Raw genomic sequence first — 72,089 nt, forward strand, 5'->3', positions numbered from 1 at the left:
TTTATTTGAACTCTTTTTATAACCCGTTCATATTTACCTCTTAACTCCTTTGAACACTAATTATTTATTTGAACTCCTTTTATAACCCATTCCTTACCTCTTAACTCCTTTTATAACCCATTCCTTACCTCTTAACTCCTTTTATAACCCATTCTTTACCCCATTTTTTTTTATTTGAACTCCTTTTATAACCCATTCTTTACCTCTTAACTTCTTTTATAACCCATTCTTATTTTTTGAACTCTAATTGTTTATTTGAACTCCTTTTATAACCCATTCTTTACCTCTTTACTCCATTTATAACCCATTATTTACCTCTTTACTCCTTGTATAACCCATTCTTTACCTCTTTACTCCTTTTACAACCCATTCTTTACCTCTTAACTCCTTTTATAACCCATTCTTTACCTCTTAACTCCTTTTATAACCCATTCTTTACCTTTTATAACCCATTATTTACCTGTTAACTCCTTTTATAACCCATTCTTTACCTCTTAACTCCTTTTATAACCCATTCTTTACCTTTTATAACCCATTATTTACCTCTTAACTCCTTTTATAACCCATTCTTTACCTCTTTTGATACTCACACCCATTTTTTGAACTCCTTTTATAACCCATTCCTTACCTCTTTTGATACTCACAACCATTTTTTGAGTTCGAGCCTCTCTCACCCCATTTTTTTGAACTCTAATTATTTATTTGAACTCCTTTTATAACCCATTCTTTACCTCTTTTGATACTCACACCCATTTATTTGAACTCTAATTATTTATTTGAACTCCTTTTATAACCCATTTATTTGAACTCTAATTATTTATTTGAACTCCTTTAATAACCCATTCTCGCCCCATTTTTTACCTCTTTTGAAAAGCACACCCATTTATTTGAACTCTAATTATTTATTTGAACTCCTTTTATAACCCATTTATTTGAACTCTAATTATTTATAACTCTTTTGATACTCACACCCAGTATTCTCATCCCATTTTTTACCTCTTTTGATACTCACACCCATTTATTTGAACTCTAATTATTTATAACTCTTTTGATACTCACACCCAGTATTCTCACCCCATTTTTTACCTCTTTTGATACTCACACCCATTTATTTGAACTCTAATTATTTATAACCCTTTTGATACTACACCCAGTATTTTCACCCCATTTTTTACCTCTTTTGATACTCACACCCATTTATTTGAACTCTAATTATTTACTTGAACTCCTTTTGTAACTCTTTTGGTACTCACACCCATTTATTTGAACTCTAATTATTTATTTGGGGCAAGTTTTTTATGCTTCCCCTACTGGATAAAACTTATATATTTCCCCTTATCTAACCGTCCATTCTGAATGGAGGGCTAAGATTGATTGCCCCAATTACAATGTCACGTCTCTACGCTATTATTTTTAATTTTTTTTTTTTATAAACTAGTTTGAAACCAATTTTTGGATGTCCAATCCTCTATTAAACTTGTACTAGTGAAAACTATAAAAAAATATTTCCAATAAAATAAAAATGATCAAAATATTCTTAAAAGTTTCAAAAGGTATTTTGGTCATTATATTTTATCAAAAAATAATTTTTAACATATTTTATAGGTGTGCCCCAATGAGAAGATGGCACGTACAGAATTTCATATTCATACAATTTGTATAATACTTTGAGACGTCATATCTAAGATCAAACGGTGAGTGACTTTCTTGATCAAAATTGAACAGCTGAATGGTAGGGGAAGCATAATTCTTCTATGTTGTGGGGGAAGTATAGAAATCTTTCCCATTTATTTGAACTCCTTTTGTGTCCCACTCTTTTGGTACTCGCACCCATTGTAACCAACTCATTTGAACTATAATTATTTATTTGAACTCCTTTTGTAACGAACTCTTTTGGTACTCACACCCATTTATTTGAACTCTAATTATTTATTTGAACTCCTTTTGTAACCAGCTCTTTTGGTACTCACACCCATTATAACCAACTCTTTCGGTACTCACACCCAAAGCGAAGTAAATTTTTCTTCGTGAAGTTTCTATAGGCCTAGGTTTTTAGGATGGATGATCCCAGCTGCCGATTCATAATTTTAAACCTTGATGAAAACAAAATGGAGCCTCACCTCAAATCCTTAGCCGGAAGCACTTTCAGCATAAAGAATCTTTAGGATAGTTCTAAAATTAATTTCCAACACTGATAATAATTTTGAAATTTAAAAAATGGTACAGATCTTGCGAATTTGTGAACACTTGTTTTTAGGACGAAAATGATGGTATAGATGATTTGTTGCAATATGCAATTATGCACTATTTTTAGAATTTGAAATCCTAGTTTGTTCACGCAATCATAATGTTTAATCAATTTAAAGGTTTTTCAACACTTAAATTACAATTTTTGATAAGTTATGAGCTGAAGCTTGATGAGTTATGAAGTGAAGCTTTACTTATTTTCATAGGTTGCAGCCCTATCAAATCATTTGTTTTTTTAATGTCTCATGCAAAGCTAAATATATGCCTATCCAAAAGTATGTTTTTTTCCATGTATGAGGGATTGATGCTCAAATTTTGGATATCATATTGCTACAGATTCTAATTCTTTGTTCTTTTCAATGAGTTCAAATTATATATATATATATATATATATATATATATATATATATATATATATATATATATATATATATATATATATATATATGTGTGTGTGTGTGTGTGTGTGTGTGAAAATGTTGGGATTAACCCACTAGTTCATATGAGCCGAACAGTCTAGATTGAATCTGGGCCGATCTGACGATCACGACTTCATTTCGTATTTGAATTTTAATTATTATTTACAATTCCAAATAATTTGAAATTTAAGGCGTCCATCCTTCTCATCAAAGCGTACCTAATAAAAAAATTTAAAAAATAATTTGTAAAAATAAATAGATCAAAATATTCCCAAAACATTTCAGCATTATTTTGGTCAATTTATTTAGTGCAAATTATTTTTTTGATATTTTTATTATATTCTCTTATTTTTGAAGAACACACACCTAAAATTTCAAATTATTTGGATTTGTAGAAAATAAATTAAAATTTAAATACGAAATGAAGTTGTGACCGTCAGATCGGCCCAGATTTAATCTGGGCCATTGGGCTCATAAGAACACATATGTTCGTATGAACTAGTGGGCTAATCTTATCATTTTCCACACACACACACACACACACACACACACACATACACACACACACACACACATATATATATATATATATATATATATATATATATATATATATATATATATATATATATATATATATATATATATATATATATATATATATATATATATATATATATATATATATATATATATATATATATATATATATATATATATATTTGTTTTTTAGTCTAGTTTAGGAAACTTTTTGTTCCATAATTAATTTAAGGGAAATATTAAAATATAAGAAAGAACAATTTAATATTTTATCTGCTTTTTAATTTGATTTTAAAATGGAAAACAAAAATAAGGCCTAGGCTTTATGGAAAAAAATAAAGCCTCACCTCAAAATTTACCAAAAAGTGCAGTTTTCGCAGAAAAAAACATTTACATTAATCATCTTGACTTTGATCATTATGGTTGAGAAAAGGAAATAAGGATTTCAAGCCTTAAAAATAATATATATTGTAACACATTACCTAGACTGTCTATTTTCAAGTGTTCACAGATCCACGTGATTTGTAATATTTCTTGAGCTACAAATTTCATAATCCGCTATGGAAATTGATCTTAGAGCCATCATAGAAATCTATCATGCCCAAAGCTTTTTCTGAAAGAGGTTTCGAGGTGAGGCTTTATTTTTCCTCATAAGGCTTAGGCCTAATAGAAACTACATCATTTTTTTATTGGGTGAGGTTTGTATAGAGCCTAGGTTCAAACAATCAAATTAGAGCCTACCTTTAAATAGTGTCCAGAAATGTGGTTTCAATACTGGAAATCTTTGTAATAACCTTTAAATATATTTTCATCTTTATTTATAAAGTTTGAAGCTTAAAAAATAGTGTAGATTGCTAGATCTATTAAAACTTGAAAATTTTGAAAATTGACGGTCCAAAAATGCATTACAAATTACACTATTTTCAAATCTTGAAATCCTTTTTTTTTTTTCTCATGTACATGCATCTTGATGTCGAGACGATCAATTTGAATATATTTGGGCATCAAAACAACCTCTTCTAGTGAAATTTTTGAGGTAGGCTCTAATTTGATAGTTTAGAGCCTCGGCTCTATATAACCTTTTTCCCACGAGCATTACCTTTTGAAAATAAATTGAATAAAATTAGCATAATATGTTGTACATACTAAAATTTATGTATAGGCTATGTAGATTTCATCATATTATCCTTGTTTTCCTTAATTTTAGACCCAAGTCCTACATTTTGGTGGTTTTTTATTCAAGTATTGATGCCGGTTCGGTTTTTTATTCAAGTATTGATCATCTTGACCTCAAGCGGTATGGTTGTAATTTTTTTAAAAAAAATCTTAAAAATAGTGCATCTTGTAACAAGTCTTTGGAACGTCTATTTTTAAGATTTTAAAGTGTTTATAGATCTGCTCAATCTGCAGCATTAACTTTTCTAAAAAGTATTTTGATGACGATTGGTTTCAATTCATGCTATCTCATTGGATCCAGGATGTGATATGGTTCTAAAGAATGAATGAGATATGGACAGTTCCATTAAGATTTCATTCTTGGATTTGATATGGTTATAAAGGACGAACTTGATATGGACAGTTCCAATAAGATTATTTTTTTTGGTAATTTAGTGGGGACGACAGGCCCCTACCCAGATTTTCAAGCAGATTAGGAGTTAGCCTTTTTTAATGGGTATTAGTCGTGTGGTGTTAGTGGTGGGAATGAAAACCACAATTTGGTGACTAGGATGTCGGGTGCTATCACCACGACCCGAGCCCCTTTCCCTCCAATAAGATTTCATTTATCATCATCATTAGATTTTTCCCAATTATTTGAAGGTGGCACCAATAAGATTTCATTCTTAAACAGCAATCATTTTGTGATTTACTCCACCAATTTTGTGCTCAGAACAAAAGTGGATACATGTTCCACCGCAATTTTGAGTCGGAAGAAATTTCAAGAAAGGATCGATCTTTCCTTTTCCTTGATCTTGATTCGCATACAAATTTTAGAATTGTGATACCTGTTGAACTGGAGATATTTGTATTCTCACGGGTATCACAAAATTACTCAAGTACCAGAACAATAGGTTCGACAAAACCCTTGTATAGCTTCTTCTATTTCTCGATAAAAGAAATATGACCAACAATGGTTCTAATGTATATACAAACGATTTCTTTTTTTACACTTTTTACTATTCGATAGTGCTCGTGAATCTCATGGTAGATACCCAAAGATTCATATTGAACTTCAATGGGAACTTCTCTATTTATTGAGGCAATCACGCATTGATCTAATTGCTACTGGAGCCCCAAAGGACTGTATAAGTCGATCCGTGGTAAATTAAGAGATATCTATTGTATCAATAACCAAGGCCAATCTGATGTACCGTAAGGGATTAGCTATTACTTTTGATTCCTATAGATTGGATTAAAAAAAAGGATTATTCTTCATTGAGGTATTCAACACATTGAAAAATATTCTTCAATGAGCTATTCAACTCCTAGGATGAATAGAAAAGAAATATTTATTGGTTCTACTCAATGATGGCGGATTCGTCTCAAGGTCTTATTTGGTTTGGTGAGAAAAATAAAGTAATGCGGTACTTTGGTTGATTCAGGGAAGACTTTAAACATTTTTTTTAAAAAATTAGATATTTATATATAAAATATATACAAATAATGAAAAATTTTAAATTAAAATTTTAAAAAGTTTTTTTTTTTTTTAAAAAACATTCATATAGTTATTTCTTTGCTGGTCGAAGCAGTCCCAAAGCAGACCTGAAGCTTAGCCGAAGCAAACTCGAAGTGGTCCGAATTTGACTGAAGCAGCCCGAAGCGATCAAAATCTGACCGAAGCGGCAACACCAGGCTTTGCTTCTCTTCAGTTTATGCCTAAAATTCGAAAGCTTCGGTCGAAGCGAAGCGAATTTGATAATATTGGTTCTACTTCATTTTTTTTTTTAAGAGAATGAATATAAACAAAGGAAATAAATGTTACTTCATTAATGAATAAACTACAAACATTACTTCATTAACGAATAAATTACGCTCTTCGGGTCAAAACATAACAATTACCGTTCAAAATAAGATATCATTCTTAAACAAAAATCATTTTGTCATGTATTTCAACCAGTGTTTGAAAAGTCGGTGAGCGGTTGGACTCGGGAATCGGCACTCCCATGCCGATTCTAGCAAAACACGCGGAACTGCCCATGTCTAGAGAGAACCGAGCGATTCTGAACAGTGAACCACCCGTATGACATCATAAACTGGCATAAACATGAAATAAACATTACTTCATTAGTGAATAAACTACAAACATTACTTCATTAACGAATAAATTACACCCTTCGGGTCAAAACATAACAATTACCCTTCAAAATAAGATTTCATTCTTAAACAAAAATCATTTTGTGATGTATTTCAACTAAAGTTTGAAAAGTTGGCGAGCGCAGTTCCACTCGAGGATTGGCGAGCGCGGTTCGACTAGAGAATCGGCACTCCCGTACCTGTATGACATCATAAACTGGTGAGAACCTCCTCTCAAACGTTGGGCTGCCCCTGCACTCTCATGTGTGTACCTAGTTGGTTATTACATAGCCATTTATAAAGGAAAATGTATTACTCATCCTTGGATGTAGGATAATTCCCACAAACATCGTGCGTGCATTAAATTAAGACAAAAATTGAATATATACTATTAATATGGAACATAATATCACATGTTGTGATGTGGCATTGCTGGTTATCATTTGCACCTTTTCCTTGGATTTCTCAAGGTCGAAACCTTGACTCGGCATTATTTTACTTTATTTTATTTGTTGTAAAAAAATTTATTCTATTTGAAATCTTTTTTACCAAATTTATTCTAGAAACCCAAAAAAATAAATTTGTAAAAAAATTTATTCTATTTGAAATCTCTATCACCAAATTTATTCTAGAAACCCAAAAAATTAAATTTGTGAAAAATTAAAGTGTTATTTCGAAAATTGGTACACATTCTAATAATTTTTATATTGATAATAAAATCTTTTATTTTATTTATTATTTTTTATATTATAAATCATGCAATGTACTATTTTTCTTATAGTTGTCAATAATACATTTTAAATTAAATGATATCATAAAATATTTTGGATTTATTATTATTTGTATAATAAAATAATTATAAAATGTGAACCAACAATTTTAATTTAAGTATATAATATTATAGTTAGTTAGGTTGTAATAATTTTGGTTTTTTTAGCGGATTAGGGTTTTCCGCCAATTCGAGATTTTAGTGGCCATTTTTTCATCAATTTAATCTACTCTTTATTATAGTCCATGTATGATTATATACTTTATCCATAATAATTCTATGATTTTTCTTTGGTGTGATGTAAATTTAATGGTTAACATAAGTTTATATAGGGAAATAACATTTCAATATTCACAAATTGATGAAATAAATTAAAGTTAATAATGTAGTACCATCATTTCTTATTGGATTCTTAAAAGACAACATTTATAATGAATTTTAATATATTTTTTTAGATTTTTTTTAAAGCTTAATTCAATTGATTCTCGATCCGGATCACCAATTCACCGATCCGAATGAGTTTTTAAAACGCCCGATCCGAAGCACCGATCCATTTTTTAAACCATTGATTTCAACCGTAGCTAAAACAAAAATGAATACACATTCCATCACAATTTCTTCGAATACACGTTCCACCTAAATTTCGAAGAAAGGCGGATCAGTTTACCCTACCAATACCCAAGCCCGATCTGATGTACCATAAATGATTAGCCTTTTCTTTTGACCCCTACGGATTGGATTTTAACAAACAAAACTAACTCCAGTGATGAATAGAAAAGAAATCTTTATTGGTTGTACCTCATATATTTTTTATAAAAAAAATGAACATATAAAAAAAAAAAGAAAGTGTAAATCGAGTAGGTTTATAAAAATCTTGAAAATTAAAGGTCTAAAAATGTGTTACAAGATGCACTATTTTCAAAACTTAAAATCTATTTTTTATCATGTCGATGCATCTTGATGTCACGATGATCAATTTGAGGATACTTGGGCATCAAAACAGTGAACTTTATGAGGTGGGCTCTAATTTGATTGTTTAGAGCCTCGGTTCTATATAAACTTTTTCTTTCCTTAACGAATAAATGACAAATATTACACCCGACTTCAGGTCAAAACATAACAATTACCATTCAACATGTTCATTACATCACCTTCATTCCCTACACCAACATTCTCCTTCAATTCTACAAAAGCGAAATCAATTATATTACTGAATCACTCATATAATCCGTTAGAGCACTTTTAACTGTTACTAGTCCTACAACAATTCAACTGAACCAGACCTTCGGCTGATACACAGCAATCATATTCTCCTTTAACGCAAGAAGCACCATGAGAATGTTAAGCCTATCTAGTTCAATGAGTCTCACCATCTAAAGCAGGAAAGCATTTGCATAAAATCTCCACTCCCTGTTCGAGCTCGCGCTCCGATATAACAAGCGGAGGCGCAAGCCTGACGATATTCCCTTTACCTGCTGTTAAAACAAGAAGGCCTTCATCCCTACACTTATCGACCAAAGGCTGAGCCTTAACATCAAGTTCCACCCCAATAAGAAGACCAGCAAACCTAATCTCCTTCAAATGAGGGTTGGACCCTAGCTTCTTCCTTAGAAGCCCCTCTGTGTAGAGGCCCTTTTTGGCCACGCTGTCTAAAAAGCCAGGGCTTTGGATCTTGTCAAGCACAGTGAGAGCAGAGTGACACACTAGAGGGCCACCGGCAAAGGTGCTCCCGTGATCAGCTGGGTTCATGACTGATGCGACTTGTTCAGTCACTAGGGTTGCACCAATAGGTAAGCCACCAGCTAGAGGCTTGGCCAGCGTCATCATGTCAGGCTTTACACCATAAGCCTCATGGGCCCATAGGCGGCCTGTGCGCCCGAGCCCGCATTGGACCTGTGAATTTACATAATCACTGTAAGAAACCTATGCCAATGAGTGTTATTTCTGTCCAAACAATGGTGGATGGTGACAGATAAGAGAATGGGAACCCATTGGAACAGGATATGGCCACTTGCTCTTTATCACTTACTGTCCATTTGATTGGACAATGACGACTCTTGTTACCGTAGATTTTCTATGGTCACAAGGATCATGCGATACTTCAATTTTGAGACCACCTAACGCGGAGTATGCTATAATCCCCATGACCAAGGAAAATCCATGTTCAGGAGAGTCATCACATTCTTAGCAATTGGATGGTGGGAGATAGGAATAAAGCACCCCATACATGTAGTAATGGGCCCAGCCACTCCATTCATTAGACAAGATGATCCTCATAACCATCAATTTTCCATGGTTATGAGCCCATTATCCAAATCATACACACTAATATCTCTAAGAACAATGAACTTGCTGAAATCTTAGTAAAAGAGTAACACTCAAACAATATAAAATAAAAGAATTTCTCACCTCATCAAAGACAAGAAGTGCCCCAGCATCATTGCAAGCACTTCGTAGTGCCTCTAAAAACTCCGTCGCAGCGCTGTAAATTCCACCTTCACCCTGCACAGGTTCCACAAAGACTGCAGCTATTTTTCCAGAACGGATTGCCTTTACAGACGCTTCTATATCTCCATATTCTAAGAATGTTACTCCCGGCATTACAGGTTCATAAGGTGACCTATAGTGCTCCTTGCTTGTCAGAGCAAGAGATCCCATTGTCCTTCCATGGAAGGAGTTTGTATATGAAATGAATTCTGTAGGTGGGTTTTTGTCATTTGGCCGAATATCTCGCTGAAACTTTCTCGCGAATTTAATAGCAGCTTCATTTGCCTCAGTACCAGAGTTCGAGAAAAAGATGCGATCAGCAAAGCAAGAATCCACGAGGCGTTTTCCAAGCATTACCTGCACTCCAAAAATCATTTCTGGTTAATCATAGATAGTCACAGATAGAAGCCGATTGGGATGGACGATTCATCCCTCTATAAGTTGACGGAGTACTTTATCTATACCTAAGCCATCCATTGCGAAACTCTAGATTTTGGTCATTCATTTGGTGATGTGTGGGCATGCTTGCTTTTGATTAACAAAACAAAGAGAGAAATCAATGGTCATTATGTCTCTGCATCAAACAGAAACCATACAAAACAACAAACACATTCGCACAAAGAGTGCCATGGAGTCAGCAGTACATGGTACTACACATTAGAGGGAAAATGGTGATCAGGGCATTCCTATGTCATTTGATTCTCAATGTTAAGGAAAAAGAAATAGGACAGACAAATTGCAAGTATGCAGATAAATACCAATAGCAAACACATGTGAATGTCATCCTTATGAGAAAGGGATATCCAGGCAAAAATACCAGATTCATATCCTTATAATCAGTTTTATAGAGGACTAATTTTCAATACCTCAATGAATATTTGAATGTTGGAGGAGTCAGTTCAAACCTTAGAGACGAGCTAAGGCAATGCTAGCAGCAGCAAATAAATAACAAAAATATATGTAAAACAAATATGCACATCAAGACAAGGAGTGATAACAATAGTTGGATCAAGCACTCATCTGCTCAATGAGATATTCCAATTATTCACAAAAGCGGGGATGAAAACACAGGATGAGAGCTCGTTCATTAAATGATGTAAGAGACTGCATAGTCATGCTGGCTTAATGCATAGACTAAATTTTCCATCAAAATCATGACACTAGTTACTGTATGACCCTTGGCCACGAAAGAAGGCTCTTTTTCTTTTCTTTTTTTTCTTTTTTTTTTTTTGGAAAAGGTTAACTGTAACCAGGAAAGAAGCTTTATGACAATCAACTTTCTCATTGGATAAGTATTTGATCCTATACAACCACAGGCTACCAAAAAACATTCATACCAGTATGAGGAGGAACAAAGCATAGTTACATGGCGCAAGAGTGGAAGAACGACCAGAAACAGAGTGCCGAAAACTTCAGTGTTTAAAAGGATTAGGGGAGAAGCAGGTAGGAAAAAAAATGTTCATGGTTCTTGCAACAAAAGAACATAGTTAAAAAGACAAAAAAGAATCAATAGAGTGAATAGCTGGCTCAGTAGATGCATGAAGTGCTAGGGGACAAAAGACTGATGACACACGGATTACGCCAGAGAATGACAAGACATAACTGGACAATGAGAACATTGAATGGGCTCCTTCCTTCGAGTAATTTAACATGGGAAACTACAATACTCAAAGGATTTGCTGAAGCAGGGGTGATGGCTCAACCTGAAAGACACCCTGACAAACATGTTTATAAACTGGTGTTGGCTTCCCTTCAGGAGTCAGGAATATACAAGATTAGGTAAGACTAGAAGGCAAGTATCAAGCTTCCATTATTGAGGTGGCCTCCAAGAGATGTAAGGAAATGGGACGATTGAAGTTCAAATGCCATGAAACACAAGATGATTTTTGATAATGAGTCCAATACCTAAGAGATGCACTAAACTGTCTATGGAGCAAATTTATTGTCTTAAACCATAATAAGGACTTAAATCATAATAAGGACAGGGTAGCGCACACACACAAAAGTAGGAAACGGAAAAAAAAGATAAGAGTCCACAAGTATAATGAGGAGATTATTGTGGCATTCAGAAAAAAAGGGAAATCACAGTGTAGTGTGGGTGTGGAAAGTGAATTACTCAAATAGACTACTGCAAAAAATGTAACCGATAAGCATGGGGATGCCTTAAAGCAAAATATAAGTCCAATCAAGCTCGATGATATATCAACATTTGCATTCAGAACCCTGATTTTTATTTAGTTCTAAAAATGACATCTTTTGTGTAGTTCATTGTATAAATTTTGTTCTGCCTTTTACCCTTTTTTTGTATCGCTGTTGCTCAATTCCAACCATTTACATCCATATACAATTTTCATAGAAAGTCAACTTTGTAAGAAAAAAAAGAAAGTTTCTCAAACCACACCTAAAATATCACTATAGCACTATAATATTTAACTGCGTTTCCACCATGGCTTGAAACTTCATAATACAAAATAGTTAAAAAAAAAGCAACACTAGATCTACTCCGTACTTATAAACAATAAAAGCTAATGCAATAATCATCTTTTTGTGCACTGCTAGTGTGGGCCCCATTTATTATTTGATTCTTAAGCAGCGTAAATTATCAACAAATTACACGCAAATGCATAAATACAACTAATGCCACAAATGTAAGAAATGCAACAACAAAGAAATGAGGTTAATACCAGAAATAAAACTTCTCATTATGAGCAAGAAAACAAGTAATCAATAAACATATGAATACACAGATAAAAGCACGCAAATCATGAAGGTTATCACTGAATGCAAACACATTCCAAATAATTCAATTATAAGAATACAATTGAGAAAGCTCAACTTTGTCAAAACTTTCAAGTAAGAAAAAAATGGAAATTTAAAAAATTGTTAACAAATAAATTAATAAACATATGAATACACATATAAAATCATGCTAATCATGAAGCTTATCACTGAATACAAACACATTCCAAATAATTCAATTATAATAATACAATTCAGAAATCTCAACTTCGTCAAAACTTTCAAGTAAGAAAAAACTGAAAATTTTAAAAATTGTTACCTGTGGAATAGAATAGTAGACATTGCTAACATGGGTAAGGGTATTAGCTTGTTCAGTAATTGCTTTCACCCAATCTGGATCTGAGTGCCCAATAGAATTAACAGCTATCCCACCCGCCATGTCCAAATACTCTTTCCCTTCTGTATCATACAATCTACATCCCTTCCCAGAAACAAAAACAACTGGAGGCCTCTCATAAGTCCTCACTAAATACTTATTCTCAATTTCTATGATTTCTCTGCCCTTTCCAAACCCTAATTCCAAATCTGAGGAATCAAAAGAAGCCTTTTCCTGGAGCTCAGATAGAGCAGAGGTCTTAGAGGGGGTTGCAGGGACAAAAGTTCTTCTAGGGTTTGTTGTCTCTGGAGCCAAAAAATTAGGGTTTGAGGCTCCATCTATAGAGAAAGGATTATTGGTGACGGCATTTAGCGGGAACAATGACTTTTTAGAGTTTGAGCTTGCACTTCTGTGGAGAAAATCGTTAAAGATTGCATTTAGTGGTTGGAATGAGTTCCTCTGGGTTGTTCTTGCCAGTTGTGGAGAGAGAAAATTAGGGTTCGAAGATTGTAGAGTTGCAGAGAGAGATTTGTTGCAGAGTGCTGCATGAAGAGAAGTCATTCTCCAGAGCTCCAATTGGCAGCGCTAGCCAATGACAGTGCGGTATGATATTTATAGTAGAAAACGGGACGAAAGTTCCCCGCATTGTTTCCGAATATAACATTAGTAATCTTCACAATTTTGCCGGTGAAAAGAATTGTATTAAGGGTGCAGTTGGCACATGGATGCGTCCGTAAGGTGCACTTTCAAATTTTATTATATTATGATATATAATTTTGGTGTAAAATGTTTTTAGGATTATTTTAAAATCTATTTTTATATTTAATTATAAAAATTTAAATTAAAAAAATAATTAAAATCAAGTAGATCTATAAATATATGAAAATCTTGAAAATAGACGGGTATAGATAATAAGTTATAAAATACACTATTATTTAGACTTAAAATCTTTTTATTTTCATGCTCATATATCTCGATGTCGAAATGATCAATCAAAGGGTTTTTTAACATTAAAACTACTTTTTTGGATGGATTTTTGAAGTGCATCCGTAGTTATACATTATAAGGTTGCATCCTTATATAAATTTTTTTCAAATAAAAAATACCTTAATACTCTTCCATCAAAATTTGAAATTCCTATAATTACCTTTATGTTACCCACTTCTTCCTCCTTAAAACTCTTCAATCAAAATTCAAAAATTCAATAAATCATCTCACTTACCTCTTCAAACTCTCCATCAAAATTCAAAAGTCCTATAACTATCTTTATTTCATGCATCTCTTGCAAAATGTGTCTTAAAACCTTCCCATCAAAATTCAAATTTCCCAATAACTTTCTTAAAACACACCTTTTCATCAAAATTTAAATATCCTATAACTATCGCAACCAAAAAACCTGTAAGTATTGTTTTTTCGCCTTCATTTTCTCTTTCCTCTTTCACTCTACTATCACTTATTCTCTCTTCTATCATTCTCTTTCTCTATCACAATCTCTAGCTAAAAATCATGGTCATTCTTCCTTACACACTCTTACTCTTGACTCATTCTCTTTTTACTGTCCTTCTCTTTCTTATAATACAATCTCTGACTGAAAATCATACTCACTCTTTCTCACGCACTCTTTGAATGAAAGCCTAAATGAATGGATTGATGTGTTATTTGATCGTTTTTATGAATACAGATGTCTTTCTAAATCATCTCTTTCCTCGTGTTTCTCTATTTTTTTCCCATCTTTTTGTCTCTTACTTGTCCTAAAATCTCTCCTATATATTTTGCTTTGTATTTTTCTCATCTATCCTAAAATCTCTTATACAACCTATTTCTCTCTCCCCTTAACCCCCTCTCTCCATCATAGTTAGCAAGTCCCCAATTTAAGCGCGACTTTTTCAAAAAAAACTGCGCTTTTTTGAAAACGATTTAATCTACGTCTTTTTCAATAGATCCGTAAAAATAATAGATCTTTTTCAAGAAGAAGTTTAAAACACGACTTTTTAAAAATTTGAAAAAAATCGTTTCAAAAAATCATTCCTATTAATATACTATGATTTTTTTTTGGAAAGCTCAATATCTTTTTCTTGTTTTATGAAATTTCTATTTCTATTTTTATTTCTATTCTCCGAAAACTTTCTCTGGTGTTTTGCTATGGATATGGTGCGTGTTTTTTCGGATGGTTATGGGTAGACCATAGTTAGCAAGTATGGGGTTGACAATTTCTTTCTCGTAAGATAAAAATTGAATTCACCTACCCAATACTTATCTTAATGAATAGAATAGATAATCATCTTATGATTTAGAGATATATCACCTTGAATATTTATATTTATAGGGAGGTCATTTTTATACTTAGTGATATATATAGAGTGAAAGCATTACTCCTCACTACTATTAATTTTTTCTATATTGAGTGATTTATATATTTAGAGTTTTAAAATTTCTAATATTTTAAATATATACAAATTTTTTACTCCGATTTTTTGAGCCTAGTACAATATAAATGAAGTATTTTTGCTGAGCCATATTTTTTATCCAATTTTTTTATTCGACTTTTTAAAATAAAAACGATTAGTTTCCGATTTCATGGTGAGCCGATTTATTGATAATCCCTTACTTGCTAACTATGCTCTCCATACCCCCATCCTCTCTCCCTCCACATACCCCTTTCCCTCTCATGCCCTCTCTCTACCCCTTCCCTCACATGCCTTCTCTCTCCATAATATATCTATATATATATATATATATATATATATATATATATATATATATATATATATATATATATATATATATATATATATATATCTTAATTTTTGGGGCCTTTGTGGTTTTTAAATTTTGAGGTCTTTGTGGTTTTTTTTAGGTCTTTTTGGGAATTGCCTTATGCGTATTGGTCAATTTTATAGTTATATTTCATACTTTATTTGTCATGAAAAAAAAGATTGATATAAATCCATGGTAGGTCATCATGAAAATAAATATTTGACTTAGGCTTTATTGGTTAATTTTTAAATTTATAGGGAATTGATTTATGCTTTATTGTTTAATTTTTAAAATTTATATTTGAAAACCTAGAGTCCTCATAAAAATATATCTTTTCATAAAAATATATCTTTCTCCAAAAATTTCTCAATAACTTTTTTTTCCTATTTTAATCCCTTCCCTCTGATCCCCCCTCTCTACCTTCCCTCACACACACTCTCTCCATAATATCTCTCTCTATTTTAAAGTTTATATTTCATATTTTATTAGTTCATTTTTTTAAAATTTATATTTTATGTTCATTTTTAAAATTTATTTTTTTGTAGTATTAAGCCTAAAAAACATGTGGTTTACAAAAATCTTTAGTAGGCCATCATGAAAACAAAGATCGAAATAAATCCTTATATCGGTTATCTGTCTTTATTTGTCTATTTATTTATTATTTCTATCATGTGCGTCCCTGTAAGATCTATGCATGTTCCAAATTTTGTTTCAAAATTATTTGTAGAATAAAACTAAAAAACTTTGAGCCGTCTAATAAAGGTATTACCGTTAAAAGCTAGTATGTGACATTGTGACACAAGCCATCTCAACCATCTATTCTGATTTGACAACTGAGATCAGAGGTCACATATACTATACATATGAGTGAGGTCACATATTGCCCATCATATAATATACAATTAAGGGGCAGCTCTAAATTTTGCCAGAAGATGTAGCTCAATGTTGGAAATACAGGGGAAGTATAAAAACCTTTCCCAAAGTAGATCAAGGAAATGGCTTAGATACTTTGTTTGTCATTTATATTTTACAATGTTTATGTGTCAAATTAGAGAAATATGAGGTACTTTAATCTGATGAACTCAGTTGCTCTTATTAACATTTAGAGTTTAAGTTAGTTTGGCAGTAACTAGAGAAACCTAGAATAAGTTGGGCAATATTCTAGGTGTGAATGTCGCGTATAAAGGGTTGATAATTGTAGTTAGAAATCTCAATAATTGCTAAGAACAAATTCGATTCTTTATAAAAGCTCATGATCTCTCCAATATAACCATTGGAGATGTGTGCTTTTCCCAACTCTTAGCATCAAATCACATAGAATAAAATAGACTTTTATTTTGACAATGATTAAAAAGGACACAATAATTTGGCTTCTATATTCAAACATGGAATAAGAACAAGACAAAAGAGATTACACTTGTAAACACTCATTCGTGGAACCATAGTTTTCAACATTGGACAACACCGACTGGTCCAACTGGTTGGGTTAAAGATCAAGGTTTTGACTGATCTAGCCCACTTTAAATATTATGTTTAGTTGAAAAGTGATGAAAATTAATGTACTATTTTTGGCTTGTCAGTTTTAAGCCGTCGAACTGGCCAAAAAATATTAGTTGAGTTTTTTATTATACATTCCATATTTTTCAAGTATTGCAACTATTTTTATATTTTAAAAAAAGTTCAATCTAATCCGTTAGACTTGCAATCAAATCGGTTTTGATTGGATGAAACCCTTCACCAGTTCAATGATTGATCTAGTTCGGACGATACTGTTGAAATCGCTAGGATTCCTTGGTCTTTTTTGGGCCAATTTGAAGTTTCAAGTTCAGTCTCGATTTTCTTGCGCCAATAGAGACCATCAAGTTCCAATTCTTAAATCATGGCAGACACTCCATGAATCTAACAACTAAATTCAAATAAACGCAAGAGCAAAACATGAAGACCTTTTTTTTTAACAATCTATCAATATACACCTAATTTATCAATTATCTAACATTCAGCTCATGATCATGTGTATTTTGAGAAGATTTTTAAATTAAACAAAAAACGTAATAAGTTGTTAAATAATTCATACCACAAGTGCATTTTGATCAATTTATTATAGATTCAATTTACACGAATAAAATATAATCCCTATATGTTTACTATTTGTATTCTTCTATTTCTTCCTTCTTCCTCTATTTTTACTATACTTATTATGGAGATTTACTCCTTTATTTAATGGAAATTAACAATAAACGTTAAAAAAAAAAAGATAAAAAAAAAGATAAAAAGAAGTAGTAGGATCCATCTCTTTGGTTACATAAAAGCAAGTTCCTAATAACATCATGTGTGGTCTTTGCATCCCCCAAGGCACAAAACATTCATATCAAAGATAGATGCAAATGGGTGGTCCCTCTAAAAACATTTAAAACCATCGCTCTAAATAGTTTCTTCAAAATTATTATTTTCAGTTTTTAAAAATTACTATTTTTATATTAATGATCTTCATGTTAGAGGTTATATATTCCTAAAAAATTAGCTCCAAATTCATCTAAAAAATGGAATTTTTGGAATTTTAAGAGGGAACTCATTTTTACATATGAGTATATATTTATTTCATTTGGCAAGGAAACTCCGAACATATTTTATGCCATCATTGCAGCCGGAGCCTTCAAAACATGATCATCGATGGTTTATACTCCCTCGCTGGAATGGATTGTTCTCTTGGTACCGCAGGCAAAACAACTGCACAAGAAGATATATTTTTTGCGCCCTCCCAACGATCAATATCAAAAATGAAAAATGTATGGGTATTTATTTTATTTTAAATTTTAAAATTTTAAAAATTCTATTGAATTGAAATTAATATTCAAACTTCTCAATCATGTACTTAAATAAATATAGAAATGATTTAGAAAACTAAATTGATCAAAATAACTTCAAAATATTAAAATATTTTATTAAATTTATTTCTAACGTATATATCTTTGTTTTTTATATTTTTCCTAGGTGCTCGAGAAATGTAAATGCCTAAAATATCAATTCAATACAATTTGTAGAAAAAATTACGATGAAAAACTAAGTGAAGTCATGGCCATCAACTTTCTTTCGCTATTGCACCCCCCCCCCCCCCCCACAGTTGTCCAAAACGTCACGGATTGAGAGCAAAGGCTTATCCTAACCAAAATACATTAAAGTTATTATATTCGAAAAAATATTTTATAAATAAGAGTAATCATGTACCTTTTGAATGCTAATAGTAGGGGAGGCCTTCGGGTCGGGTGGACCCTGATCTGGCAGGTCGACCATATCGGGTTTGAGCATTGGTCCATTGTTTTGGACTTGGCAGACCAATTTTGAGAACCCGAGTCTGGCTTGGACGCTATCGGGTTGCATCGGATCCGGCTTGGACATCAATATTTCAATATTTTTGTAAAATTTTAGATTTAAAAATGCAAAAATTCTAAAAATTAATGTTATATAAAATTACAGATTAATTTTTCAGATTTTGAACATCCAAAATATATAAGCCATTTTTTGGATTCTCAAAATCCCAAATATTTTATCTCAAAAATTGCTAAATTTTTAGTAAGATAGAGATAAAGAGTTTTTCCAAGACAAGCCTATGTCATAACTACGGACTTTGAAAAACAAAAAATAAAGTTAATTTTTAGACTTTAAAAATCCAAAAAGGATAGTTGGGCACAAATAAAGAAAAACTGACGCATTAGGTATGTATATAAACTTTACAATTTAAAAGAGAATTTTATAATAAAGTGAAAGGAATATAAACGTAATTTACTCAAAGGCCGATTTATTTGAAGGAAAAAGTCTTTATAGAGCTGAGGCTCTAAACAATTAAATTTGAGCCTACCTAAAAAATTTCATTAGAAGATGTTGTTTTGATGCTTCAAGTATTTTTAAATTGATCATCTCGGCATCAAGATGCATAGAAATGAGGAAAAAAGTAGATTTCAAATTATGGAAATAGTGTATTTTGTGACGCTTTTTTGGACCGTCAATATTCAAGATTTTTAAGTTTTCATAGATCTATCGATCTACACTGTTTTTTAAGTTTTAAATTTTATAAATAAAAATAAAAATATATTTTAAAGGTATTAAAAAAATTTTCAGTATTGAAACCACATTTCTCAATACTATTTGAAGGTAGACTCTAATTTGATTGTTTAGAGTACAAACCGCACCTTATTTCAAAAGCAAACACGTGATCCTACTTTTTCAATCCCACATTTACATCAATACCCTTTACGGGTCAAACCCAACAATGTCTACACCCAACTCGAAATCTCTCAATCCAGGCGAAAATTATTTGGACCCTGACCTACCCTGCCTGGTTTGGTTTGGTTAGTTTAACCCTCCCCCAGATAGAACCACTCACTTTAGTATTGAACCTCTCAATCCGGGTGAAAATCATTTGGACCTTGACCTACCCTGCTTGGTTTGGTTAGTTTAACCCGTCCCCACTTAGAGCCCAGGCATTCCAGTATTGAACCAGTAGACCAATTGGCTCATCAGTGCAAGGCCAAGTTCGATTGTCGTTCCAACCCAGTGGTTCAATTAGACTGGACTGGCAACTTGTTCACTAGTCAGACTGCCAGTTCGGTATGATTCAACCAATATTGAAACCTTTTTACTTATTTAGACTTTGTCATTCAAATTCCAAAAGAAATTACTTGAACACACTCCAAGCCATCCAATTTGATATTTAATAGCTAAAAGTGATTGTGACCTTCCTGTAAAAATGGTAAAGGGCCAAATAGTATACAATTTCAAAAGGTAACTAGTTGAGTTAAAGAGATATATAAATTGACCTAGAAAAACAAAACATGGATCAATGTTTAAGAAGAAGATATTTTTTAAAGGAAAAAATTATATAAGGTGGTGACGATGTACTATATAAGTGAAACACCCTTCAAAAATCTACCGAAACATTCTTTCAATGTTATAAAACCTTCTATTTGATCATCTCGACCTTGAGACTTATGAATACGAAAAGAAAAAATAAATTCAATATACACTTTACAACACCTTATCCATATAGTCTTTTTTTTAGATTTTCTAGTGTTCATAGATTTAGATTTTTTTTTCGAGCTTTAAAATTCATAATTAAAAATGAATACAGATTTTCAACTTAATTTTATGATTTGTGTCACTTAAACTACATCTTCCAATAGGATTTAGAATTGAACCTTCCTCTGATTGGTTAAGCTTACTTTGACTCACGACGCCTTTTATTAAAATAAAACTTTCGTCTATACGCCCATGACATGTGTTCATGAATGATAGAGGAGTAAAAAAAAAGAATACCTTTCTTACTCCTATACCATTCATGAACACATGTCATGAATGGTAGAGACACCAAGGTGGTTGAAGTTAGCCTAGGGAAAATCTCGTTCTCCAAAATTTGTGAATTAATTCGCCCAACAAAGCATTGTGGGTGTATATGCGCACTCAACTCAACGCGTCCGATTTGCACGTAAAGTGTGGCGATTCGTGGTATGCACTTGTGACGGCAGGTGTACAATAAAAACATATTTTTTCATTGTTTTTGAAGAACATATCTCTTGGTACCATACAAGAACTAGCAATGGTCTTGTAACTACGAAGTAACAATTAGAGGGCATAAAAAAGGGTAATATAAAAATTAGATATCATTTTAAATACGTCTTCCTAGTAAATATTAAAATCATGAAGTTAGGGATCTGGATCAATTAAAACTAGTTAGACTATTGGTTAATCGACTTGGACCGGGTTTCTTTAAAAACAGGGTGCAGTTTGTATAGAGCTTGAGCTCTAAACAATCAAATTAGAGCTTACCTTCAAATAGCGTCGAGAAATATGGTTTCACTATTGGAAATGTCTGTGATAGCCTTAAAATATATTTACATATTTATTTATAAAGTTTAGAGCTTAAAAAATAGTGTAGATCGACAGATCTATGAAAACTTGAATATCTTGAAAATTGACGGTCCCAAAATGAGTTATAAAATACATTAATTTTAGAACTTGAAATCCATTTTTTTCTCATGTCCATGCATCTTGATGTTGAGATGATCAATTTTAAAATATTTGGGCACCAAAATAACCTCTTCTAGTGAAATTTCTGAAATAGGCTCAAATTTGATTGTTTAGAGCCTCAGCTCTATATAAACTTTTCCCTTAAAAGAAAATAAGTTTAAGCTGAAACAAAACAATTAGCACAGAGAATGATCTTGCTATTAATAAAAACAACATCATACCTCCCACAATTTAAGTACATAATTAGTGGAAAAAACAAAAATGCATGTGAATACCAAAAGAGAAAGTGAGCCATTAACTCTCTCTCAGTACCTTCTTTTCCTCTCCTCTCTTGCACCCTCTCACATGTCCACTCTTTCTCAATACCAGATTCTATGACTCCCCTTTAGGGGTGGCAATGGGATGGGTAGCCCAGTCCGGCCTGACCTTTGAAAATCAGAGCCCTCACTACAAGCCTAGGGTCCGACCCAGTTTGGCCTAGCCCCTCTTTTAACTTATTCTTTCTCTTTTTATTTTTGTAATTATAAGTGGCATGGGGAGGCTCTAAGTGGCTCGGGAAGGCTCGACCTGATTGGGCTAGGGCCCTAGCCAAGGCCTCTTTGGCTCTATCAGGGCCGGCCGTGCTAGGGCTAGGGATGAGAATTTACAAGACCCTATCAAATCTCGGTATGGATCAATCCGGATAAAAAATTTGGATAAAAAATGTAAGTCATATTGGTTCTGGGTACAAGTTGATCTGATCTGGATCCGACCTACATTTTAAAATACTATACATTATTTTATGTAGGACCTGGTTTCTATGCAGTCAAGCCCACATGTGTAGAAATGCGGGCCTATTAATAAATATACTTTTGAGATGGATTTTTTGACTTAATCTTTAAGGACACGTAATTTCTAACATGGAGATCATGAAGATGAAAAAAGTAGTAAATTTTAAAACTAGAAATATAAATTTAAAAAACTAAAAATAATTCTAATAAAAAAACATTTGGACCGTTAGTCTCCATTGGTTTTAGATGGAACACCAACTTACATATATCCGGATCCAGAACCAGCTATATGTAGGGAGTAGAGACTAGGGCCATTACTAGCCCGATGCCAGCTCTACTCTCCTTCATGCTCCCCCTCTCCCCTTCTCCCTCTCTCTGTGTCTATCATTAATCTCACCCAATAGTTCATCTATCATGGAACATCTAAAAAAATTATACCTCTGGTTTTCATAAAAAAGACAAAAAAACAAAATAAATTTCATAAACAGAGAAAAAAACACCAAAAGTTTCTCTCATTCTCTCACCTGCTCTCTTCGAAGCCTGGCATTTTCTTCTTTGAGCAGTTCTACTTCCGCTTCCAACTCAACCGTGTTTGCCTACCATCAACCATTTCATTTCAAGATAATAAATATATATTAAACATCTATTTTCCCAACATAAAATTTTCAAAATTTCAAAGTTGAATCCTAAGTTTTCAATGAAGTTAATACGAGAGCATCCATATTTACGTGCCACTGCATCCACCATAGTTACCCAAAATCAAGGTTTTAAATAATAGAGAATCGAACAAGAACCGGCTGGCTCAGATTGGGAATCGTGGTGGCTGATCCTGTTCTCCCTAAATATCGCGAACTGGCCGGTTCTCCCTTGGAAACTTGCCGGTTTACATTAAAACCGGCAGTTTGAGAACAAGTCCCACGATATTTTTTAATAATTTTTTCAATTTTTTTTGTTCCCTTATTTTTTTTTAAAAAAATTATTCTCTGGTTCACTAGGCCAAATCGCTGCTCCCAATTGCTAATCCACTGATCCAGACCAGTGTTTTGGAGGGGATATCCAGATAAACTTTGATTTTAAGCCTTGCCAAAAATAATTTGGAAAAGATTTCAATGTGCTTTTAAGAAAATTAGTATGAATGAAACAAGCAAGCAAAACGGCCTGGATATTATTTCACAATCTAATCTTATGAAAGAAAGTGCCAAACAATAAATTCATTAACACCATTAATTTTATTGAACTCGTAAATCGCCCAAAAAATATTATTTTAAATAAAAAGTTGACATGAACTATACAGGCCCTTGACATCATCCCAAAATTAAATTGAGAAAATCCAATTTTTAAACAAAACACAAAATGCAACATTTTGAAATGCACACCAATTATTGGATAGAAGTAAAAAATACCCATTTGAAGATTAAGGAACTCAAAATCCATCTCTTTGGAAATGGTGATATGAGGTATCAAAATTTTATAAATAAATATTTTTATAAATATGGGATGTGTGCCATCAAATTCAGTATATACTAGGGTTGGCAATAGCCTAAAAGCCCGGCCTTGCCTTCCCAAAAAAAAAAAACTAAGGCCTAGGTCACAAAAGTAGCCCAAGAACTAAGACATGCAGGAACTAGGTTAGGTGCACACTGGGCTAACCCTCTTCCCCTTATTTTTTTTCTTTTTTTCACTAGATCTCTTAGGGCCTTGGCCTCTCTCTTTTTTTCTCTCTAGATCTATTAGGCTTCCCATGGCCAGTCCATCTAGATAGGGCCATGTTTAGGGCCTTTTCGACCAAGAACTAAGGCATGCAGGAGCTGGGCCAGGTGCACACTGGGCCAACCCCCTTCCCCTTATTTTTTAAATTTTTCCACTAGATTGGTTAGGGCCTTTCTTCTTTTTTTTCTCTAGATCTATTAGGCTTCCCATGGCCAGTCCATCTGGATAGGGCCATGTTTAGGGCCTTTTCAACCTAGTTTGGGCGGGAATCAGACCAGCTGATACTAGGACTATAGCCCCTACCCAGGTAGGCCCATTGTCAGGTTAGAGGTGGCAACAGGTCGCCTAGACCCGGACCTAGACTTGGACCTGACCTAGACCCAAATTCACCAGAGCTGGACTTGAAAATATAGTGTGGGACCTAGACCTAGACCTAGACCTGACCCAACAGTTTTTATTTTTGGGTCGCATTTATAAAGTCTTTTTCTTTTTTTTTAGAATATTAACTTTGTATTAACGTAAGAGAAATAATACAAAAATCTTCTTTCCGAAAATTATGGTGTGTTTCCTTACACACCTTTTCAAATGCAATTCCCTTCTGAAAAAAAAAAAAAAAAAAAAAAACTTATCATTCAGATAGATTTAAGATATCAAACACATCCTACGTCATTCTTGATGTATTTCCACTTTAGATCCATGAAAGTTTCTATATTAGTCCAAAAGAAAAAAACTTCTAAAATGTTAAACTTCAAACTTAAAGAGCCAAAGGTATATTTTTTTTGTAATAATTTGTATAAATACTTTAAATTGCAGACCTTCAAGGTTGGAGTTTGTTTTTAACTATTATAGAAAAGTTAAACTTCAAGGTCCAAATAAGGGTTAGCTTGGTTATTTCAAAATATATGAATAAATTAGTATAAATGTAATAATTGGAAGAACATTTTAAATTGCAAAATTTTGAGAGATATACGCAGAAATTTCTCTTAAATTTATATAAAGCGAACTTGAATGGTACTTTGAGTCGACTCTGCCATTCCAAATCAGATCCCAAATGTTTTAATCTCATTCTCGTGAAGGAGCCCATTAGTGATCAATTACCTACAGCATGCGAAAAGTTAACTCATGAAGAAAAGTATTTGGTGATTTTTGTACCGTTCAATGTTATTGGATGGTGAAGAATGCATCGGTCTTTCGAGCGCAATCAATCAAATTATCTTGAAAAACGTTAGGTTGACATGGAATCGTCCGGTTTAACTTGGGAATCGATAATTCTGAGCCGATCTTGTCAATATATATCAATCGTTTGGATCTAGAAGAGAGCTGGTGATTTGTTACTATAAAACAATAGTTGCTACAGTAAAAACACTTTTGCTACAGTAAAAACATTGTTTTGCTACAGTAAAATGCCGATTCATTGATCCGAGAGGTTTTTTGCTAGTTCACTATTTTTGCACATATTTTTTTGTTGATTCACTATTTTTTCCTCAAAATAATACGATGATCCGGACCTCTGATTCACCAATCTAAACCGATTTTTGCAATGCTCGATCTAGGTCCCCGATCTATTTTTTAAATCACTGCAATGAAAAATATTGGTTGCGGGCCTGTCGGTGAACCACTAGTGATGCTAATGTCGTTACCAAAATTTCAGATTGAAAAAAATCTCCTAAGTAGATCATCTGACCGAGGAAGTAAAAGTAAACTACGCTATTCATGCTCTTTTATTTTTGAGGTTAACCCAAAAGTTTAGTCTATCGCATTTTTTTAACAAAACGAGGGGGTCGCAATTTCCATTTCATTTGATTGAGGCCAATTCATTTGTATCAAGCTCAGGACATATTTTAGCAAATTTTGCCCCTTAATGCCCTTGTGAAGGAAAGATATAATAAGTCAAGGGATTGTATGTTATAAGACTATTTACTTTTGGTACAGGGAAAGTTTTCTAAGTTCCCAAAGTTTTTTATGTTCCCCCTACAACATACTATCTTCTTTTTTATCCAACTGTCCATGTTTTAATGGAGGGCTAAGATTGCCCCAATCACAATGTCACGTCTTTACACTATTTTATTTTTAATTTTTTTCTATAAACTATTTTGATACCAAATTTTGGGTGTCCATTCCTCTATTAAACTCGTCACTAATGAAAAATATAAAAAATATATTTTCAATAAAATAAACAGACCAAAATACCTTTGAAAATTTCAAAGGGTATTTTAATCATTATTTTTTATCGAAAAATTATTGTTAATATTTTTTGTAGGTGCGCCCCAATGAGAAGATGGCAGATACCAAATTTAATATTAAGAAAATTTGTATTAAAAAAACTAAAAATAAAATATTTTGAGCCATCGGATCTAAGATCAAACGGTGAGTAGCTCTCTTGATAAAAAAGGACGGCTGGGTAGTAGGGGGAGGATAGAACTTCTATGTTGTAGGGGGAACTTTGAAAGCTTTCCCTTTGGTACAATGAGGTTACAAGAGTTTTTATCCATTAGATGTGAAAGTCGAAATATTAAAGTATGTCACAACATTAGATAAATTTTATTTTAGAGCACCTATTCAATGACGTACTTCCAACCGCCTGATTTCACATCTAATACTTAATAATAATTGTGAACTCTTTATAACAAAAATAAATGATCTTATTGTATACATTTCCATAAGTTTATTATTGACTTGGTTAGTAGAAATTCAATGCTATTATTTTTTGCTAATTACATTTTGGATGATAAATAATCTTATCAATAATACACCATCTATCTAAATTAAATACCCTAGATAATATTATTTTATTCGTTGGTTGGTACATAGCCTATATTATTTATGGGTGCGGTTTGTATAGAGCTTAGACTCTGAACCATCAAATTAGAGCCTAACTTCAAATAGTTTGGAGAAATGTGGTTTCAAGATTGGAAATCTATATCCTTAAAATGTATTTTCATCTTTATTTATAAAGTTTAAAGCTTAAAAATCGTGTAGATCGACAGATCTATGAGAACTTGAAAATCTTGAACACTGACGGTCCAAAAATGCGTTACAAAATACATTTATTTTTAAAACTTGAAATCCATTTTTTTCTTGTGTCCATGCATCTTGATGTCGAGATGATCAATTTGAGGATATTTGAGCATCAAAACAACCTCTTCTAGTGAAAATTTTGAGGTAGGCTCTTATTTGATTGTTTAGAGCCTCGACTCTAGATAAAATTTTCCCATTATTTATTATTTTATAAATTAGGAAAAATTTTGTATAGAACCCTAATTCCTCATATTATTTCCCGGTAGACATTCTTTTCGCTTGAAAGAAAAATAGAATGAGGGTCTACTATGAAATAATATGAGTAATTACGATTCTATACAAAATTTTCCTTATAAATTAATATCTTTCTCAGCAATTATCAATAGAATTTATCTATTTCTGGATAAAAACAATTGATATCTGGCAAATTATTCTTAAGTAAAGTAAAAATATGTTTTTAAAAAACACAAACTTATATATAAAGCCAAAAGATATTCTATTCCCTTGTGAGTAGAATGTCCTTTACTCCCTCAGGTAAAACCCCACCTATACTTAATTTTAAGACCTCAAATTTTGGGGATATAACCTCTTCAACCCATAGATTAAAATACCCCGAAATAAATTTCATGAAAAATAAATTGACCAAAATACTCACAAAATATTACAAAGATATTTTGATCAATTTATATTTTAAGAATTATTATTTTTAATATTTTTATTAGGTATATGTTGATGAGCAGAATAGACACCTAAAATTTAACATATTTGGATTTGTAAAAAAAAATTAAAATATGAAATAAGGTCGTACCGTCAGATCGGCCCAGATTAAATCTGGGCAGTTGGGCCTATATGTAGCCGTAGGCTAGTGGGCCAAGGCCAACATATATATATATATATATATATATATATATATATATATATATATATATATATATATATATATATATATATATATATATATATATATATATATATATATATATATATATATAGCCCACTAGCTTTGATAATCACGGATGTCCGTTAGTACTCGAATTTTATTTATTTTTCTACAAATCTAAATAATTTAAAATTTTACATGTGTAATCTTCTCATCAAGGCACACCTAATTAAAATATAAAAAAATTATTGGCAAAAAGAAAATGACCAAAATACCCTCCAAAATTTTGGGGGGTATTTTGATCAATTTATTTCATATAAAATATTTTTTTGATACTTTTTGAAGATTAACCTATTTTTGATAAACACACGTCTAAAATTTCAAGTGATTTGGATTTGTAGAAAAAAAAAAAAAATTCAAGCACTATCGGACATCCGTGATCGTCAGATTAGCCCAGATGCAATTTGGGCCGTTGGGCTCATATGTTCATATATATATGAAAAAGCTGGGGTTAGCCCACTAGCTCATATGAACATATGAGCCCAACGGCCCAAATTGAATCTGAGCCGATCAGACTGTCACGGATGTCCGGTAGTAGTTGAATTTTATTTATTTTTCTATAAATCCAAATTACTTGAAATTTTAAAACACACGCCTAAAATTTCAAGTGATTTGGATTTTTAGAAAAAAAATAAAAATTCAAGCACTACCGGACATCCGTGATCGCATTAGAAATAAATCCAAGATCATCTATTCAAAAAGTAGCTAAAAGCTTACAAATAAACCTTATCAAGGCAATGAAAACCTATAAACTATTAGTTGAAGTCAAAATTTCTAAATTTAAGGAGAGAAAAAAGTATCATATGCACACCAACAAAAGAGTGTTTATTTTTTGAGGAAGCAATAAATAGAGCACTATTTGCAAGAGAGAGAAATGAACAAAATAGTACTAATGATAGTAAAAACAACATCAACTCAGGATCACAAATGTTCCACATCCATGCCCCACGGCAAATTAAAAAAATAATTTTTTTAAATATTCATTTCTCAACAAATATTTTCCGTGCACTAATTCCAAGTACTAGCAAACGTTACTAAACAAAAAAAAAAAAACAATCGATCTGTAAAAGAAAAACAAAAAACTACTCCAAAAATTTGCTCTACAATCACTTCAGGACCCTATTAAAAATGGAAAAAAAAAAGCAACAATAAAAGAGAAATGATCTAAAACCACCCAATTGACCCAATGAACGATGAGTAAAAAATGCACAAATCAAACCAAAATTAATAAAGTAGTACCACAAAACAAAATATCAATTTTTATAAAAAAAAATAGCTTTATTCACAAATTTGAGGTGCACTCACCTGAATTGATATTTGAGGTAACATAATTCTAAGCCATTAAGTCTTTTTTACTGTATATGTCATCTGTCTATATGATATTTGTGACTGATTTTCCTTTTCAGTGCAAGGTTTGGCAAAATTTAATATGTTTGCAATGCTAAATTTTGTGGAACTTGAGGAATCCGATGTTCAGGTTGATCATATTCAGCAATTCGACAAGAGTTTGTTTTTTTTTTTTTTCAATTGCTACATCTTGTTCCATACCACTGCTTAGTACAAACTTTCAACAAAGATTCTAATCAATGGAAATGCAGGGTGCTGAGGAGAAGAGAATTAAGGTAGAATACCATATGCTTGAGGAAAACCAGTTGAGTCTGGAACTGTATTTGCGTTAAATTTTAGGTTCTTTTTTGGAAAAAAATTGGGTTTTATTCTCGATTTAGGGTTGGAGTTTATTCAGAAATTGTGGGTTGGATTCAAGTAAAACAAAAGACACCTGAGGATAAGATTTGAGATGCGCTCACTTGAATTGATGCTGAAGAACTTTGCGTGGTGGAGCTCCAATTTATGTGGCAACCAAGAAGGTCAAGAGGTCTTTGGTGCTATCTTTGGTAACCTGAAAGATCGAGAGGGTTTTGGGCATGTCTTTGGCAGCAAGAGAGAAGAGGGGCATCTGCCCTGCACCTGAGAAGAGAGTGAGCGAGAAAGAGAGGGGTATGGCCTGAAATAAATTTGGGTTTGAGGCTTTTGGGCCAATCAGATTTCGCGCGCAGGTGGGGTTTCGATTCATCACAACCCTTCGTTTTATTAAATTGAGATTAGCCCACTAGCTCATATGAACATAGGAGCCCAACAGTCTAGATTGAATATGGACTGATTTGAAGGTTACGACATCATTTCGTGTTTGAATTTTAATTTTTTTTTCTACAAATCCAAATAACTTGAAATTTTAGGCGTCCATTCTTCTCATCAAGGCACACCTAATAAAAATATTTTAAAAATAATTCGCAAAAATAAATTGACCAAAATCCCCTAAAAATGTTTCAAAGGTATTTTGGTCAATTTATTTATTATAAATTATTTTTTTGGTATTTTTATTAGATTATCATATTTTTTGAAGAATACATGCCTAAAATTTCAAATTATTTAGATTTATAAAAAGAAAATTAAAATTAAAATAGGAAATGAGGTTGTGATTGTTAGATCGACCCAGATTCAATATGGGCGGTTGGGCTCATATGTTCATATGAGCTAGTGGGCTAATCTCAGCATTATATATATATATATATATATATATATATATATATATATATATATAAAATTGTACCCTATATGCACTTGAAAACAATCATATCTCAAGATTGAATAGGGACTATCCCTTTTTTAGATGGTGAGATCTAAAAGTTAGAAAACTCAAAATTCAATTTTCTTTATAATAATCATCTACTAATCCTTAAGTGGTTCCCAAATTTCAGATTGAAAAGATCCTCCCAAGTAAGTCCTTCTACGAGGGAGTAGAAGTAAATTATGTTCTAGAGGGCGTATAATATATATGCATGTACATAAAATGACATAAGTTTATCTAAGATAATTTTGGAATGGACAATGCCCAACAACATAGTCCTATTTTTTGGGTAATTCAGTGGGGAAGATAGGTCCCTACCCATTTTTTTAAGTAGATTAAGAGTTAGATTTTTAAAGGTGTTAGTGTCAGGAATGGAAACCACAATATGTTAAAACATTGAATTATTGGTAATAATGAATACATTGCCTAATGTATTCTCAACTTTATTTCTTAGATTGATATTTTAGAACACAAGGCTCAAATAGGGGTTGGGGTTGGGGTTGTGGTGGTAGCACCCCACACCCAAGTCACTATGTTGTGGTATCCATTCCCACCACTACCATCACCACACTAATGCATTACAAATGCTAACTCCTAATTTCTTCAAAAGAAAAAATAAGCAATTTCTTCATTTATTTAAAACAATCAAATTTAATTTTTATGTAAAAGTTTTTATAAGTATTTTTGGTAAATGCTTTGGGAAATGTACGCAATAAGATATATCTTCGCGAATGGATATGAAATCGAATGGAGGGAGGTGTCCTATCTAGGCTCAAAGTTTAAAAGAAACTTATGAGCTTTGTACTACAACTCAAGTTATCAGATTTCACATATAATAATTATTTATAAATGACCTTTTGTACTAAAGATAAATAGCCCAAGTCAAAAGTAAAGGAATAGTAAATGAGTAAACTGCTCCAACTTATTTTTTTGGGTACATTAAACTGCTGCAGCTTATGTAACAATAATTCTACAAGGCCAAAAGATACAATTCAAAGTTTAATAATATTTATATGATTCAAAAGCCGAATACTATGGTTATTTTACTAAGGGAAAAGTTTATATAGAGCCGAGGCTCTAAACAATAATTTTGACCTACCTCAAAATTTTTACTAAAAGTGATTGTTTTGATGCCCAAATATCTTCAAATTGATCATCTCGATATCAAGATGCATAGACACGAGAAAAAAATGGATTTCAAGTTTTGGAAATAGTGTCTTTTGTAACTCATTTTTGGACCATCAATTTTTCAATATTTTCAAGTTTTCATAGATCTTTTGGTCTATACTATTTTGAAGTTTTAAGCTTTATAAATAAATATGAATATATTTTAAAGCTATCACAAAGATTTTCAGTAATGAAACGATATTTCTCAACATTATTTGAAGGTAGGCTCTAATTTGATTGTTTAGAGCCTAGGCTCTATACAAACCACACCCTTTACTAATGGACGGTTCTAGTGTGTTAGCTGATGCACCTATTCAAATATAGTCCCCATCAATAAGTAGTCTTAAAGATGGATTTTCAACAAATTTTTCTAGGCCAGTAATCTTCAACACCACGATCATGAATAAGAAAAAAATTAAAGATACTATTCTAAACTTTATTTTTGGACCCTTCATCACCGTTCATTTTAATTAAATCTGCAAACAATTTTGAGCCATAAAATCATAGATCTAAAGAGGAAATTAATTAGAATGACGTCATATGTGTTTTAAATCCTAAATCTATCTCTAAGAAGCATTTTTTTTTTTTTTTTCAGGGGATTGCATTTGAACAAGACATTGTTTAAACTTTTCCCCTTTTTATTAGAAAAGTTTTGCTAGGTTCCTATTCTAATTACTCCCCTTCCAAAAATCCATCTTAGAGAAGGATTTAGAGCCTAAAACACATCCACATTCCTTTTTAGAATTTATAATCATGGTAGTTGAAAATATATAAAATTTTAAGTCCAAAATCTATCTCTAGTATAAGTTTTTGAGAAGGATGTAGTTTCTATAAGACGGAGTCTTCATAAAAACAAAGTGAAACCTCACCTCAAATCCTCGTTTGGAAAGCATTTTGGGAATTGGAAATCTTCATGATGGTTTTAAAATCAATTTTAAGGTTGATTATGAAATTTGAAGCTTAAAAAATGGTACTTATCTAACATATTTGTGAACACTCATTTTTAGGGTGATTTTTTTTCCTTCAAGAAAATTAATTTGAAGGTTTTCCTGAATCAAAACTACAATTTTTGATGAGTTTTGAGGTGCGGTTCTACTTAATTTGATAGTGCAGCTCTTCCTTTTTGACAATCTCCATTTCAATAGGTGCCCCTTTAGGGTTTTAATTTGGTATGAGGTTTCTATAAGGCCTTGGCTCTATGGAAACAAAATAAAGCCTCACCTCAAATCTTTGCTTGAAAAGAACTTTCGGCAATGAAAATCTCCATGGTGGTTTTAAAATCAATTTCTAATATTGAAAATGAAATTTAAAACTATTTTTTTTTTTTAAAGATCTTATGAATCTATGAATACTTATTTTTAGGACGAAAAAAAAAGTTTGGATAATTTATTACAATACACTATTTTAAGAACTTGAAATCCGAATTTGTTTCCACAACCATCATGATCAAGCCAATATGATCGATATAAAAGTTTTTTAAAGCTTGAATTGCAATTCTCCATCAGTTATGAGGTGAGTTATGAGGTGAGGCTGCAGCACTATCAAACCATTTTTCCTTTAATTTGACTTATTTCTCAAGAACCGCACAGCTGGTGGTTTTTAGCCAAGGTCCCAACCCTAACGCAGATCCTCTAACTAATATTCCACCCCTCATCCCCTGATAAGCCCTACTAAATGGCTAAACCCTAAACGGGTCCTGGAATTTCAAACTCACCAGGTGTCGAATCCGACCGTTAGAAACCAAAATTTGTCCGTTAAAGGTCCTTCCCCAAAGTCTCACCCCCTCAAACAAAACGTTTTTTTCTCTTCATTCTTGTGCTTTCTCTCTCTCTCTCTCTCTCTCTCTCTCTCTCTCTCTCTCTCTTTCACGCTTTCTCTCACTTCTTTGCTGGATTTTTCCATCGATTCTTCTCTCTCGACAAATTATCGTGCCTCTCTCTCTCTCTCTCTCTCTCTCTCTATATATATATATATCCCCTGTTTTGTTTCCCATTGAGTTTGGTCTCTCTCTGCAACTATTTTGAAATGATGTCCTCTTCTGCAACAATGGGGGGCCACGAAACCCACATCCCTAGACAAGAAAAACCCCACCCATTACAGCAAATCGCAGAGAGCTCAACTCACAAGCTGCTTCTGAAACAATGGCTCAAAGAAGAGGAACTCATCTTCAAGAGGATCGCCTTAAATGAGTCTAAAATTGACGGAACCAGGAAAGAAATCACCCAGCTCTACTGTTTTTACTTTATCTTCCATGCCATTGTTCTTGTTTTGTTGTACACTGCTTCGGCTAGAGATCCGGATAAGGCTTGCAGAAGGGTTTGGATCCCCTCTGTTTCTGGTCTTTTGTGTTCTCTGGCCATGATTTGGGCCATAAGGTATAAGATGGACATGGAGGCTCACATTGAGAAGCTTTTAGAGAGAGAAAAAGAGGATGGGAAGCTGCTTTTGAAGTGTGTTCAAGAACTGAAGAAGAAGGGTGTGGATTTTGATCTCTTGAAGGAGGTCGACGCATTGAGGAGGGCTAAGAGTTTGAGGGTGGAGACGAAGCCTGTGAAGAAATGGTCGTCGATGGATTTCGTCACACTTTTCTTCGTGGCGATCTCTTGTTTGATTTTGGGGATCACAAGATGTGTTCTCTGCAATTAGAATGGGGTTTGGGGTTTCTTGGCTTCTTTCTCTCTCTAAATCTGGTTTAGCAGGGTTTTGGGGTCTCCCTCTCTGTCTCTTATCACTCAATATGTGTTGGGTGACTCTCTCTCAGAGGGTTTTTTTTATTTTCTATTTTCCCCTTAACTTACAGTCCACCATTACAGAACATATTGTTCTTCATAGAATGTCATGTTTCAAGCTTATTGGGAGTTAATAACATTTCTGTGAATTTTTAGTTTCAGTATTGCATTGAATTCTTCATTTCTTTTTCAATCAGATTAAAGACCGATTGAACTTGGCTAAATTCCTCGGCCCCTAGTTGTATAGTACAAGAAACATAAATTTTTTTAATCCCAAAATTAGTAAAAAACAATATGGGATTGTTGTATATTTGGGTTTTTTTTCAGAGATTGATGAGTTTTTTTTTTTTTTGCTATAATCTCTATTTTTATATCTTCTGAAATGTCCCCAATTATAAATTGATTTTTTAATATTTATTTTTCTATACTTTTTTAAGCTTATTTAAGGTTGGTTTTTGTATTGTTAAACTTTTACTACCTTTATATTTTTTTGTATATATTTTGCTTTTTTTTTTTCAAAATTTTTTGGCATTGTCTATTACTCGAGCCAATCCACTCAGCCAAATATGCCCAGGGCCGAGAAGACCAGGCCCAAGGCTAATTCGTTAACACTAAGAATTTTAATTTCTATTGAAATCAATTTTACTTATTTTGTAAACTTCTATCAAAAAGAAAAATTTGTGCATTTTTTAATCATCGCATACGTGGTTGTGTTCGTAAAAGTGTTGAGATTCCTCTGAGAATATGCAGGCTGGCGTTACGTTGTTGAAATCCTGACCCTGAAATAATGGAGAAATGGCCCATGCTTAATTCTTGGTATTTTTGCCACATTTCGCTTTGCATGTTTGCCTTTTGTTTTTTTTTGTTTTTGTGCAACAGTGGCTTCCAATTTGAAAATGTGCAGCCGTTGGAAATATGAGAGAGAGAGAAAGTGTGTGTGTTTATAACATGTACATTTATAGAGAGAGAGTGTGAGTGCTTAACATGTGCATTTATTGAACCACTTCAACTCTCCAGGGGTGTATTATTATTATTTTTTTTTGGGTAAATCAGTGGAAAACAACTGGAAGTTAATTTTTTTGAAGGTATAAATGGTGTTGTAAATATAAATAGAAACTACAACATGTTTCTGAGGTATGAGAGTGCTATTACCATGACCCTAGCATCTTTCCCTATATTAAATTGGGACTATTGATATAAATTTTTGGTATATATACTTTGATGTATGGTGTGCCTATATTGAGTTTGTTATTATCACTTGGGATTATATACTACGAGGCCATTTATCCTCATTACAAGGACGTTACAACTGCTCCTACAATTATATGGCAATTTGAATGGCTTAGGGTATGTCATAAAATTCTTATTTATTTATTTATTTTATTTTATTTTTATTTTTAACTTTGGGTCTAGTCATTGACACATTGAAAACCACCCGATTTGAAATCTGACGGACAAGAGAGATTTTGAGCATCTTGTACATTAAAAGTAAGGAAAAAGTTTTTATATACGGATGCTACCTTATAATGTAGAACTACGGAGGTCCCTCAAAAGTCCATCGGAAAAGGTAGTTTTAATGTTGAAAAACCTTTTGATTGATCATCTCGACATTGAGATATATGACTATGAAAAATAAAAGGATTTTAAGTCCAAAAAATAGTGCATTTTACCATATATTATCTACACCGTCCATTTTCAAGATTTTCATATGTTTATAGATCTACTTGATTTTAACCAATTTTTAAATTTAAAATTTTATAATTAGATATAAAAATAGATTTTGAAATAATCCTAAGAACATTTTACATCAAAATTATATAAATGATAAAATTTGAAGGTGCAGATGCATTTGTATGCAAACTGCACCCTAAAAGTAAATATTATCTTTATAGACTTTTCCTTATATATTCTCTTTATAGACTTTTCCTTATCGCTTCAGAGATGAATTATTCAAATATTATTAAAGTGGGTCGAAAAACATCTCAAATCATTGTAAATTCATTTATGTGTCATATAAATTTGGAGTAAGATGCAAGAAAAAGTTTATATAAGTGCAAGGCTCTAAACAATCAAATTAGAGCGCACCTCCAAAATTTCACTAGAAGAGGTTGTTTTGATGCTCAATTATCTTTAAATTGATCATCTCGACATCACGATGCATGAACATGAGAATAAAAAAAAAATTTCAAGTTGTAGAAATAGTGCATTACAACCAATTTTCAAAATTTTTCAAGTTTTCATGGATCTGCTCAATCTACACAGTTTTTTAAGCTTGAAATTTTATAATTAGATATAAAATATATTTTAAGATTATCACATAGATTTTCAGTATTGAAATCACATTTCAGGACACTATTTGAATGTGCATTTTTTTTTGATTGTTTAGAGCCTCAGCTATATACAAACTGCACCATAACACGTATGACTACATTTTTAAGGTTGTATTTTTTTTTTTATTCCTGATTGTGGATAGAATTTGGATACATACTCCATATTGGGAAACACCACACGTACTTATTTGGGGGTTCAGAGACTGAAACTAACATAATCAAACTACTTAGATAGACTATGTCGGATGGGTTTTGGTGCATCAGCGGATTCACCTATTTAAGTGCCGCCACTTCTCAAAAATCCACCTTAGAGATAGATTGTAGATACAAAACTTCGCTGGCTGATAATCCTGGATCAGTGCTTTTGAAAGCAAATCGACGATGCTAATTGGCCTTTCAAAAATCTAGTGTAGAGGTGAACAAGACTAGCTCTCCAATATGTGAATTGGTCCCAAAAAAATAAAATAATTAGTTAATTTTGAAAACATAAAAACTGAAAAATAGAAAAAATAATTTGAATGGAAACCAAATTCAACTTATTTGGATTGATCGATCCCCTTATAGATTTGCCCAGTTCTCTGACATAATTATGTGAGTTCATCAAAATCATATGCCAGTGTTTTGAGACTCGGCCAGGTCTACTCAGACTTGCTCAGGGAGAAGCAAGTTTGCCCCGAGTACACTGTACATAACTTTTTAATAGTTATATATAAGAGAAAAGTTTCAATACGGATGCATCCTTATCACAACACATACGGATGCACCCTTATCAATCGTCCAATCCAATGGTTTAAAAACCGGATCGGTGACCCGGATCGGGCTTTCCAAAAATCGATCCGGATCGGCGAATCGGCGATCCGGATCGGTGAATCGGCGATCCGGATCGGAATCGGGTGAATCGGTCAGAATAAAGCTTCAAAAAAATCAGAAAAAATTATTAAAATTCATTATAAATATTTTTTTTTAGGAATTCAATAAAAAATGAGGGTACTCCATTAAGAATTTTCATGTTTTTGAATGAATATGCGAATATTGATATGTTCTTTCCCTGCATGAACCGCCATTCAACATTTAATTTACATCACACAAAAGGATAAACATAGAATTATCATGGAATAAGTATATCAACATACATGGACTACAATAAAGCATAAAATTAGTAACATACGATCTAAAAATAAAATGATAGACGACGTTATTGTTCTTCTTGGTCACGCTGATGCCATTGATTGAATTCATTTGACAATTCATTGATTCGATCTAAAAACAATTCATTTTCGTACATATCAATTACAAACATTTAGAATAATACAAAATGCAAGCTCCAAACATGGCTACAACTCAATTATCAAGAACATACATTCTTTGTATTAAAAAATTAATAATAAAAACAATTCTTCAAAGAGCCGGCTAACATCAGTCATTCCAACTAAAAAATCCATGAACAACAGATAAAAAAAATACAGTTTTGTATTGAAAATATAATAACATGCATTTTTTTGCATAAATAATCCATCAACATACAATTTTTTCAACAAAAACTTTAACAATAAAAATTTAAAATATGGTTTAATACCTCATGATAATTAAAACCTTGTCACGATTTTCACATCTTTTCGGAAAATCATCATTTTTCAAAAAATTCGATCATGGAAAAAAAAAAAAAAAAAATTTACAGCAAACTCAAACAATAAAAATTAAAAATTGGGTTTAAATGTTTAATACATCATGATAATCAAAACTTTATCACGATTTTCACATCTTTTCGAAAAATCATCATTTTTCAAAAAATTCGATCATGGATAAAAAGAAATAAAAAAAAAAAAGTACAGCAAATTTTCAAAAAATTCGATCATGGATTAAAAAAAAAAATTAACAAATTTTCAAAAAGTTCGATCATGGATTAAAAAAAAAAAATCATAAATTTTCTAAAAAATCGATCATGGATTACAAAAAATTTGATCATGGATTACAAAAAATTCGATCATGGATTACAAAAAATTCAATCATGGATTACTAAAAATTCGATCATGGATTACAAAAAATTTGATCATGGATTACATAAAATGCGATCATGGATTACAAAAAAAAAAAAAAACATAAAAAAACAAAAAATTCGATCATGGATTACAAGAACAGAAAAAAACAATTCGATCATGGATTACAAAAAATTCAATCATGGGTTACAAAAAACAAAAAATTCGATCATGGATTACAAGTAAAAAAAACAAACATTTCGATCGTGGATTACAAAAAAGTCGATCATGGATTCCAGAAAATTCTATCATGGATTACAAAAAATTCGATCATGGATTACATAAAATTCGATCATGGATTACAAAAAAAAAAAAAAACAAAAAATTCGATCGTGGATTACAAAAAAAGAAAAAAACATTTACATCATGGATAACAAAAAATTCAATCATAGATTACAAAAAACCCTATCATGGGTTACATAAAAAACAAAAAACAAAAAATTCAATCATGGATTACAAAAAAAAACAAACATTTCGATCATGGATTACAAAACATTTGATCATGGATTACAAAAAATTCTATCATGGGTTACAAAAATAAAAAATAAAATTCGATCATGGATTACAAGAAAAAAAGACAAACATTTCGATCATGGATTACAAAAAATTCGATCATGGATTACAAAAAATTCTATCATGGGCTACAATAAAAAAAAAAAAAAAAAAAAAAGAAAAAAAAAGAAAAGAAAAAATGTTCTTCACAGAGTTCGTTTTACATAAGCGATTTTAACTGTAAAATTCACCTCTAAGTGAATAAATTACATCCAATTGAGTATATTTTCTGATAAACAACAATATAAGGAATCAAAAACCTAAATTTCTAACACATTATTTCTAATATATCATGAAAACAAAATCAAAAGGCGGAAAAAAAAAAAAAAAACAGCGGAATTCGGTTCCGCAGACATCTCACTGTTCATATCAAATTTCTTGCTGTAATTGACTAGATTATGTAAAATTGAAAATTTTAAATCATACTAGACACAATAAAGATTAAAAACCGTAATTATTGAACTCATTTTGTTCAAAATATGCCGTGAAATAAATCAAATGGCGGAAAAAAAAAAAAAACCCAAAGTTCTTACCTGTTTTTGTGAACCGAAGCCTTCAATCTCCAAAAAACTCAGTTTTTCTCAACGATTATCACAAATTAGTAACAAAAGGTTTTGATTCACAGCTTTAAGATCAAAATGCCTACAAATTTTGAAAGATTCATGCCCTATTTGGCATGAAATTTCAGAAAAGGCGGAAACCCTAAACCCCGAAATTTTTGTGATAAAAAAACAACTAATTTTTCCACCATTTAATTCTTGAAAAAGCTGAATAAAGCTGTTTACAGCCTGCAAATCAGATCACATGCCAAAAAAAACAAAAAAAATGATCAAAAAATGACAAATTTGAAAGAATCCGTGAAGAACACTGTGCAACCCGTGTTCTTCACGGACTCGCCGATTCCGCACAGTGAATCGGCGAGTCACTGTGCGGAATCGTCCGGTTCTCTCTTGAAACGATCCGGTCCATTTTTGTGAAATCCGAGTCGAACCGGGCGAGTCCGGTTCGACTCGGCGATTTTTTAAACGCTCGTCCAATCAATTAGATGGTTGAGATATTTGACCAAACCTCAAAAAAGCATTTCATATACCAGCAACCTCCGGTTTCTGTTTTTTCCCTCTATTTCTTTCTCTACGAATCATTTCCCTCCAAAATTTTTTCATTGTGTGCAATTCTCTCTCACGTTTTCTCTCTTTCTACCCTCTCATCCCAAGATGTTCCTGTAATTTTCACTATCGTCCAACCCTCTCTCTCTCTCTCTACCCCCTCAACCTATGAGACAGCCCACAGGTGAAATTTAATACCAGAGAAATGAGGAAAGTTGGGGTAAGTAGAGATCTCCCAAGTTATGAGGCAATCCACACATGGGTAAAAATTTATAACGAGAGAAAAATGGGAGAAATGGGGTGAGTAGAGAGAGAAGAGGAAGAAAAGTTCAGATCGGAGGATTTGGAGCCACAGGAAGAACATGAATTTATAGAGAAATAGGGAAGAGTTGGGGTGAGTAGAGGAAGAAGAGGAAGAGAAGTTCAGATTGGAGGCTTCGGGGGTATAGGGCCTGCAGTCATAAGCTTGAGTTGCAAGTTATTGAAGCTCAAAACCTTCATCAAAGTTTCCTAGGCATCATCTTCAGGTAATGATGCATCCAATTGATTTTAGCATGACGATCCTTTATAGATCCACCATGATGCGCATTTCAAATTAAAAGAAAACAATTTCAATGAGGTTTTTGCATCGAGACCTCTTGTTATTGAACCCTAAATCACCCATCTGCCTTTTTTTAATTTTCTCTCTCAAATCAAAACCAAACAATGTAATAATTGATTCAAATAGTTCATATTGCATCTATTTAGAAAACCCTAAGGACATTTTTCGAATCATTTGAAAAATTTGTAGAAAGTGATGCACACCTCTTGTTATTGAACCCTAAATCACTCATCTGCGTTTCTTTAATTTTCTCTCTCAAATCAGAACCAAACAATATAATAATTGATTCAAATTGTTCATATTTCATCCATTTAGAAAAACCCTAAGGTCATTTCTTGGATCAATTCAAAAATTTGTAGAAATTGATGCACAAATTTCTACATATATATTCATGTTCTATATTCAAAAACCTCCATCATGGCATAGCAAACATTTTTTGGGCATCCCTTTTTGTATAGGGCAACCGTATGTGGGTTGTCTTTCTAAATTTCACCCTTGTGTAATAATTTTCACAAATTTAATACAATGTTAACCCTCAGAAAAAAAAATGGTCATCCAATTTTTTTTACCAAGGAAGTGTTCTATTTGGTGTGAATCTTTTTTCTTTAAGCTGAGTTTGCTTTGTTAGCAACTTATTTTATTTTTGCCCATGTAGTTTACAGGGTTTTTTATTGTCTTTAAATAGTTAAGAGATGTAATGAAGTTGTGATGATAGCTAGCGATAATTTTTTACTAGACCATATAAACAACAAACAATTGATTGCTGATAAGTATTTTCCAAAATGAGGATTGATTATGTCTTTGTTGTCTTTAAATGATTTTAGCACTTTATGTTAACAACAGGAGATATTTCTACCGATATTCTATGTTGTTATAAGTAGTACCATTTATGAGTTCTTTTAAACACCCTTCTAATATTTTATGTTTAATATTTATAAATTCGATGATATTGTTTACTTTGAGAAAGATAAATTGCTAATATTTATGTATTTGATATTGTTTACCACTAAATAATATTAATAGTGCTACAAAGTAACGATAGATTGCTAAAGAGTAATATGAGCAATGATAGCAATTGTTGTAATGAGATGGAAGTGTTTAATGAAAACTTTGAGATTTTCTAAATAATTATATAATTTAAAGTTGGTAGATGAATCTTCTAATTGCTTTTCTCATTCATGTTATAGATTTATAAAATAGAATGGACATGAACTTGGACACAAGGTATACAATTGACTTGCAGTTAGGAAGTAGTCAATTGGTAGTGGGACCGAGAGAAGTACGAAGGCAGAAACTCCTATTGGGGATTACCCAACAGAAGTGGACTATGATGATTTAGGTTATCACAATGAAATGGAGGATATTAATGATTTCGATAGTGATGGCAGCAACAAGTTTGATATATGCCAATATACAAAGGATGCATCTGAGACTAACATGGACGAGCCTCAAGGTTTTGAACTTAGTGATAATGTGCCTAACGAGGGTATGTGATTTGAATCCCATAAAGATGCATTTGACTTTTATAACAAATATGCAAAAAAAAGGGTTTTAGTGTTAAGAATTCTTTGACTCGTCGATCAAGGAAAGATGGGTCAGTCATTGCTTGTGAATATGTATGTTCAAAAGAAGGTTATCAACATAAGAAATACGAGGGGAATCACACACGACCCCAAACAAGGAAGCCTTACTAAGAATAAAAAAGAATGAAGATGGTTTTTGGATCATTGTGGCGCACAATAAATAATATTCTTATGCCTTAAACTTCACCATCCAAAGTTCATCTCCTTTGATCACATCGTGAAATTCCAGAGCACACAAGGCGAATGATCCATATGTATAACTCATGTGCATTAACTGCACCGAAGATAACAAAAGTGCTTAGTACTCAGGCTGGTGGCCCAAGGAGTCTCCCTTTTATTGAAATAGACTGCAAGAATGAAATCTACAGAAGTCAGAGAAAAGATTCAAAGTTGATAGGAGGGGTTGCAGAGGGGTTGATGGAGTTCTTTGTTACTAAGATTGCTGAAAACCTGTTATTTGCATATAGAATGCAAGTTGATGAAGAAGGGCACCTATGCAAGTACTATGGATTGATACGAAATCGAGAATTGCTGATGAGTTATTTAGAAGATCATCATATTCGTTACCACATACAAAACTAATGTCTATCAGTGCCATGTGCCCCAATTTTAGGAGTGAACCACCACACAAAGACTATATTCGTAGGTTGTGCGTTACTCCATAAAGAAGATGAAGAGTCTTTTGCATAGCTATTTACAAAGTGGCTTGAGGTGATGAATGGGTGTCAACCTAAGTCAATCGTCATAGACCAAGACAAGGCGATGATCCTCGTAATAAAAAAGGTGTTCTCAGAGTCCCGACATCGCTTGTGTAGATGGCATATTACACAAAAGTTTGAACCAAAAATAGCACAAGTTGAGCGCAAACATCCATCCTTGCATACAAAATTCTATAAATATATTGACCAGTGCACCACTATAAATGAATTTGAAGACACATGGCCAAGAATGATAGAAAAATATGATTTAAAGAATAATGAATGGTTGCGGTTTTTGTATGAAATTCGACATCAGTGGGTAGATGTATATTTACAAGACTGCTTCTTTGCTAGCAATAGGACAAGTGAAAGAAGTGAAGCTATGAACAAAGGCATCAAGGCATATGTGAATTAACATACCAACTTGACTACATTTGTAGGCAAACTACAAGAATTAATTGACAAAAAATTTGTTGATGAAAACAATGTAGACTTTAAATCTCATAACAAGACACCAGTTATGAAGACTGCCTCTCGCATGGAGAAGCAGATGGTTGAAATTTATACCCCAACTATCTTTTCGAACTTCTTTCAGCCAAAGTTGATGGAAGGCATTAGTCTTACTTGTGAAGTCCAAGTTTGAAATAATATGGGGTATGTCACAGAGCTCACATGGTCGCATTCAGGAACACTGAGGAGAAAGCAACATATAGTTGTCATCTATATGAGTGAATGGGTATCCCTTGTAGTCATATGCTCAAGGTGTTTTTTCTAAAAACTATTTTTGAATTACCCCAATACTATATAATGAAAAGATTGACTACAAAGGGGATTGCTCGTAATAGTCATGGAGTTCAAGTACAACCTAACTGTGAGCATACCTATTCAACACGCTACAATGATCTATTTCGATGTTGCAACATTCTATCAGTAAATGGTGCAGTGAGTGTAGGTTTGTATGAGTATGCAAAGATGGTTATAGATGAGGCATGTGATAAGGTTGCTGCTAGAATTGACATGGAAATGGCTTCTGCAATACAAGCATCTCCTACCCATAGCAGCCCTGCATACACAGGATCCCCTTGTGTGACACCCATCCTCTCTGTGGTTTCAAATCCACATGTGACCATATAGGCTCCAATTTATACAAAGCCAAAGGGGCGGCCTAGCCATTTACGTTTGAAACCTGCGCATAAGAAGAAAACGAGTAAAAGAAAGTGCAAGGGATGTTGGGTTATAGGTCATGATAGATGTAAATATCTCTCTTTGTGCAGCACACGGTATGATATGTCATTTTTTGTATTTGTGAGCTTAAGTTTTTAAATCTTGTTGTTTTTAAGCTAATGCATTGTTTCAATTTTAAAACATCAAGTTTAATTGTTGTGGATGTTTTCATGTCTATTTGCTACTTTTCAAACTCTAACATTTGAATATCTAACTTGCTATTTAGCTTTGAGCAGACCTCCCTTTTCTTAATGCTTATGGTTAAATAATTCTATGGTGAGCAGATTGAAATGGGTTTTAATCATGAAATTTTTTCCATGGTAATCCACTATCATTGAGTTGTTCCTTGTTTTCTATTTTGGTACAGGGGTGCTACATTGAAAGCACAATTAACTCCCAAGGATGGGCGAGTAACACCCACTATGATGTGGCTAGGGAGCAACAATGATTAGCTTTTGAATTGACAATGATTTATTTATGCTTTTGATATCTACAACCTTAAGTTTTTTTATGCCTAATTACACATTTTTTGATATGTAATTATATAATTTTTTGATAATTTTTTGATATCTAGTTGGATAGTTTTTTTTTATATGTAATCATTGCAAAAATGTAAAAATAATGCCCTTCAAATACATGGGTATTTTGTATGAACAAGTAGGAAACCTAACTTGAAACTATAAGTTTTGTATGCTTGATGCCTTACGAACTCAAATGTTGATCTTTCTAACACACACACACACACACTCTCTCTCTCTCTCGCCCTCTCACACACACACACACACTTTTGGAGTATTCAATTTTGCTCATTGTTTCAACATGCATGGTTCTTCCCTCCTCTTGTCACTTAACGTTATAATAATTCAATGCATTTGATGTGGAACTTACTTTAGATTTACATGTTTAACCAATGTTTGTAACATCATGTGTACACGTGTGCTTTCTCAAGGTCTTTCATAATGAAGCACATGAGACCAACCCTCCTCTCAGTTTCTGCCATTTACTATTATGAAAGCCGTCTCTCTCTCTCTCTCTCTCTCTCTCTCTCTCATTCTCGTACATGGATTATATATGATGTATTTGGTGTTGTTGTTGAAAAGATAGATGAATGTGTATTTGGTGCGGTTATTGTGGAAGATCTTTGGAGAATGTAGTAGTGGTTGAGAGTGCTACTTAAGAATATGTATTTGGTGTGGCAGTCGTGGTAAATGGATATTTTGAATTGTAATAGACGTGGCAAGTGTGGCTTGATGTTGTATTTGGTGTGGCAGGTGTGGCTAAATTAGGAAGAGGTTGTATTTCTCTCTTATATTGTGAATGAAATTTTTGCTTGAGAATCTATATTTCGTATGGATGGTACTTGAGAACAATATTGTATAATACTATATACAAACTAGGATTTCATGATATATGGTTTATAGGATGGCATTGGATGGAGATGGCAAGAATGGGTTATGAGTCCAAGTTAATTTTCTGTGATTTTTTTTTCTTTCTAGGAAACCTACGATGTTTAAGGGAAGGTTGTCCCCTGTTCCCAATTTTGTCATGAGTAAATTTTTGTTATGAGATTTGCATGCAGATGACATGTAGTTTCTATGTAGTAAATTAAAGATCACTTCAAATCCCTTTTTTACCAACCCAATTATATAATTTTACCCTTTTTTGGTATTTATGTAACTCACTTGAATATTTCTCTTGTAGTGTATTTTCTCCATGTTTCTTTTCCATACAAATGGCAATAAGAGAGACTTTTTCCTGGTTTGGCTGTTAGAGTGCCACCATGGGCTGGTCAGAGTTTGTAATATGAGGAACTACAGTTCGTAAAGTTGCCCATTGTTACCTGCTGATTTTATTGGTTTTCATTCAAACACTGAGAAAGAAATATTTCGGGGTGGATTTTGAGGTTTTTATTGTTGATTGAATTTGAGAATATCTTTTAATGCTGCAACTAGGATGTCAAAGAGAACCTTTCAACATTCAGTCTTTCCACTATTATTTTTTGCCAGAACAGTTACTTCATGAGAGAGGAGAGACAGCTTTCTATAGGCCCATTGCACTCAAATATTCTGATGTATAATAATGATATGGAGTTGAGAGGTTTCTTGAAAACATGTCAAGAAATTATACTCTTTGGCCCAACCGGGACTTGGGGCTGTAAATGGGTTGGGTCTAGGTATGGGTCCTGGGACGGCTGCACCTAGAGAGAGTTCAACTTGTGGGGCAAAATATGCGGAAAATGATATAGTAAGCTAGTCTACTGGTGGAGCATTATCAGGCAAATGGGTCAAATTTCATCTTACAAACCTAGTTGTCTGATGTGCCCATAATTCTATTTTTAATTTCTTTTATCATTTTGATGCATATAAAACTTTATGTAAAGAACTTTATCAGAATACCTTTGACAATCCTGACCATTGAATGGTTTAATTTATGTATACAAGTCGGACCGACCGCAACTTCACTTGCCATGCCAACGGGCTTGGTCCAGACTGAGACCTAGGTCAGGTCAGTCGTTCAATTTGACTGATTTCCCCACCCAAACCCATGTTTCTTACGACAACGGTTTGGAGCACGAGGTATCGCTCAATTCCCTAAATCATTGTTCTTGTACACCAACATCAATCCAAAAATATTGACTGGGATGAAGAGCTAATATAACAATAAATCTGCTAAAAGCATGGAAATAACGTCACTCAAGAGAAATATGAATAAATACCAATTAAAGATGTTATACAAAGAACTATTACACTTCCTTCTGGTCAAAATCTCTCTCTCTCTCTCTCTCGTGCCCAGGCACGGGCCGCAACAAAAGATCCCACATTTTTGTGGTTGGAGAGTCTACATGGATCTTCTAGAAGCTTCTCTCATGGATCGGTGCTCCAAATACAAAATTACATATGCAATTTTCTCACTAACATGTCAAAATGAGGGGGAACCTAACTCCTCAAAAATGGCTCTCACGTTAAGTGAGAAATAGAACAAAGGCTTACGCGGCAATGAATGTGAAGATTGGAGATTTGCGTTATAAGAAAAAAGAATGAGATGGCAAAAGAATCAGAGCAATATCATGTCAAAATGGACTCTAACCAATCTGATGTGTATTCGTAAGCCACAAAAGTGACCGCCCCTGCTAGGGCTGCCTTGAAAATAGAAGGGACGATGCCTTTGTAAAGACCTGCCCAACCCTCTGCTTGCACTATACTGCGTAAAGCATCCCACATGTTATTGTATATATGACTCTCAACCCGGGTTCTATATTTTGGGTATCTTTGCAGCCCCTCAATCTACAGTTGAAGGATGAACAAAATTTAATAATTCATGTCAACTTTGAAATCATTGTGCAATAAGCAACATCAACCAAAAATGGTAATCAGTATAAAAAATAGCAATCAATTATTTTCAAAAAATGAATAATTAGAAGAAATACTTATTATAAGACTAGCCATTAGAATCATGCACGTCCAATTAAATGATGGAAGCTGATGGAGAGACAAACTTGCAAGAACAGGATATGAGCCCAAAGCTGCATCCTAATCTCTCTCCATCTCTTTGTCAACAGGCATCATTTTATCAGATGGTCATGACCCAAATGGACTGCGGTACACAATATTTTTTAAGTTTATACTGTACTTTACAGTATTGGATGAAATATTCGATTAAGACATGAACCGTGTAAATTAATAATAATAAAGGATGTCGTATGAAGAATTCATGATCATAACAAATAGTGAATGAATTGAAACCATTATAAGAAAATTAAGAATGAACTGACACCCATAATTTTTTCAATGGAATTAAGGCCACAATGTTTTTCAGCAGTTACATTGGCTTAGTTGACTAGTATCAAGGATCTTATGTGAGGAAATAACTAGAATTGAAGGTCATTTGAAACAATTTAATCATAGAATGAAAAAGAACATGATATTTTTTGAACAACAAATCAAGTTTTTATTTTCTGGGAGTCATATTATAGAGGAAATAGCCCTCAAAACATTCATAATCAAACTACTGAATCAAAGTTTAAATGCAAGCAAGTGGTTTTGTGGTTCCCAACCACCAATTTATACATAAACGAAGAAATCCAGATCATGAATAATGGTAACATTTTGCTTAACTCAACTTATAGAACCAAAGTAAAAATCAATTTATCTGAGGGCCTAGGTGGAAGCTACAAAGTACCTCAAATTCGGTACCTCAAATCCTCAAAAACAAGAGATCAAACAGGCAATGATAGTAAGCATAAATGAAAATGGGATTGACAAAGAGTCATGCAGTTAGCCAATTGAAAGTTACATAAACCATCCATCAATAAGAAAAGAATAAAACAAGTTATTTCGAAGTCAAACAAAGCCACATGGTACTACATGAGTCATAAATATTAACATGAAATTGAGCCACATGGTACTACATTTGCATCAATACGTGTCATACAACAAAAGCCATCTCCAAATTGAGCCATAAATATTAGCCTAGATTCACAATTGTCTCATACAGCAAAAGCCATCTCCAAATTGTGTTGATTCAATGAGTAAGTCCCAAATTATGTTGATTCAATGAGTAAGCAAAAGCTTCAATTTGTCTTGTACAACAAAAGCCATCCCCAAATCATAACTACATTCACATCAATACAAAACTATCTCACAGAAAAAGCCATCCCTAAATTGAGCAGATTTACGAGGGTATACACTTCTCAAATTCAACCAAAGCCATCCCCAAATTGAGTTGATTTAAGAGTGTATACACTTCTCAATCAATACAGAGTTGTCTCATACTTCAAAAGCCATCCCCAAATCAAGCGGATTTAAGAGTGTATACACTTATCAATCTATCAACAACTTCAGGATAGTTCAACCATTGGCTTTTAGCCTCACCTTGGTTTTTTGCCTCACCAGTAATTAATACTTAAAAAAGCAAACTCAGGTTAAACAAAAAAGATTCACACCAAATAGAAAACTTCTTTAATTAAAAAATAAAATAAAATTGGATGACCATTTTTTTTTTTCTGAGGGTTAACATTGTATTAAATTTGTGAAAATTATTACAAATGGGTGAAATTTAAAGCGATTGCCCACACGGGTGCCCTATAGAATGCCCAAAATATGCTTGCTATGCAATGCTGAAAGTAGGGTGATGGTTTTTGGATATGTATATATATATATATATATATACGGAAAAATTTGTCCATCAATTTCCACAAATTTTTCAATTGATCCGAAAATCACCTTAGGGTTTTTCTAAATGGATGAAATATGAACGATTTGAATCAATTATTCGATTATTTAGTTCTGATTTGAGAGAGAAAATTAAAGAAAGGCGGATGGGTGATTTAGGGTTCAATAACATGAGGTCTCGATGTAAAAACCTCACTGAAATCGTTATCTTTTTGTTTGAAATGGGCATTAGGGTGGATCTACAAAGGATCGTCATGCTAAAATCAATTGGATGCATCTTGACCTGGAAATGTTGCCTGGGAACTTTGATGAAGGTTTTGAACTTCAATAACTTGCAGCTCAAGCACACCCTATAACTCCGAAGCCTCCAATCTTCCTTTTCTTTTTCTACTCACCCCAACTCTCTCCTATTTCTCTCTCTAAATTCCTCTTCCTCCCGTGGCTCCAAAGCCTCCCATCTAAACTTTTTTTCATCTTATCTCTCTACTTACCGCAACTCTCCCCTTTTTTTCTCTCTAAATTCCTAAACATCACTTCCTTATCTCTTAATCAATGATCCCCTCTTTCTCTCTCTAAATTCCTCTTCTTCCCGTCTAGTCTCAAGCCTGGTGTGGCAGAGGGACGAGCTGAGGGAAGCAAAACTGGCTACCGAAAATCACCCGTTTTGCCCTTTTAATTACTATGCGATCATGGCCATCGAAATGTATGGAAGGTGTGTATCAGTTAAACCATATCTCTATACCTACATATGCATCTGTATGCGAACTACACCCTATATATAATAATGTTCCAATTTTTATAGAATGTAGAATACATTCAAGTGGCGCGTTGGGCAGCATGCAAGCTTGCTGTCCAATGTGGTGAGTGTTCGAATCTTTCCATTAAGAAAGGGCTAGACAAAAAAGGTCGAGAAAGAAGGACTAGATCTTGAGACCTCAATGGGGGTCTTCAAATCCAAAGAGTGCAAAAAACATTATGATTTATGTGTTTGAAGGGGTCTTCAAATCCAAAGAGTGCGAAAAACATTATGATTTATGTGTTGAAGGGGTCTTCAAATCCAAAGAGTGCGAAAAACATTATGATTATTGTGTTGAAGGGGAAAAACATTATGATTTATGTGTTGAAGGGGTCTTCAAATCCAAAGAGTGCGAAAAACATTATGATTAATGTGTTGAAGGGGTCTTCAAATCCAAAGAGTGCGAAAAACATTATGATTTATGTGTTGAAGGGGTCTTCAAATCCAAAGAGTGCGAAAAACATTATGATTTATGTGTTGAAGGGGTCTTCAAATCCAAAGAGTACGAAAAACATTATGATTTATGTTGATTTATGTGTTGAATTTTTATTTTTTAAACTCGAACAAGTTACTGGGTCCATATCAAGGAATTTTGAAATAATGATCTAGGCCACCGTAATTATGAATATAAAGAGATATATTTTGATTTCTCTAATGTAAAACTATTTGCAACGTTATGTCCTAGGCTCAATTTCTACTAAAAGTAGGGGCCTCTCCCCACTTACTCGACTCAGAATAATAATAATAATAATAATAATAATAATAATAATGGTAAATACCTCAACCAGACATTGAAGGCCAAACAAAGGCACCACTATTAAATAAACGAGGATACAAGAAAAGGAAAAGTTTATATAACGTTGCAATCTTAAAATGTAGAACTATGGATGCACCTCAAAAATCCATCAGAAAAGGTTGTTATAATATTGAAAAACACTCTAATTAATCATCTCGACATCGATATGAGTGACTATGCAAAAAAAAAAGATTTTGAGTCTTAAAAATAGCGCATCTTACAACACATTATCTAGACGGTCAATTTTCAAGATTTTCATATACTTATAGATCTACTTGATTTTAATTATTTTTTTAATTTTAAATTTTATAAATAGATATAAAAATAGGTTTTAAAATAATCTTAAAAATAAATTACATCAAAATTATATATTATGATAAAATTTGAAGGTACATCGTAACTGGATTGTTGAAAGTTGGAATTTTATGGAAACAAAGTCATCAAGAAGGCTAAAGCTTGGGTTTTCATACGTCACCTCTTACCAAACCACTTGACAATTGGGCAGCCCTCACAATTGACTCCCCATATCAAAGTCCTCCACCTACCCTTTACACGTGTCAATAGATCCATAACATGTTTACAATCCGACGCCTATAATTGTTGAGAAATGTGATTTCGATATTAAAAATATTTATAATAATAGCCTTTGTATCTCAAACTGTAAAATTTAAAGCTTTGAAAAATAGTATAAATTTGGGTGCATGAATGAGAGGGAGAGAAGATCCCACGTCTTCCCAACAATTTCAGCCATGAAATCTGTTTCAACTGATCCCCTGAACTGGGGCAGCTTCGCCGAAGGCAGCCACCTTAGTCTGGTCAAGAAACTCGTTGATGAATTCCGGTGCCGGACCATATCCCTCTCCGGCACCGACCTTTCTATCGCCCATGTTGCTGCAGTCTCCTCTGGTGCCCCGAATTCTGGCCCCCGGGTCGACCTCTCCTCCGAGTCCATGTCCAATGTCTCAGCCAGTTGCCAATGGATCACTGAGAGCTCCACCAAGGGTGCTGACACCTATGGGGTCACTACAGGGTTCGGTGCCAGCTCTCACCGCCGCACCAATCAAGCAGATTCTTTACAGCGCGAGCTCATCCGCTTCCTGAATGCAGGTATCATCAACGCCGACAACCCCGCATTGCCAGTCTCGGCCACTCGAGCGGCGATGATCGTGCACACCAACACCCTCATGAAGGGCTACTCGGGCATTCGATGGAAGATCTTGCGAGCTCTCGTGGCTCTCCTTAACTCTGGTGTCACACCTCTGGTCCCTCTTAGGGGCACCATCACTGCATCGGGGGACCTGGTGCCCCTCTCGTACATCGCCGGGGTACTCATTTGTCGCCCCAATGCGCAAGCCATAGCGCCTGATGGGTCTATAGTGGGGGCCAAGCAAGCTCTTGAGATGGCCAATACGAGTGATGGTCCCTTTGAGCTTGGACCCAAGGAGGGGGTTGCTCTAGTGAATGGGACATCAGTCGGCGCCGGACTAGCTTCGCTGGTCCTCTTCGACGCAAACATCCTTGCCGTCCTCTCTGAAGTGCTGTCGGCCATTTTCTGTGAGGCGATGGGTGGAAAACCCGAGTTTTGTGACCACCTCGTCCATAAGCTCAAGCACCACCCTGGTCAGATAGAGGCCGGAGCGATCATGGAGCACATACTAGCTGGGAGCTCTTACATGAACCGAGTGGCCAAATTCCATGGAACCAGTCCCTCGCAAAAGCCTAAGAAAGATAGATATGCAATGGTTACCTCTCCTCAATGGCTTGGTCCCCAGATTGAGGTGATTAGAGCTGCTACTGAGACAATACAGAAGGAGATCAACTCTGTGAATGACAATCCATTGATTGATGTCTCAAGGAACAAGACCATCCAAGGGGGAAATTTTCAAGGAACAGCCATTGGGGTAGCCATGGATAACACAAGGCTAGCCCTTGCAGCCATTGGCAAGCTCATGTTTGCTCAGTTCACTGAGCTTGTTAATGATTTCTACAACAATGGTTTGCCCTCAAACCTTAGTGGGGGTCCAAACCCAAGCTTGGATTTTGGGTTCAAAGGTGCTGAAGTAGCTATGGCTTCGTACATGTCGGAGCTCGGATTCTTGGCGAATCCGGTGACGAACCATGTCCAGAGCGCCGAACAACATAACCAGGATGTTAACTCTCTTGGGCTCATATCAGCTAGGAAGACAAATGAAGCCGTAGAAATACTAAAGCTCATGTCCTCTACTTACCTTGTAGCCTTATGCCAAGCTATTGACCTGAGGCACATAGAAGAGAACTTGCAGGGTGCAGTGAACCGAGCCGTGAGCCGAGTGGCTCGACAGGTGCTAGATGCGACCATTGAAGGCGAGCTCTCGGGCTCAAACCTCTGTGAAGAGTTGCTTAGAGTGGTGGAGGCTGAGTATGCGTTTTCATATATAGATGACCCTTGCAATCCAAACTATCCATTGATACAAAAGCTTAGAGGTGTGCTGTTTGGAAGAGTGATGGCTGCAAAGAAGGAAGTTGGGATCTTGGTTTTGCAGAAGATTGAGGATTTTGAGCTTGAGTTGAAGAACCATCTGCCTAAAGAGGTTGAATTAACTAGAGAGGCAATTGAGAAAGGAAATTCAATGATCCCAAACAGAATTAGAGAGTGCAGATCATACCCATTGTATCGATTTGTGAGATCAGAGCTTGAGGTTGGGTTTCTATCGGGAGAGAGGACTGTGTCTCCAGGGGAAGAGTTCAATAAAGTTTCCATGGCGATTAACAAGGGGAAGCTCATTGACCCTTTACTGGAGTGTTTGCATGGATGGGATGGTGCTCCTCTACCTATTTGTTGATCTGAAAAGTTCTTAGATCTCTCTCGTTTTCTTTCTCTATCTGAAAAGTTCTTAGATCTCTCTCGTGTTGTACTACTGTTTCTCTTTCCATTGTGTAATGGAAAGTTCTTGATTTGGACATGAAATTGTACATCTTGATGCTCAATGAAATGCGTATGAAATTTTAAGAATATATAACTATTTTGAAGTGAAATTTACATAGGAACCCATTATTTCAGTATTAAAAAATTATCTGTATTTTGGACATCTCATGGTGAAGTTCAAAATTTTTGAGTTTTTATTTTTATTGCTTTTGTATTTGGGTAGTTCGAAAGTCTAAATTTTTTATCGTTAGACAAAAAAAAATTAATTTTGAAAGTCCAACTTTTGAATTACGTGTAACACAAAATGAATTAAGCATCCAGGCAGTTCAAATTCTCAACTTTTGGACCGCTCTAAACACAAATAGAACATGACTTGTCATGTTAATGTTGAGGCACAACTATGGGAATTATTGTTGTTTTGGTACCCAAATACCTTGCATGTATCAAATAACATAAATACCTTTAGTTGTTCCTCTTTAAGAACCTGAACATTCTTATTTGTAATTCTAAACAGACACTATATTTTTGTCTTTCAATTCTGATCTCTAGGGATAAAATTATTGAAATGCTCGTAATTATTGAGGCTTCTCAACCCTAAACAAACAAATGAAAAATAAAATGCAACCCCTCAAATGTTAATTTAGACCATTTGATCCCTTCAATAATTTTGTAAGAAGCAACTTCAACAGTTTAAATTATATTTTTCTGAAAAAATTGCCCACCCATGCATTTCCCGAGAAGGTTGTCACGAAGTTTAGATCAGTTACGTTTGGAGTTGAGAATAAAACTTTATCTAATTATGACTGTATACAAGGAGACCATTTACCTTTACTGTAAGGAGAGAGATACACCAGGTTGAGAGAGAGAAAAACCAAGTTGAAAGACAAAGGGCGACACACCGCATAGAAAGAGAGAGAAAGGCTAAGGTCACTGAAAAAGAAAAAGGGAAACGCTACATTGTAACTGGGAAGAGAGAGAGGCCATAAAAAGAAGAACTTGCTTATATATATCTAATGTGGGATCATCCCAAAAAAAACTGCATACATATCTATTAGAGTTTTAAATATGGAGAGTTAGGCCATAAAAATTGACATGTATATCAAACGTGCTTTCAAATATGGCGAGAAAGTGAGAGGACATAAAAAGAGGTGTTTACATGCATATCTCATAAATAATAAAAAAATAGATAATAAAATTGAAGAAATGACACTTGTCAATAAAATAAGCAAGGTTGGATGATGGGAGATGTTTTTATCTCTATTGATAATTTCATATCATATATTTATTAAAAAAAGAAAAAAAAAAACTAATTCCTCTCCCTAACCTATTTTTGCAGTTCTTATATTAGGGTATCAAATATCTCGTGGATTTTTTACTTGGAGAAAAAATTTGGAAGTTAAAAAGAAAAAAGTTTAGAATTTTTTTTTCCAACAAGGTAATATTATATTACATATAATATATATTTATTATAATAAATATATACTATATTTATTTATTATATATAATATAATAATATTTATTATACTAGAAAAAATTTATTATATGTTATATATAATACAAATATACATTAATAAAATATATATAATACATTTTTTTATATTATATACATATATATATATAATTTATTATTTTAAATATATTATATATAATAATATTATATTATTATATATGATTTATATTTATTATATTATAAGATAATTACTAACACAATTGTTTTAGATAATATTCCTATCTTTAAGACAAAAAATATAAATATTATAATACTAATAATTTTTTTACCAAACATAATCCATTACATAATGATTAGAATTTTTGGTTCCGTAACGAATCTCCGGTTCCATTACTAAACATGTAATTCATTACCTAAAAAAATTTTGCATAAATTTTTCCTATAAAATGTTCATTTTACGTATGTAAATATTAGGGAAATTAAGAGAGAATAAAGGGAAATTAAGAATGGCTTGGTATAAATATTAGGGAAATTAAGAGAGAATGAAGGGAAATTAAGAATGGCATACCGATTAGTGTTTTGTAGCGGTGGGTTGGGTATCTCTCAAGTTGCTTTTAACTGATTTAAGAGATGTCGACCAAGGCTTTGGATGTCTAACTCTTAGCCTTGCTTATGGAAATTTGTTGTTGTTGTTGTGCACAAAAACCATAAACAATGAGAAAATAAAATCACATAAAAATATAAGTGTTACTATAGAGGTAAGTTGATGCAACTACCTTTCTCTTTGTGATGATAAATAACCTACTTAACCACTGCCGGTAGGACTCAAGAAAGTGAAAATAATGTAATAAAGAATAACTTCTGTAATGGGCATAAATTAATAAATTTATGAAACTGAGGTATAAAGAGAGAAAGGGAGAGAGAAAAACATAAACAAAGAGAGAGAGAGAGAAAGGAAACACACCTTGTTGAGGTTGAGAGGGGCAAGTGAATATAATAAAATCTAGCTTGAGAGACTTATATTTATAAGACTTCTAAATCTAATTAAGATAGAAGTCTTAACACAATATAAGATATGGGAAGATAGAAGTTACTGTAAGAAGTTCATGGTTTCTTTGTTTGATAACCTCCTGAGAAGTTAAAGAAGTTCCTAGTTTCTGTGTTTAATAACCTCTTAAGAAGTTAAAAAAGTTCATAATTTCTATGTTTGATAACCTCCTAGGGTTTACACTAGGCAACATGTCAACATATCTTTCATTTCCATTTAAGAATGCATTACCTATCTAAATAATAAATTAATAATACTAGGGTCAATTTTTCAAATCCAATTTCTTCAAGCCCAAAGATAATCAAATACATGAAAATGTTATGATACTTGATCAAGACAGTCTCTACTAATATTCTACTAATACAAGTGGACATATCATCTAACATTTCCAATTAGTATGTAAATGTGTTTTTTTAAAGTATAAGAGCGCCTTTCTTTTCTTATCAGTAAACGTAACATCACCTTTCAGTTTCTAAATCATGTTAATAATCCATAAATAATAAGAAAATAGGCAGCAACACTGGTATCAAAAAATCTGACTATAGATAAAATTTGTGCACTTTGATGATGATTCCTAGTTGCTCTTAAACAAAGCAATTTTTTTTACTGCCTTCTTGAGGATTGTTTGTAATATCACCATCAGTCAATAACTCAATTAATCTGTATTGCATTCCTAGTAAGTTTCACGCGCGGCAACAAAATCAACTTAATGATAGCATAATGAACAACAATATGAAGAAGACGGTCAATAAGTTTATTACAAACAGGGACTGAGAAAATTCATATATATATATATATATATATATATATATATATATATATATATATATATATATATATATATATATATATATATATATATATATATATATATATATATATATATATATATATATATATATATATAAAGGAGAATTCAAATTAAAAAAAAAAAAAAAGTTATCAAATACTTACATAAATACTGGGTTATCCTTAGCTCTAGAAATGCTTAGACATCATGTTTTATTCCAATGTATTTATGGCAATGCCATCTTAAGCAAGTAGTTCCTTTCTCATATAATTTCCCATATACATTCTCAATCTAGCAAACACACAATAACATTGTGTAATACTTCCAATACAATGTTCAATAAGCCACAGGCTCAACTGAGTGGAGAATTTAAAAGATTTTTTTAAAATTTATTATTCCTTTGAATTGGGTTTTCCTCTTCTTTTATGTTTCACAAGCACAAGAAAATCTCAAATTCCACATAAACCAAACAACAGAGAACCAGAATTTTGAGCAATCTCAAGCAACCATATTAATCCCAAAATCTCAGAGAAAAAACAGCAAAAAATGAATCTATCTTTGAAGATTCAGAAACTGAAATATTCATGGAGTCAAAAAATGAACAGAAATACCTAGGATGCAAGCGATTGAAATAGGCTTCTAATTGTTCTATGAAATCAGGAGCAGAAGCTTCTTCATGGCCACTTCCCACAAGCCTGTCAAAGAATTTCATAAAACCAAGAAACCATAAGGCTTTATGAAAACCTAGTTTTTGCTCAGTATTTTTGCCCCTCTATAGCTATGGTTGATTTAGTAGGTTTTCCCCAATTTTTGTAAATTAGGGTTTTGGAAGCCATGGAAGAGGTTCAGGACAAGCATGTGATTTTTAGGAACTTCATCATTGGATTGCCCAAAGAGACGGACATAGAATTGAGGACTTCAAATCTTACACTGAAAGTTACAGAGGATTCCAGAGTTTTGGTTGTGAAAAATCTGAACCTCTCTAGCAAAGGGTTTCATATCCTTGGTGATGGCCTAGTTGAGCTGCAAAGAGGTTGAGGTGCCAAGAAAAGAGGCTGGCAGAGCCTTGGTGAGAGCCTAGTGGAGTTGCAGAGAGGTTGAGGTGCGAAGAAGAGAGGAGAGTAGCGTGAGGAAAATTTTTTTTGGGGTGGAGCGTTTTTATCGTGCGAAGGTCCATTACAAACTTTTTTTTTTTTTTAAGTTACGTGGTTTTCCACATAACTTTTTTTACGTGTAAAAGAGGGAATAACAACAATACAAATAAGTTTTTTAAAAATCTTACTTTTTTTTATCAAATACAAAAGGTGAACAGTAAGATTTTTAAAAATCTTACTTTTTTTATCAAATACAAAAGGTGAACAGTAAGAGGTAAGTTTTAACTTCTGGTAAGCAACTTTCTGTTATCAAACACGCCCTTAGAGTTAGTAGCATGTCCTACAACTTCTATACAATTAGGGCGTGTTGGATAACATAAAGTTAGTCTCTAGAATATGGAACTTACCTGCTACTATTTATATTCTGTGTTTGATAAAAAAAAAGTAAGATAAAAGAGAACTTCTTTTTACTATTCATGTTCCCACTTTTACTCTTGGAAAAAACTTCATGGTCAACCATGGAACTTGAAAATGGAAGTTGCTATTTCTTTTTCCCCCCAATAAAACATTCACCCCTCTTCGCACCTCTGCCCTGAGGAAAAAACATTTCTTCACCCCTCTCTTCGCAATAGCCAGGCGCTCGCCTGCTACAACCAGCCTCTCTTCTTCCTTCCTCGCCTGCAACAACTAGTCTTTCTTCTTCCTGCAACAGCCAGCCAGCCAGCCACTCATCTTCTTCCTTCGGATTAGTGTGAGATTACATTTCATTTGTAGAGAGAGAGATAGAGTGATCACATCGTACATTGAAACTTGGAGCTTTCTATTCCATATTTTGAGCGAAATCATCCGAAAGCTTCAAGCTTTAGAGGTAGCGATTCAAAGGTACTTGCTTTATCTGACTTGTCTGCATCATTTTATGGCATTCTTCTTTTAATTGAATTGTTGGCCTTCATAAATCTAACCTCTGTTTTTTACTTGTCGTGCTTTACTACCATTTCGTTTTGTCTACTCTGTCGAATATTTTTAACTGAAAAATTTCTCAACTGTATTTGTGGATGAATTGTTAGATTTTTTTTTTTTTCCTTGCTGATAACTTCTGCACTTCGACAAACCCTCGTTTGATAATTGATGGTGCTCATTCAATGTAGTGGAAGTTGATAGGGTACGGTAGTAGAGATAGGAAGTTTTATGTAATAAAATCGAATTTTTATGGCTTATGGACATTATTGGAGCTACTGCTACTTATATGAAAAATAAAGACCTTGAAGCTTGGTCATCATCGTGAAGGAGAATTGTGACTTTTATTTGCTCATTGATTCATCATTGATTATGTATTTACTGCAAAAGATGATTTATTAATTGATTTCGATATCTATATTAGCATTATTGATTCATCATTGAGTATGTATTTACTGTAAAAGATGATTTATTAATTGATTTTGATATCTATATTAGCATTATTTTACGCAAATTGGAAGGGGAGAAATTATTTACTTATATGAATGGGGGCCAATTATATGGTTATAGTTAAGAGCCATAATAATGAGGATAAGGGGTTTTAATTTTTGTTTTAGTGGCAAGGTTATCCATCATTATAATTCTTATTTTGAGCGAGAATTGACAAAAAAAATGCTGTATTTTTGCATTCATTTAAATCTACCATACGTGTTTTCAAGGGGGTTTCTTTCATACCTGACAGCCTATGTGTGCTAGTCATTAAAGTTTACCATTTGAATGTATAAGATGAGGTCTCTACAGTGATACATTTTCATCAGTTTCTTCATTTTCATTTGTTTTATTGTAATCCTATCCATTGGATTCTTAACGGTGTATTGGGAATATTGTATATATAGTTGAGTCTTTAGATTTTATATTTGATCATGGATGCTGACTTGCTAGCTACCTTATATCTTATAAGTTTTGATCCACCACACTTTTGGGGGTTGATTCCCTTGTCTCAATCCTTTGCATAAAATATTTAGTTTGGGTAAGTTATGATCAATTTTAAGTTTGACATAAAAAAATTACCAAAGTTGAGAGCGCCATCTATTTATATTAATTTAGTTTTTGTCTGTTATGAGCACCATCTATTTATATCAATTTAGTTTTTGTTTGTTATGCACACCATCTATTTATATCAAGTTAACATTTCAAGATGTTATCAAACACAGAAACCCAAAACTTTTTTAACATTATAGTAGATTATGACGGTAACTTCTTTTTTCTCAGGAAAGAGAGACTTCCAATTTACGAATTATGATTTAACTTTCGGTTATCATACATACCCTTAGGACACCTTCTTACCTTCTTACTTTCATGACATGTCTTCCCCATTAACTCTTGCTTAATAATGTAGTATAGATAAAAACTTTATCCTTTATTTATTTTTTTATTTTTATTTTATTCTCTTTACTTGAAAACCCTAGCCCCTTTCTCGAGTTGAATTTATGTTTGCCCACGACATGCCGTGCAAGTTATTTTTGTTTAAAATATGAACCTTTTTACAAGGGCTAATTCCCATGTGGTCCCTCCCCCCATGGGACGCAACATCCAAACAGATCCCAAAGTCAAATTCAATTTGAAATCTGTTTGTCCATGTCACATGATCGCGTCGACCGGTTAAATTGAGATTAGAAGTTATCCAAGGCAATATGATTAACCTAGTTTCAGAATTTTAAAAGGATTTGGATAGCCTCAAGATTCATAATGTGGAACTTAATTTTTACCAGCATCATCATGAATTTTAAAACGTAGGGGTCAGAACTTGACCAGGAATTGAGTAGTATTTCATTAACCAGAAAATCCATAAAAAAGTTTTGGAAGTACGTGACACACCCAATTTAACTAATTTCACTTACCAAAAGTAAATGGTTTCATTATATACAATCTTTTTTTTATATATTAGAAGTATATATTTTTTATTTTTATTTTTATATAGATTATTATTTTTAAGGAAAATTTATATAGGGCAAAGTTTAAAAAAATGGATTCGTGACTCGAATCGGTCCCACCTATACCCATGTCGACTCGTTTGGAACTGGTGGATCGGATCAGAAGAATTGGTGGAATCGATAATTTTTGTTTCAAATTTTTGAAAAAAATAATTCAAGAAAAAACTGTTCATCCTTTTCTTTTTTGATTGAATCGGTAAAGAATCGATCGGAATCGGTGAAGAATCGTTTGAACTGGGTAAAAAATCGACAGAATTGGCAATTCCGTAAAAAAATCGGCGATTTTACTATTTGGAACCGCTCGAATCCCTTTTTTTGGCCTAATCTAGAGCGTCCTAGGTGATTCTTAATCCATATCGGGTTGTCGATTTTTTAAACCTTGATATAAGGTGTTAAGGTACTCGAAATCTATCTGAAAGAGGTTATTTTGTGTAAAAAAAACATTGCAATTGATCATCTCAACCTCGAAAATAATGCGTCACACAACACTGTCCATTTTCAAAATTTTCAAATGTTTATAGATTTACGTAATTCGAATTATTTTTAAATATTTAAATTTTAAAATTAAGTGCGAAAATAGTTTTTTTTGTAACTTTAAATTTTATTACTAAGGGAAAGTATATAATGAGACAATTTACCTTTGCTACAAGGTGGTCTCAATAAATCTTGATTATTGGATGCGAAATTATGTGCTTGCATTTATTTTGTTGTCCAAGATCAAAGTTCAAAAGAATTTTTCTCGAACTTTGTGACACCCCCAAGCTATCAGATTTCACATCAGATGATTGTAAATAATTGTGACCTCTTTATTCCAAAAGTAAATAGTCTAACTAAAGGATAAAAATAGATTTTTAGGTTATCTTTAAGATTTATGCACCATAATTGTACAAGAGATGAGCTTACTTTGACACCTTTATACAAACCACACTCTAATATTTAGGGATTGTATACTTCTCCTTACTTTGACACCTTTATACAAACCACACTCTAATATTTAGGGATTGTATACTTCTCCTTACTTTGACACCTTTATACAAACCGCACTCTAATGTTTAGGGATTGTATGCTATGAGACTATTTATTTTTGGTACAGGAATGTCACAATCTCCTTTTTCAAAAATTTCAAATGTTTAAAGATTTGTTTAATCTAAATTATTTTTTTAAAGCTTTAAACTTTAAAACTAAGGTTGAAAATAGATTTTTTGAAGCTTTAAGTTTTATAATTCGTTAAGATTTATGCACCATAATTTTATAAGAGATACTTCTTACTTTGACACCTTTATACAAACTGCACTCTAATCTTTAACGATTGTATATTATGAGACCGTTTATTTTTGATACAAGAATGTCAAAATCTTTTTAAGCTACTGAATGTGAAATATAACATATTAAAATGTATCACAACTTTGGAAAAAATTTGTTTCGAATTTTGTGCTCAAATAGTGGCATATCAGTAGCCATCTGATTTCACATCCAATAAGTGACAATGGTTGTGACCTTTTTGTATTTAAAGTAAATGGTCTCATCATATACCTTTTCTAATCTTTAATCATTTTAAAATAATATACGTGTACAATCCACAACATTATTTATTGTAAAATAATCTACTTAGGTTTTATTTTTAGTTTTTTTGGAATTCATGATCACAACCGTTGAGATTACTCCATCCAAAATCTATATCTAAAATGGGTTTTCAAATAATTAAAATCTATAACTATTTTTGGAGATTAAAATTTATAATTAGATATAAAAATAGATTTTCAAATAATTCAAATAATTGTTTACACTAAACTTACATGTTATGATAAAATTTGGCGGTGCGCTTTAATTGGATTGTTTAAAGTCACAACCTTATAGAAACCACACCCTTTTTTAAAAGGGCACGCAGATGCACCAAAATTATTTTCTTTTTTAAAATAAGAGCAACTTTTATCCTGAGTGATGAGTAGAATATATATTTTATGAAAAAAAACATAAAAATAATTAAATGCTCTATAAGGTACATAACCATATTCTACACATTAGTTAATAAAAAAGCTTTTATTTATAAAAACAGTATACCATGAGAACATTCACATTTGATGCAAGGAGGTCATGAAAGAAAGACCTATGTGACCGTTTGCTGAAGAAATACAATTTTTTTTTTTTAATAATAATCACCTCTTATAATTTTGGCAACAAGATCACTCACAGATGGTCTTATTACAAACAATAGAAATTACAAAAATAAATAACGCATCAATAAAATAAATCACAATTACTTGATGCCATTCATACAACCTAATATTGTGCATGAGAATATGAAATAAAGAACAAGTAAGTATAAGATAAAGATGTCGGAGATTACCGCAACCGGACTTCTTACACCCCACACCGAGTCACCACATCCAATAGCGCGGGATCTGCGGTCTAGCTTCAATCTCGAATCGGGAAAGTTGATTTCGGCCAAACTATGTAATCACCCTTAATTCTCCACAAAGCCCTAACCTCCATAAATAACTTAGGCTTCCCTCTAATTTTTATAACTCTTAGTTTCTTCTTAGGTCTAGTGAGAGTTAGAGAGAGAAACTCTCTAACCTCAATTAGAACTCTTACTTTCTTCTTAGGTTTAGAGAGGGTTAGAGAGAAAAACTCAAAGGAGAGAGAGTGGGGCGTGCCCCTATAAGAGAGAGAGGTTATGGGAGAGAGAGAGAGAGGTTGTGTAGAGATTAGGGGAGAGTACTCCTATTTATAGTGAATATTTAGGTTTAGGGTTTTTTAAGGTTTTCCCATAGTTTCCTCTTTCATGAGATTGAATCTGTACCGTCGTTGATCAAGGTGACTTGTAGGGTGAGAGATCTGAGCCATCCATTTCATAGATGGGAGATTGAATCTGTACCGTCGTTGATCAAGGTGACTTGTGGGGTGAGAGATCTGAGCCATCCATTCCATAGATGGGCTATCAACATTATAAAAAGTGCTTTGACTATTATCCCCCTTTCCTTAAATCATTTTCCCATTAATATATTTAGATAAAATAGATATCATACATTCTATAAAAATAACATGAGCATATCGCATATTCCATAAGGATATGTCAAACGTTATCAAGTAAATAAATACTACCAAACTTTTTAAAGAAGATAAGGTCAATGTTTACCATGAATTCAAATTGATCATATTCCTTTTAAAGCATACTTATCATATTACAAAATATGCTATGGCCGCTATATCCTTTCTAAGATTTGACCACATGTCTCAAATCAAAATTACCATAATCGTAAATACCTTGATCACAAAGAATCCAAAAGAGTGGCACACACATCTGGGCCCCCACCCACATGCCACATGGTGGGCCTATGTGCACTTTGGGCCCCATGAAATTTTATAAACGTTTTCAAATAAAACGAATTAATACATATATTTGAATTTTTACAACTTTGTAAATTTTAGAACTGTATTTTTACAAGTCCAAAAATCATAATTAAAATATTGAAAAATTCATAAAAATTCAAATAATAAAACTAAAATCATTTCAATAATAAAATGAACACAATTAAATTAATATGATGGGAAAATGATCCATATGGTATTAAGAATTCAATCTGTAATAATGGGGTACTCCACCTTCAACTGTGGACTACAGACCACACTAGTTTTATCGAACCGACTCAGTGTTTCCCATGACACACAGTCTAAGCAAGGGCTCATTAGTAGGTCACTAAAGTTAGGTCGATGAATCAAGGGGTCGCAATCCCAGTCTGTGGATTACAGGTCTTTCCCTAGAGACGAGTCAAGGTCATCACGACCTGATGCGAACATAGCTCTATGATGCATAGGGGTATCTCTCGCACATGCATACGTTTCACCCAAATGTGGATATTTGGCTTTTTCGAACGATATATCGATATGCATGCCGTGTGATAGAACATTGATGAAGTTTTGGCTCCCATCTCAGTTGGCCTACCATCACACACAAGGGTCTCACAACCCCTTGGCTCACTCATCAAGGCATAAGCTCCGGCCTCATCAAGTAATAACCTAAAACCTTCCTCGGTTAATTCTTTATGCCCAGGTACTTTGGGTTTTACAACCGACTGGTCTAGATCGATAATCACAGTCCGGTATAAACAAACATCATTCGTTTAATATGATCCTCGAGGGACCACACTCATAAGGCCTTTAAAGGCCATATAAACCCAACATAAACCCAACAGGTCATGAGTAATTTTAACCATTAGATATGAAATTGGACAACTGCATTTATTTGATTGACTAAACTCAAAGTTCAAAATAAATTTTTTCGAACGTCATGATGCTTATGAGCTAACAAATTTCACATCATATGGTTATAAGTAGTTGTGACCACCTTATTCGAAAAGTAAACAGTCTCATTATATATAATCTTTTTTTTATACGACACATTCTAAATTTATTTTAAATTAAGGAAAATCAAACAAGATACCCATTCGACATGAAGTATTTAACATTTTGACCATTTGCAACTATTTCAACTCAATACTATGTTCTATAGATATTTTGACTAAAATTAAATCAAAAGATGTTTAAAGCTTTAAATTTAAATTATATACTTCAATAAATTTTCCCTAGATGAAATACCTAAAAGATCGCCCTAAATAAGTTAATTAAGTGTACTAGGTATACCTTCACAAACCCGTTCATTGAATTATCCTTAAATTAGCTTTGGTAAGATTAGTTAGGCCTAATACCATCCTTATCTTTAACTAAGATTTTCCCTTTTAAGGGTTAGGATATTCCGAGTCACTTAATTCTTCCCTATCCCAATTTCTTAATAGCAAGACTTAAGTATGAAAAAATATGAAGCCAAAGCCAAAAAAACATCATCTTACTGTGGGAGCATAAAATCTCTTTATTCTTTCCAATAAAACCCATTCTTGGAGTAATTTTAGAATCTCAAAATTTAGTATGTAACCTCTCTAATAAGGGTGGGAAATGGGTTGGGCTGTCCCGTGGACCTGATGGGTCGGCCTGTCTGGGCCTGAACCTAGACAATGGTCCCCTTGATCTTAGCCCAACCTAGATCGGGTTTGGATTTGGGTTCAAGTCCAACCTAGACCCTCTTGGGTTAGTCAGGTCCTAGTACAAGATACATATAAATATATTGTAACAATGTATTATAAAATATATAACATGAATTTTTTTTGTTTGTAGACTTATACCTGTGGACTCGATCCAAGTCCAATTCACTTGGTCCTGACCCAAGTTTGGGTGGGACACATTCTACATAAATCTAGTTGGGTATGGGTCCAAGTCCAAGTCGCTCAGACATTTCTAACCTTACTCTCTAACCGATAGACTAACTTTAAAGAGAAAATTTATTCAAACATCACTTTTTATATACTTAAAAAAAATAATATTTTAAAATTTAATGGAGACCATCCAAATTTTTTTAGGATGAGTTCCCATTATCTAAATTGTTTGGTGGTTCCAAAATTTTGGATTAAAAAAAAGAAAATTGTTTTCGGTGGGCTGGACCGCATTCTACAATATGGGTCTAGAGGTAAAAAGCATCCATCATAAAAATGGATGAAAATATGTGGTCCAACAAATGCTTTTTTTTTTTTTAATTTTTTTAATTTTTTTATTATATTTATAATCTCCATGTTAAAGATTATATATTATTTAAAAATTAGGATTAAATTATATTTGAAAAATATATTTATTGCTAAGTCCTCATTTCTACCATATGCGGGATGGCCACATAAAAACTGTCCTTAAAAAAATGAGAAAATATCTCCTTATCCCTTGTTTTTTACTTTTATTTATCATGAGATGTAAAGATTGAAAATATTACTTGTAACTAAAAGATCGATCTTTTCCATCTTTCAATCCCCTAAACCTTTTTGACCATGTATTTTTAAACCAAAAAAATACTAAAATGATACCTTCTCAACAACTCATTTCTACTCATTTCTTTAACGTTAATTTTACCATCTAATTTTCAAAGCACTCCTCTCTCTCTCAAGTCACTGTCTCGCTATCTCAAAACTCCATCTCTATCTCTCTTTCTAATACCTAATGTGCAGAAAAGTTCCCTCTCATACATTATATCTCTCTCTCTAAAAATATCGCATCTCTATTTAGCTTCTTTTGCAAAGTTCCCTCTCATACATTATATCTCTCTCTAAAAATATCGCATCTCTATTTAGCTTCTTTTGCAGCTCCAATATACCACAAATTCTCTCTAAAAAAACCAACATATCTGATATCCTATTGCCCTATTGCAGCCCCAAACCATCGTATATTCTCTCTAAAAAAAACCCACCTATCTGAAACCCTATTGCCCTATTGCAGCCCCAACCCACCGATCATTTGGAGGTCACAAAATCGAGCCTCAAACGGAGACGATTGTGGAAGAAAAATATAATAACATCCTTAAGCTCAAATATTACCACTAGTTATGTTGAACTTAGGAACAATCTTGTTGAATGAAAAGCTGAACTTTGGGATCGATTGAATTCTGTTTTCATGCATGAATAGGGATGGAGATAAATGGTGGTTTCTACCTCTTATTCTTCTTCTGGTTAAATGCACACAAGCACGCCTACTAAATAGCATATTGCAAATTTAGTGATTCAAGACCCAATGTTATGTACTGAGGACCTTGCAAGATTATGGAGTTCTTGACTTTCGCACAAGAAGATATAACTCTTTCTTGGTGATGAAGATTTGGCTGCCCCATTGAGTGGTTTCCTCTGGTTGCTTATAAGAGAAGAGCTCATCCCTTCAATGTAAATATGTAGTGGAAGCCATTTGATTGGTGTTCATTAGAAATTATGATGCAGCACTTGATTTTTGTTAGTGCTGTATACAAGTTAATTATTAATATTCGATATGAACTTAATGTACTGTACATTGTTGAATATAAACTTGTGGTTCATTGAAACTTGGTTGATTGATTAGTTAATAGTGAACATGTGATTTGGTGTACCACCATACTCCTCATATGTGATTTTGGAAAGGCAAATTTAAATGCCAATTAGAATTTAGATCCATCAATAATAACACTTAGATTGGGGCTTTGCGATTTGGGTATTTGAGTTGAAAGAAGAAATCCAAGGGTGTAGGTGTTTGAGGTTCAATTTTGTGACCTCCAAATAATCGGTAGGTTGGGGCTGCAACATGGCAATAGGGCTTTAGATCTATAGGATTTTTAGAGAGAATTTGTGGTATATTGGGGCTATTAAAGGGTTTAGACAGAAACACGGTGTTTTTTGAGAGAGAGATGATGTAAAAAAGAAAATTTCTCTATAATATTGGGTATTAGAGAAAGATACATCGGTGAGTTAAAAAAGAGATGGTGATTTGAGAGATAAAAATTAAATTGGAAGGTTGTCATTTAATATTTTTCTAAATAAAAAATACACGGTGAAAAGGGTTTATGAGTTGAAAGATAAAAAAGATAGAAACTCTATGTTATAAATAATATTTTTAATTTTTAAAACTCATAAAAAATAGGAATAAAAAGTAATAAAATATTTTTTTTAAAAAAAAAAAAAAAGAAAAAAAAAGCGCTGTAAACCTTTAACCCAAGGGAGGAAGTATACAGTTTATTCCGGCGGTAACATAATATGGAAGCTTCATGGAAACAACACGTGTACCGTGGAGACAATTAATAGGATTGGACGCGTATGTCGCATACGCATTCTTGACGTGAGGCCAACAACCCTCTCGGTCAAGGAAACGAAACAATTACTATCGTGCCCTCAATTATTTAAGTTATTTTCGATATTGCCGCTGCGAGGTATCCAACTAATTTAGGGCGAAAATTAATGGTCACATTTAAATGACAGATGTATCCTCTCGGACTTTCATATATATCCTGTGCGGGGCTTGCGGAGAAGGAGGCGGTGGGAAACCGGGCGTTAGTTTAGAAAATATTTTGTAAAATCGAGGGTGTATTTTATGGAACTGTATCCCGAAAAATCCTGACCGCGTAATTTGTTGAGCCCTAATCCTGACCCTCGGAAGTCAGTGGAACGCTCCTATAAATACCTAACCATTTTCCCTTCTTTTATCTTCGTAGCGAGAGAGAACTTTTAAGAGAGGCGGAGACATAGACATAGACAAGAAGGCTTGGCGTTCTTGTTGCAGAGTTTTGAGGTAAGCTTTTGGTTCATATAGGGTTTGTTCCCTTTTTCTTTTCCTGTTCATTTTTATTAGGATTTGATTGTTCTCTTCAGTTAAGAGCTTGATCTTGCCGTAACCATGGTGATTTAGGGATTTATGGGTAGGTTTTTCTTTTCCTGTTCATTTTCTGTTTATTTTTATTTGGATTTGATTGTTATCTTCAGTTGAGAGCTTGATTTTTCTGTAGCCATGGTGGTTTAGGATTTTATGGGTAGGTTTTATGCGCATCAGGGATGCGCCTGTCACAAGAGATAGTCCACCTTTCCAAGATCCATTTTGGAGATGGATTTTGGATCCGAAACCCATCATGAATCTGAAAAGAATGAATTTTGGGCCTTATAGATGTTATATTTTGTACTTATTTAGGACTATTCGTTTTAATTCATCAAAGATATTCAGATCTGCACTGTAATTTGTCAAAGATAGCCAGATCTGTTCTGTTTTTTCGAGCTTCAAGATCATAATTCTCAGGGGAAATGGATTTACAATGATATGGCTTGTGTTTTATGTCTTGTATCCGTTGAGAGCCAGGGTTGATGCTGAATCACAAAATTCTGTTCCTGTCTTTTTCCCTATGTCCCTTTTATTAAAGAGTTTGCTGATCTCTTGTGTGTGTGTGTGTGTGTGTGTGGTCCTGTCGTCCTGTGATCTAATGTCTTTCCCGCTAGGTTTATTTTTCCTTCTAATTAGATTTAGACTTTGATGCTTGCCTTTGGGGGGCTGATCTTCTGATCTGAGTTCTGTTTAATTCGTGTCCTTTTGTTTTTAATTTGTTCACGTGGGGTTTTCAGTGTTCTAGCCTCTGTATTATTTCCATGATGGCTTTGGTTCGAGTTTCAGGGCCATGTCAGATTTATAATTGTATCTTGTTGGTCGTCTTTTTTTGTTGTGTTGGTAATCATGGTTTGATGCTGCCTTATGAGTTAAAGATGTACCTGTTTTTTTTAAGTCGGTGAGTGTTGATCTAATGTTCGATGCTTTTAGCGTTTTTTGTATTTTGGGGGCTGTTATTCATCATTGTTTATCTTCTCTATCACAAATAATTATTTTCTGAGTTCTTGGTCTCTATTTTCCCTTTGTGTTGCCATGGTATTGTTGGGTTCTATGTTTGTCAGGGCTCCCTTGTTTCTTTTGTTTCAGGCACAGTGAATTTACTTAATGTTGCCTCTTTCTCGTGTTTCGTTTTGGGTGGGCGCAGGGAGAAGGGTCTTTTATTTTATTTGTTTTGGTTTTTCCATGCCTTCATTTATGTGATTTGAGCCTAATTTTTAGGCCATTTTATGTAATGGTCAATTGGTCATTGCATGAATGAGCTTGGTTATGCCATGCTCAATGTTTCAAACTTTCTCAAAACTCTTCTATTTGTGATTAGGATCACTCATCCTGTGTATGTTTGATTTTTTCTGAGGATATCCAAGTCATTGGTTTTTCTTTCTAGGGATTCTTCCCTTCTGTTTATTTTTTGATTCTATTGTTAGGAAATCACACAGTGCCCTTCCTTCTGTATTGGATTTGAGTGGCACTTCCCTTTTATACTCTTTCTGATTCTTTTATTTTGAAAGCAAGCAGTGCGTTTGGGTACCACTATTTTTTTCTTCTGATATTGTGTTGTTTTAGGCTATTCACTCGTTTTTTTTTCTGATCTTGTGTTGTTTTAGGTTATTCACTGTTTTTTTTCCCGGTGCACTTCATTCTCTATTGGATTTTGTAGCATTTGATGGCTAGGTGTCTTGTTTGTTGTTATTAAGGTCTAAAAAATCTTTGCATTCTGTGTTTGGGAACTTGTATTGAATTTTAGTTTGTTGTCTGTTTGTTTTTACCTTTTGGAAACTTGTATTGAATTTTAGTTTGTTGTCTGTTTGTTTTTACTGTTTCATACTTACTGGCATTGTATGGCACTTACTGGCATTGTGTGGGTACTGGCATGATGTGGGCAAGTTTGTTAAAAAGATATCGACACAAAATAACTTTTGAAATGCCACCCAAGTTTGTTGTTGTATTGTTCCCACATTTATCTATATCTGTGTTTCTTTCTGTTCTTTCCATTTATATACAGGATATGTATGTTGTCTTCAAGAATAATTGCTTTTGCTAATATACAATAATGGAATACTGATCCCAATGTGTTAGAATTTATGCTAATCCTAACATGTTAGAATTTATGCCGAGGTCTTTGAATTTTCTGTGGTCCTGTATCT

The 72,089-nt window shown here is 33.2% G+C and overlaps 4 protein-coding genes and 2 long non-coding RNA genes across 6 annotated transcripts in view; 4 read left to right on the forward strand and 2 right to left on the reverse strand.

The window, feature by feature from the left end:
* Positions 1–8,317: 8,317 nt before the first annotated feature.
* WIN1 (HOPW1-1-interacting 1) lies at positions 8,318–13,452 on the reverse strand. Its single transcript, XM_006853350.4, has 3 exons — positions 12,812–13,452; positions 9,676–10,110; positions 8,318–9,159 (listed from the first exon to the last, which is right to left on the reverse strand). Exons 1-3 carry the CDS (start codon positions 13,427–13,429, stop codon positions 8,623–8,625), a joined length of 1,590 nt encoding a protein of 529 aa, XP_006853412.1. The 5' UTR covers positions 13,430–13,452; the 3' UTR covers positions 8,318–8,622.
* Positions 13,453–33,670: 20,218 nt separating this feature from the next.
* On the forward strand, positions 33,671–34,770 carry LOC18443159 (uncharacterized). The gene has a single exon (XM_006853352.4). It carries the CDS (start codon positions 33,906–33,908, stop codon positions 34,524–34,526), a length of 621 nt encoding a protein of 206 aa, XP_006853414.4. The 5' UTR covers positions 33,671–33,905; the 3' UTR covers positions 34,527–34,770.
* A 12,662-nt stretch (positions 34,771–47,432) lies between these two features.
* LOC148783060 (uncharacterized) lies at positions 47,433–51,525 on the reverse strand. The gene is made up of 2 exons (XR_016048986.1): positions 50,194–51,525; positions 47,433–48,023 (listed from the first exon to the last, which is right to left on the reverse strand). It is a non-coding gene; the product is annotated as an uncharacterized LOC148783060 (long non-coding RNA).
* Positions 51,526–52,059: 534 nt separating this feature from the next.
* On the forward strand, positions 52,060–54,494 carry LOC18443160 (phenylalanine/tyrosine ammonia-lyase 1). The gene has a single exon (XM_006853353.4). It carries the CDS (start codon positions 52,204–52,206, stop codon positions 54,322–54,324), a length of 2,121 nt encoding a protein of 706 aa, XP_006853415.3. The 5' UTR covers positions 52,060–52,203; the 3' UTR covers positions 54,325–54,494.
* Positions 54,495–59,382: 4,888 nt separating this feature from the next.
* On the forward strand, positions 59,383–68,647 carry LOC148783061 (uncharacterized). Its single transcript, XR_016048987.1, has 2 exons — positions 59,383–59,671; positions 68,242–68,647. It is a non-coding gene; the product is annotated as an uncharacterized LOC148783061 (long non-coding RNA).
* A 1,130-nt stretch (positions 68,648–69,777) lies between these two features.
* Positions 69,778–72,089, forward strand: part of LOC105421327 (polyubiquitin) — a 4,243-nt gene continuing 1,931 nt past the window's right edge. Inside the window, exon 1 of the mRNA XM_011628330.3 lies at positions 69,778–69,864. The gene's annotated coding sequence lies outside the window, so the exon portion shown is untranslated. The remainder of the gene's footprint in view (positions 69,865–72,089) is intronic.

This window comes from Amborella trichopoda, chromosome 2, assembly GCF_054954075.1.
Source record: "Amborella trichopoda isolate Santa Cruz 75 chromosome 2, AtrichopodaSantaCruz75HAP2 v2.0, whole genome shotgun sequence".
Classification (NCBI taxonomy): domain Eukaryota; kingdom Viridiplantae; phylum Streptophyta; class Magnoliopsida; order Amborellales; family Amborellaceae; genus Amborella; species Amborella trichopoda.

Coding starts and splice junctions, on each gene's coding strand:
- WIN1 (XM_006853350.4), bottom strand. CDS start 13,429: ATGACTTCTCTTCATGCAGCACTCTGCAACAAATCTCTCTCTGCAACT. Junction 10,111..12,811: donor TCTACTATTCTATTCCACAG/GTAACAATTTTT, acceptor TTTGGAGTGCAG/GTAATGCTTGGAAAACGCCT. Junction 9,160..9,675: donor CACTTCTTGTCTTTGATGAG/GTGAGAAATTCT, acceptor GTAAATTCACAG/GTCCAATGCGGGCTCGGGCG.
- LOC18443160 (XM_006853353.4), top strand. CDS start 52,204: ATGAATGAGAGGGAGAGAAGATCCCACGTCTTCCCAACAATTTCAGCC.
- LOC18443159 (XM_006853352.4), top strand. CDS start 33,906: ATGATGTCCTCTTCTGCAACAATGGGGGGCCACGAAACCCACATCCCT.